This window comes from Dermacentor andersoni, chromosome 3 (genome assembly GCF_023375885.2).
Source record: "Dermacentor andersoni chromosome 3, qqDerAnde1_hic_scaffold, whole genome shotgun sequence".
In the NCBI taxonomy this organism is placed as follows: Eukaryota; Metazoa; Arthropoda; class Arachnida; order Ixodida; family Ixodidae; genus Dermacentor; species Dermacentor andersoni.
Window position 1 is genome coordinate 141,684,031 of NC_092816.1, and position 72,089 is coordinate 141,756,119.

Here is a 72,089-nt window from a genome sequence, read left to right on the forward strand (position 1 = left end):
CAATTAACCAGGCGTTTTTTGAATGGTTCACCTACAAACTCAAAGTATAAATAGGATGCCAACTTCATGACCCTAAATGTTTGCTTCGCTGAGACCTCTGGGGTTTCTGATCTTCAAATCACCCCTTTTAGATCGTCAAATTTTGTGCTTAGTATATAAGGGATTTCTTTATATATTGCTATCTACAAATGCTTGAACTTACACTAGAGTAAAAAAATTACTTTACTCACCTCGTACGAAGAAGACAACTGTTAAAAAACGCACCATAGTACCAATTTTCAGCATGAAAAATGCTAAAGGACGTGGGGTAGTATACATCTGAATAGTTAATCGAGTACTTAAGTATGCAACATTGGGTGAAGACCTGCTACTGGAGAGAATTGTTCCTGCCGTTGATTCTATTTCACGATGAGAGTTCTTGTAAATAACTCTGTCAAGCTGCTTTGAAGCTTTGCTATATCCCGTGTTTCCTGTCCATTGTGCTGCTCTGCAGAAGCTGTCATACCCACAAGGAACAATTGCGTAAGCACTTGTATTTGCTGACCGAATGGGTCTAGTACGCCATACACATGACGACATTGCATTTCTTCCGCCGTAAGAGAAATCTCATCCACTTCTGTAAAGAGTACATAAAATATCAATGCCAATATAAAATAAAATATATAAACATAAAATTCCAATGCCAATATCGCTTAAGCTTCATTTTTGGAGAGTTTCTTCAGTTTCACAGCATATTCTGTGTACATAAACTAATATTTCTGGTCTCCTCCTTTTCCTAAACACGATAGCATGGGCGCACAGACAAAGTACAAATGCGTAAGAAAATGGAAGCAAACAATACAGTTAGAATGGCGCGATGTAATTCCATTCTATGCACTTCCGTCGCTTGCATTGCATGTATTTGCATTTCCAATCATTTCCGACGGAACGTCAATGCGTAGAAAAAAACATTTGGCTTCCGCCTGTGGACATTTGGTACACATTAAGTACCAAACCGAGAGAAATGAAATTTGAAACCCTAAAACTTAACATGAATGGACGAGCAACTAAGTGGTGTCGATTCAGCAGAAACTCATACTCACGGTGAAGCAATGTAAATTCCTCGGCGTATACATAAACGAAAGAAAGACTTACTCAAACGCCCACCAAGATAACTGCAGCAATAATGCAGCAATAATAAAACATAGGGCACTTTGGAGCTGCAATGAATATGAAGTCGTGGGTCCCGTTTTAGTCGTTGTAGTCTTTGACTTTGGGACCCCCGTCTGTACATTTTTTGTTACCCATTCATTGTATTTAAAGAATCATAAACACAAAGTAAAAATCTAAGCTGAAACAAGTTCTGCGTGCGACCTGGGAAGGAGTGATGGTGCGAACGCTAATGTTCACAAATGCCATTCTCCGCCTAAAATGGGATACATTGTCGGCATCGTAAGTTTACCAAAGATCCGCGGGCCGGTTGGGTTTGGAAGGCCACAGCAAAACCTCAAACGAGGTTGTGCAAGGGGAGTGGGTTGTGCCTCTTCTGAAGTCGCAGAAGTGCAGAGGAAAATAAGTGTTGAACAAATACTCAGGAACATGGATCAAAATAAATGGGGGCTAAAGTGCACAAGTATCTCTACCTAAAAAGTGTAGATACAGAATGGACGAAGAGGTCAAGAAGTTGGCAGCCAAGTGCAGAGAAATTGAGAGTGTAGACAGGAAATCAGAAGAAAAGTGAAAGCAATAGAGACAGCGAATTGCATGCAATGAATGGAAACAAAATAAACCATGGAGATTTACGAGAAAGAGAAAAAATAAATTAGGAAAATTTGTACAATAACACGAAGAGAAGTGCCTTGGTATTTGACGCACCAGCCGGTTGTCTAACCGCAAGAACATACCTCAGCAAATAATCGCAATTAGATGAGGCATTGGTATGCTGCAGAAAAGAAAGCCGGAGACCGCCAAAAACATCCTAATGCAATGCGAAGGGATTCACCGCACGAGATCAGTACTCGATGTATACCTTCCAGAAGCGCTTGGATTTAAAGTGGACCGAAGCATCAACCGGTCAGCAGTCGAGATAAGCAAGAGACGTTTCGAGTACTGGTAAAAAAAAAACAGGGAAGCGATTGATACGACTCGATCATGTACCGGCATAGGTAGCGGCACAAGTTAGATAGAGACGTTTTGAGGAAAAATTGATGAGATGTATACAAAAATGTTAAGATGAAAAACATGTGTAGCATACCTGAATAAATCAAACAGGCGGGGTGACTATTTGTCACCGCCGCGTTTCAAAGGGAATGCCAATAAATGATCATCGTCATCATAATCATCATCATCATCACTGCTGCAGCGACGGTGCCGGTAGTGCGGAGGGAAGAAAAAACAGCCACCAATGTCGCTTTCGCGCATCTGTGGCAGGGGCGGCGGCATTGTATTAGCCTCTGTACAATGTCTGAATAAAGCCTTCCGTGTCACTTTGCGAGGACATTCAAAAACACAAACTCGTGTATGGACTGCGTATGCACTCAGACAAAGCCTCCGCTGTATATCGATTCCAGCACATTGTATCCGCTGCATTTTTTTTTCAGAACCCTGTCTTTAAGCGTAAAAATTACACATGGTAACAGATGCATCAACAGATTTGTTTTGTGAGAACAGTGCAATACGAAACAATGATAATGTCCCTGGATATTCTATGTCGAGAGGATGTCCTGGGCGAAAGCCTGTTGCACGCGTATGGCTAAACACGCCTAAGTTTTTTTCAACGCTAGTCTTTTCAGGCATGTAGGATACCCACGCTTGCACACATGATAATGCCGCATATTCAAGTACATCACAAACATGCCCTTAGTGTAATCATGATCCGCCACGAAATCAGGTACACACATGAAACCGAATTAGTTAACAAGGTTGTGGTGCGCTACGATAATTATAACCCTTAAGCCAACACAGACAAGCATATTCGCCAGGCTCAACCAGCTGAGAAGTGTAGTCGGCGGCAATTATACCACCGGTAAAATAATGCCAGACACTGTAGAACAAAAACTTCTTTTGGTATACAACTTTTGATCATTCCAGTCACTCACGCAGACTTCAAAAGAAAGCGCCGATGATAGCTCGAGTACACTCTTTGTCAAAAGTGTGCGGGATACGCTACCGGTGACGGGCAGGCTGATTAGCAAAACACAATGTTGTGCTAGTCGGTGCATTGTATTAAGAAAAAACCAACCAAACGAGGCTCGCGCAAAAAAAACACACAAGAAGACTCTTTCCTGTCTTGTATGTTTTCTGTGTGCGTCTTTTCTGGCTGGTTTTTTCTTAATCTCTGGCTGAATACTGTCTCGTGTGGAATGTCATAGCAACTTTCGAGAGATGCTTACGGGGTGCCCGACGGGGCAATTTTTACAACCAAGCTGTCTTTTATTTTATTATTTATTTATTCATACTGTCAGCACAAGCCAAGAGAGGAGTTGCGGTTACATTCCTGTCATCGAACTAGACATAGTAGATGTTTAAACAATTCAATACAAAGCAATCAGGCTAGGAAGGCACAGCATAGAAACAAATATGAAGCAACCAACAACATGAGTTACAATGAGTAAGTTATAGCACTATATGGGTCAACAAAAAAGTAAGGCGCCCAAACAACTGCAACCGACAAATAGCTAACAATAAAACGTATTCTCAACCGTTTACAGATAATTGGTAACAGCCTTTACAAAGGATTGTAAATCAGTACATTCTACTATATCATGTGGCAAGTTTTTCCAATCGTCCATGCTGCGAACCAGGAACGAATTTTTAAAGGATTCTGTTCTATATTTAAGTGGTTTAATATGTTTTGGATGCTTTGTTCTGGGGTTAGCAGGTCTCTCTAATGTGATGCGTTTTTCTAAGTCTACTTTATAGTCTCCGCTTAATACGTGAAAAAAGAATGTCAGCCTGTTAAGCTGCATTTTTTGCTTGACAGTCATGAGGCCAGCTCTATTTCTAAGTTCGGTGACGGACTGGGTTCTAGCGTATGTGTTAAAAATAAACCTCAAGGCCCTGTTTTGTACGCGCTCACATTTTAGTGCGTTCTGTTGAGTGTACGGCTCCCAAACATGGCTTGCATAAGTCAGTACAGGAAGTACAGTCATTTTGTAGGCCATTGTTTTTACCTCTGGTGTGGCGTCGTGAAGTTTTCGTCGTAACGACCAAAGTGTGCACATGGCCTTATTACAGATGTTGTCGACATGTACCGACCAGTTCAAATCATGTGTGAGATGAATTCCTAGGTATTTATATTCCTTAACCTCAGCTAATTCGGCTCCGTTAATGCTCTAGGGGAATATTAAAGGATCTTTTTACGCGTCAAACACATACAAACAGTTTTTGATGTATTCAATTCTATTCGCCATTTATCACACCAGAGACTGACTTTTGTAAATGGTTACTGAGCCCCTGTTGATCATTAGGAGTGCATATTTTAGCACATATAATGGTGTCATCTGCGTAATGCTTGATGGATATTTGTGGCGAAAAACCTGCTCCCATATCACTAATATAAATGGAAAAAAGTAAAGGGCCTATAACAGATCCTTGCGGCACACCCGATCGAACCGGTTTATTGGTACTGCTAACAGAATTTAATGAAACAAATTGTTCCCTTTGTGACAAGTATGCCTCAATCCATTTGAATAGCTTGGTATTACCTAAGAAGTGAGACAGCTTCATAAGCAGCTTTCTATGGGATATTCTGTCGAATGCTTTGCGGAAATCGATAAAGATCACATCTATTTGACCCCTTCCATCAATACATTGACCGATTTCATGCGTAACTTCAGTGAGGATAGTGACTGTGGAGTACCCTCGGCGAAAGCCATGCTGGTTTTTACCCAAAACGTCGTTCTCTTCCACAAATTTAGTTAGGTGGGTAGTAAGGATGTGCTCTAGCGTTTTGCAACATGTACTTGTCAAAGAGATTGGCCGGTAATTAGTTACGTCATGTTTGGAACCCTGTTTGTCAATCAGTACTACCTTAGCCCGCCTCCAGTCTCTCGGAACGTCGCCAGATTCTAGAGATTTAGTATAGATATCCGAAAGGAAACATGAGCACCACTCGGCGTACCTCTTTAAAAAAGCGTTGGGAATTTGATCAGGGCCAGGACATTTTTTCTCATCTAGTTTAAGGAGCAGGTTCAAAATGCCGTCTTGTCTAATAGTTGGCTCAGATATACAGTGCCTAATGGAATGTACTGTTAGGGGTGTAGAACCATCATCCCATGTGAAGACCGATTCAAAATATTCATTAAAGAGGCTAGCCATTTCAGAGCTGTTCGTGATAGTCTTATTTTCACTTGTCAGAAATTGAATGCCGGATTTGGGCCCTGAAATGTACCTCCAAAATTTTCCCGGAGAGGATTTAATAAAATTGGTAAGTGCTTTATTCATGTAACAATGTTTCGCTTTAATAATTTCTATTTTAAGTTCATTTGAAGCGGAATGAATACAATGACGTGTTCTTGTAGAGAATTTTCTAGACCTCATTCGTTTCAGGAGGCGCTTTTCATGAATTATTCCCCGTGTAATCCATGGGTTTTTTTCTGTTAACCTTTTTGGGGCGCTTAGGAACAAATAGTGCTATTGATTTTAATACCACACTTTTACACTTCTCCCAAGCATCATTTACTGACGTAGTATTTAGCGAAATAAAATGGCTGAAATCATCATAACATTCCTCTAAATGGTCCAATACTGCAACATCATCTGCTTTAGAGAAATCGGAGACTAGCAAAGTTTTATTCATTTCTGCTCGGGTATATGTGGTAGAGACACGCATGATCACCATTTTGTGGTCAGAAATCGCTTCTAAGACTTCACACCAGTACTTGGATTGTGTGACAGATCTGCTTAGAAACACCAAATCAAGTAGCGATTCTCCCAATTCGTGGGTTCGTGTGGGCATAGTTACTATTTGTGTTAAGTCAAGGGAAAAAGTCAGATTCAGAAGAACACGAGACACGGCCTGATTATTTTGACCTTCCTGATAATATGCCCAGTCAATATTTGGTAAATAAAAATTTCAGGCCATTATAACCTTACAGGTGCTGTTGCCAAACTTTTCAAGTAAGAAATCATTAAGCAATAGCATGTATTCTTCGGAAGTGCCAGGGGGGCGATATACTGCAACAATTACAAAATACACACCACCGATCTCTGTGGTACCCACAATACACTCCAGTTCTCGAGGGGATGAAATTTCAACGAAGACCATTGAAGTTTTATAATCAATAGCAACACCGCCTCCTCTGGATCCTCTGTCTTTGCGACAAGCCGTATAGTTCGGAGGAAGGAAATCAGGCTCTTTCGATTGATTTATTTAACCAAGTTTCAGTTACAATTACGATATCCGGTTCATGTTCCAAGAGGACAGCTTCCAAAAGTGAAGATTTGTTGCATATGCTCCGAGCATTGACGTTTAAAACTACTAGTCTGTCAGGGACACTCGTGACTGCTGTCAGAGCTGTTTCGCCTCTCGTAGGGCTTTTCTCTGCCGCCTATGTTGCTACTTTTGTCACGACGACGCGGCTCCCGACATGGCCTACGTGTGGAAGTATCATCGTCCCAGTAATACGCCTTGCCGTCCACGTAAAGCGTGTCATAAACTAGGCGCACTCGCTTCCCACTCGATTTCTCATTTTTAGCGCTTTCCCATAGGCACTTTCTCCGGTGCACCACGCTCTTTGAGAAGTCATCACTTATCCAAACATTCATGCCTTTCAACTTAGGACAGTTGCTCATAATTTCCTGTTTTTCCTTGAAATCATACAGCCGCAAAATAACTGGTCGTGCTTCTGACTGCTTTTTTCCAAGACAGTGCATGCACTCAATGCTCCGAGGAGAAGTACCAATCACAGAAAATAGTTTTTCCTGCATCAGTTTCGATAAATCTGCCTGTGTTTCATTGTCTTGCTCAGGCAAACCGAAGATGATAAGGTTATGGCGGCGCTGGCGATTTTCCATATCGTCAACTTTTCTAGATAGTACTGCGACTGTTTCATTCAGGCGAGACATTGTCCGCTGTGTGTCATCAAGTTTAGAAAAAGAAGACTCAAGTTTAGTTAAGCGGTCTTCAATAAGTTTCATGGCAGCACCATTTTCTTTCACTTCTTTTTGAACTGCTCTCTGATCACGTTTAATGTCACTTAATGTCTTGCTCTGGTCTTTCAACGTTTGCATAATCTGTTCAAGTTTTTCATCTGTAGTCAAACCAGGGCCCGGATTCAACTCGACATCACCACTTGTGATAAGCTTGAGACATACAGACCAACAATCAAATACAAGCAGCGCTAGAGTGCGGGGGCACGGCACGACAATCAGTGACAAATGATTACTTCTAAGTGAGGAAGTGTCGTGTCTCACCTGCAGACAAGCAAATACGAACACGTTGGAAGTCATGCTTGCATGCGTGCCGTGCCCGCAACTGAGTCCGGGGGGGGGGTTCGGGGGCTTGTTTAAGTAGGGATCGGTCCGTGACTTGGTCGTCGATAATTGGTGGATGCTTCCGATATACGTATCGCCGTCGCACGTGCCCAGTAGTTGCATCTGCAGTAGATCCAGATGATTTGGTTGACGCTCCGGCTTGCAGTTTGTGGCGATTGCTCTTGAATTCGTGGCGGCGACGAGAAAAGGGACCTGCAGACAAGCAAATACGAACACGTTGGAAGTCATGCTTGCATGCGTGCCGTGCCCGCAACTACGGTTGGCTACGGTTGCGTGAAATGTTCATGTGTACGAGCAAAAAATATCATCATCAGCGATTGCTCGTACCACATCTCGCGTGTTCGTCGTTGTCCTCTCTTTCCAAACCTGTTTCCGATGGCGCTCATTATGCCAGCGTTCCCATACTGCTCCCTGCGAAGACGCTGATGACACTTGCCCACTGCCAGTCGGCGCAATAATTTGGTCCCAAATTCTTTGTCTGAATATATCGCACGCGCCTTCGTCGTTACCTTCTTCCACAGTTAGCTCCAATCTCGCTTATCACGTTAGCGATCCTATACTGCCCCTTCCTCTGCGAAGGCACTCGTCCATTACAAGTCAGTTCAGTGATATGGGCATCACATTCTTTGCCTCGATACATCGTGAAATGAATACAGAAATGTATGTAACAAATGTGTATAACGAATGTATATCATGAATGAAAGCAAATGTATGAAAATAATTGCGAGTGCGTGCTTTTCGTCACCGTGACCGCCGATCAAGACCCTAAATGTGTTCATAATTTTGTTCAGAATTATGTGTCACCTCTTTGACGAGTGCTACACAGCGTCGCTGGTCATTCACCTTCGCAAAGTGGAATGGCTCATGATTTTTACATATGCTTTCGTGTTTAGGGAAGAGTGGAATGGCTCATGATCTCACTATACGCCTGTGTGTTTAGGGAGCATGCACATGAGCATCCACCGACAGCGGCACGTAGTTGTAAGAACATTGTAGAATTAAAATCGCTTATGGCAAGATTTTATTAAACAAGTCGACAAATGTATGAACGAAAGCCTGACACAACACGCAGTCCATGTTAACAAGGGAAGATGAATAGCTTCTCTCTTCAGTTTGCAGGATGTGTGTGCGTGGTTACTTCCGCTTTTACGGCACATTAGGTTGCAACAGCTACTGATGAATTTAAGAGATAACTGACCCGGCGGAAAACATGTACTGGGGATTATGTTTGCGACATAAATCTTTGGCATTTATCCTTGTGAAAGTAATATTCTGCCACGTATAGGACAACTAGCGCAAAATCACCAATTTTAGCGAACTACGTATCATCTGGGCCATCATTTAAAATGCTCGGTGGAAACACATTGTACACAACTCTTTTACATTCTACAAAGGCGGGACTTCTTTTTGGCAGCCGAAAACTCGTTGCAAAGGCTGTGCTGAGGTTGAAGTACGTGAGTTTTCGTTACCCGTGATAATATGAACAGCAATTTAGCCATGCAAGTGGTTGTTTTGAAACAAACCATGTTAAATGAAACTTCAGGAGCTTAAGAATACAGGAAGACTTAGCGTGCAACTCGTCAAAGCGGCGCGTATGAAAACATAAGAAAAGTAGTTGTTTTCGCCAAATGGGTGCTCCTATGACAAACGCCTAAAAGTTAATTCAAAATTATACATATAACCCTGTTGGTGTACATATGGTGCTCGGTCGCACCCTGGCTGAGCGATCTCGAAGGATCAAGATAAGCGTCACTTATAAGAGGAACCAAAGTGGCTGCTTTGATTGGGACGTCCGTTGTGTGTTTCAATGCAAAACGACTGCACTTCCTGTCTTGCACTATAGACAATGCACCACCTTTCGGCTTGACCGCCGTCATGCTGTCATCATCCTGCCATCGTACCCTACGTTTTCATCATGTCGACACTTTGTCGTTGTCACACTACTCTCAGAACTGACAAATTTCCTCCCCCATGTGGACACTTAGTGCCTCCTGGTCACGTGTGCAAGGCCAGCCGACGCCTACCATTGACCATCATACATTAACCAAACAAAGCCACCACGCTACAAAGTCTTCGACCCATCTCGCTAAAGTCGTGCACGGGAAAGCTTTTTGAGCACATGGTTCGCGATCGGCCCTCTCCGCACTTGGAAGATAACCAAAAGATCCCAAACACCATATTTGAATTCCGACCAAACCTGTCTGAACAAGGTATCCTTTTAAAAATGAAAGAATTCGTTATTGACAACCACAGTCTTACCTAACAGAGTGCGGTCCAAGCCATTGACGTTAAAGGAGCCTTCGACAACTGGCCTCATGAGGACATGTTGAAGAATATGCAAGAAACCAACTGTGGACAAAGCGTCTTCAACTCCATCAGAGACTTCCTCTCTAACCGAACAGCTACCGATGCCTTCAAAGATTGCGCAAGGAAAAGTTCGTAGTTTTCGCAAAGGGCACTCCTCAGGGATCACTGGTACCTCCACAACATAGCAATGACGAAATTACCTGGCACACTGTTCTGTATCGCAGAACTGAATCACGCTATTTACGCGGACTATATTGCATTCTGAGTCAGAGGAGGCTCTACGGGGAAACAAGATGCCTTGCAGGAGGGCACCGATTGTACAGAAACGTATCTCAAGGCGCGCGGCCTCTCCTTAGAGCCCAAAAAAAATCGAACTATTTGTACTGTGCAAAACAACAAGAGGTCGACCTTGAACGCCCGGTTCTGAAGTCGAGCTTAATGGCCCCATCATCCCATCGTTAATGCTCTGCGCGTATGGGGGCTAATTCTCCAAAAGCACGGAGCGGTTTCGGCCACTTCACAGAAGCTTAAAAGTACCATTCCTCAAGCTATACATCTGGTGAAACGGGTCGCAAGCAAACCACACGGGCTCTAGGAAGATGGCACCCAAATTTAATACAAGCCGTAGCCACCTGCCACATCATCTACGTCACTCCCTATTTCGCACTCAAGAACGCGAAAAACGGGAAGTTGAATAGCCTTATCCGCCAAGTGCATGAACTTGCGCTAGGCGTCCGGCGAAATCCTCTACAGAGAAGCTGCTCAGGCTGTTCACAAAACCTGGAAGAAGTTAGCGGCAGGTCCCACAGTCACCCAAATGGAGCGACTCAAGCTAGCAGAACCTGGTAGAGCCACCCTACGCCGAATTCGGTGCAAAGAATGATTCGAGCGATCCAACCAACACAAATGCATATCTCTGCAACTCGGAGAGTGCATTACGGCTGCTAATACACCTCACAACACCCACCCGGTGTACCACAAGGGCAGATGAGAGGCAATGGTCAAAGCACTCGAGAAGGCGTGGGAGAAAGATGCCGCAACCAGATACGTCGGCACTGCTCAGCGTCGGCGCTGTTCAGCGAGACGGCGCACACGGTGAGCGTCACAGACACAACAGGAAAATATCTTAGTGCAGCAACATTCACTCTCAGCTTGACATCAACTGGATAGAAGAGGCAGCGATTGCGTTCCCTACAACAGCCTGCCTGGCACCAATTGCACTTTTTAATTACTCCCAAGCCGCGTGCGGGAACTTTCAGGAAGTAAACATATACATAGTGGCACTCATTATACTACTCAAGCTACAAAACCCACCAGACATTCTTATCGTGTGGACGCCGGCACAAGGTTCTCTTGCGGGGAACATAGCGGCTGATGCTGCAGCCCGAGGTCGTACCAACCGGGCATCCCCGAGAGGTGATCGTACTCGGACGCCTACCCCCAAATGATACAGAGACATTCTAGAACACTGCAAATTAGACAGAAGGAAAGACAAAAGAACGGTGGACTGAGCTAGGCGGACATCTGAGGGCCACAGGATCCCAGACTAATCAAGCCAGCCACCTGAGTGTGACATACACAACATTGCCTGCACTATGTTTTCAATAAAGTTTTTCTAACTCATAATCATTCGGCTTACTTTGTATTAGCTGCAGATACCAATGAGCTTAAACTCATTTACTGAGGGTAACTACGGGTATTTTGCCACGTAGCCGACGCATGGCCATGCGTACGCACTAGGTCTCAGTTCGTTCAAGATTTCAAGGCGTTAATAAAACATGCATTTCGCAACTGATTTGGCGAAAAAAATAAAATTCGATTTTGACCATTTCGGTGTAGCGACAGCTCGGGAGTCCCGGCCCCTTCGTGAAAAACTGCGAAAAAAGCGCCACGTTACTTTTCCCGGTCTGACTCACTTTTCACCGTTGTGTTTAATAGTGCATTTTGTCCCTACCTCAATGACAAACTGAACGCGCGGCTATTGGTCTTCATATAAGTCACAAAGATGAATGACCCGTTACTCATTTATTCACCCAGTGTGCCAATACTTGGTCGTTTCTGGTTACCTAATTTTGCTTTCGAAAGCAAGCCTCAGGGTTTCTGCTTTCAGTGTCAAGCAAAGGTCCTAAAAACCTCCGGAGGAATCAGATCTCTACAGCGACTGCGTATTTCGGTATCAAACGTATTCAACTGAAAGCCGCGCCAGGATTCTGAGAAGCCACGTGGAGTCGTTTTCTCGGATACAGGGTTGGAGGAATAGCTTCCAGCAGCTGCATTGTAGGTTGATTGATGGATGTCTGTTTGCCGTCGTTCTACAAAGTCGGCATTCCATTATAGTGCACGGAAAGCTGCAGCTGGCTGTATAATTCCATATATAGAATACATCGAGATGTCGCCATAATAATACAGCGTTTCAGCGAGGATGCAGAATGGTGCTTCAATAACAATAAAAGGTATGCTTGAACTCAGTGGATTAACTCTTTTTTTTCCGGGGGGGGGGGGATTATTGAAAGCACTCGCAAATCACTGTGTGGTATCTTTAAGCACAAAATGGCTAATGTTTTCAAGCACATACTATAGTGATTTTTTTATTTATTTTCCTGACGAAGGACCCAGATCGCACACTTAAAAGCTCTTCTGACACCGATGATACCATTCTATTACGAGCCGCGTTAGTTTTGCCAATGTATTTGTTTCAGTGCTTACTGTGGCCAGAAAAGAATGCACATTTATTCGAATGCACGGAAGGGAAAATCAGTCACAGCATCAAAGCACCTGCTTCTTTTCGTAACCAATGAATTCATAAAACAGGAACTTCGCGCGCCGAGGACCCTTTAACCAGAGGAGTGATATATGTTCATTCCAGCCTATTATATGGTATACATATTGACGCCCTTAGAACGCAAAATATGTTGCTGGTAATCATACCATACGCACAATTATAGAAGACATTATAAAACTCTGAACACACCCCTAGTGCAGTACCACCACGACTCCTTTTCCATAATGCTCACAACTAGGACACGGAACCTAAGCATTCTGGACAGGCATGCTTCCCGAACGCTAACGCAAGGCCACATTATTATAAAGCTCGTAAGTGCTCATCCAGTTACTCTGCCTGTTTTACCGACGTTCACAAATAAAGCCTAATGTGTTGCTTATCACCAGGTAGGCACGGTGGCACCACACTACCCAAGCCATCTTCTCGTAATCACGAATCCAGGGATCGTATTCTGCATGCATCGTTTTAATTTCCATTGTTTTTGGGCCTGCGTCATTGGCGGGCATGGCGCCAGGTCCTCACCACCTCCGGTATCGGCCACTTTCTTCGACGGGGTATGAAAATCACTAGACTTCTTACTTAATGCGTCTAGAGAACATATAGCCAGATTTTGCGCTCCGCCACGTAACTACTACGCGGCGCACTGTAACAATTTGTACTAAAGGGGCAATGTTTAGCCCTGGAGCCATACGCAAAGGAAAATGAAAAGAACCAAGTTTCCGCTGCTGTTCTAATGAGCGGATTTATTCAGATCAAATGCCCCAAACAGTGTAACATCCGAGTGGTCGCGCCAAATTCTTGCGCTAAGCACTATATTGCGCCCGCTCCATACTAATTCTGAAGGTGCCCTGTCGCCCTTGACAACGTACCGTCGAAGCGTGAGCTTCTCACTCCGGGGACTTATGCGACAGAATACACAAAACGGCAGCAGCGCAGCGCGATCATTATGCACGCCATAACCTACATCTGAGAAAGAAACGCTTTAAGAAACTATAAGGGGCAGCTGAGGTACAACGTTCGATTATACTTAGTGGAAGTCAACGGCTGTAAGCCGAGGTTACAAAAGTTGCCTGTTTTATTCTGTGAATAGAGTAACTCATAGCAGTCTACGCGCATAGCATACCACTACAGACTCTATGTGCCTGCTGAGTCGACAAATTTGTAGTTTTGTCTACACGAAGTCTTCTTTTTTTTAGTCAGAGGGTGCAAACTGAGCGAAACTTAACACCTTTGAAGAGCTCATGCGATCAATCTATCTTGTCTTAAAGGCAAACCGCAACGAAATTTTCGACCGCATATAAAGCCCACTTTCAGATAATTTACACATGCAGTAGCCTATGTGCAAAATCTTACGCTTGAAACATAGGTCAATCTGCCCCGTACTCACGTATGGGGCAGAAACCTGGAGGCTTACGAAAAGGGTTCTACTTAAATTGAGGACGACACAACGAGCTATGGAAAGAAGAATGATTGGTATAACGTTAAGGGACAAGAAAAGAGCAGATTGGGTGAGGGAACAAACGCGAGTTAATGATATCTTAGTTGAAATCAAGAAAAAGAAATGGGCATGGGCAGGACACGTAATGAGGAGGGAAGATAACCGATGGTCATTAAGAGTTACCGAATGGATTCCAAGGGAAGGGAAGCGTAGCAGAGGGCGGCAGAAAGTTAGGTGGGCGGATGAGATTAAGAAGTTTGCAGGGGCAACATGGCCACAATTAGTATATGACCGAGGTAGTTGGAGAAGTATGGGAGAGGCCTTTGCCCTGCAGTGGGCATAAGCAGGCTGATGATGATGATGATGATGATGATGATGATGATGATAGGTCAATCTATCTCAAGAGCTCGCAGAAATCGGTGCTTTTCGTACCGAGACTGAAAAAGAAAGACGCCGCCATTACCGCCCAGCGGAAGTGACGTAAAGTGAGTATGTATTCCGTTCGCTGTATCAGCGAAAAGGTCTCGCACATCTGCAAGGCCCACAGTTAGTACACTTTACTAGCAGCTTTGTGCGCTGTCACAACGCTGGTGCGCGCTTGCGACGTTGCTTTAATGTGAAGTAGTACAGGTGGGGTTTTCTCTATCTAGGTGTCTACGTTCAATAACAGGGCTTCGATGCGTTCTGCCTCCGCTCCAAGAAGAGCGCATTCAGGTGGCCAAGCCGAGGGTGCGGTATATCGCGGCATAACGCGGACGCGATCCACGCGTGGCGCAGTTACGCTACATCGGCGAAAATCGGACGCTCTAGTGTAGTGTGATTGGCGTGTGGATGGAACATGTACTATCGCACGCCAGAGCATCCGGAACAGGGTGCAATAAAATAAAATAAAATAAATTATGGCGTTTTACGTGCCAAAACCACGCTCTGATTAGGAGGCACGCCGTAGTGGCGGACTCCGGAAATTTGGGCAACCTGGGGTTCTTTAACGTGCACCTAAATCTAAATACACGGGTGCTTTCGCATTTCGCCTACATCGAAATGCGACTGCCGTGACCGGGATTCGAACCCACTGCCTCGTGTTTAGCAGCTCAACACTATCGCCAGTAAGCAACCACGATGGGTGACAGGGTGTATCGTGCGCTAGCTTGGCTGACTAGCAGCATGCTCTTCGAGTTCAATGAAGCGAGCGTGTTGCGTTTAATTGTGCCCTCGGCAAACAAATAAGCGCTCGCACGTAGTGCACTTATGCTCAAGCGCTGCGGCAATAACTGATCGCCGCGCTGCTGCGGGTCAAGTTTAAAGCGCAGGCTAACGTTTTCGTACCTTCCAGCAGAATTCCCATTCCTATGCACGAAAATTCCCTATTTGCGGCAATTTTCTCTGTAATATTTCGAAAATATCCCCGAAACTTTTCACACACACACACACACACACACACACACACACACACACACACACACACACACACACACACACACACACACACACACACACACACACACACACACACACACACACACACACACACACACACACACACACACACACACACACGCACACACACACACACACACACACAGTCACGCACGCACGCCCACACACACACACACACACACACACACGGGCGCGCGCGCGCGCGCGCACGCACGCACGCACACACATTTGTCTTTGTGTTCAGAAACACTACACAGTTTATTCAGGATCTCGGCTTGACAGCAATAGAACTGAATTTCAAATGTACCACTTTTTAATGTCGTTTCCCGACATCTATTCCGCGTAGACATAGCTCTAAAGCATCAACAAACACAGGTGGCTCGCAGCTTTATTGTGTTTCTGAGCAAGTCACCTCATCGACTATTCGTAAAACAAATTGCAGTTCACGTTTTATTCGGTAACATCACACCAGCTTTTAAAGAACAAAGTTTATTAGAAATTGAAACCGACCGACTCCAAGTTTTCCCCCTGCACTGAAAAGGGTGCGATGTCGTTTTTCGAAGTGATGGCTTGCTCAAAGGCATAGCTGTAATACTTATTACAAAGATCCTAAAATTCCCTGCAATATCGCGAAGATTCACTTTCTTCCCTTTCATCCAAAATTTCGGCCGAAGTTTACTCGAGAAGGGAAAATTTCCTGCACGGATTATCACTGAATTTACGTATCCGACTTCACCAGCCGCTGCGTGGCACAATCGCAGTGCCAAACTCGTCGACCGATATGACCGAATAGACAGCTACCGCCACCTTTATGAAAATATGATAAGTAGCTGAGGCTTGGCACGGACCCGCTAAGGGGACTGGGTGCTAAGTGTGCGTAAACTCGCGGCCAGACAGGCCGGACTGCGGATAAGAGTGGGTGCGAATGAGAATATGTGGAGGATTTGCTCCTTGAACGCATGGCTCTGCCTAGGAACTGCGGAAGAGGTTCCTTAGCGCGTGTTGTATGCGTTTGTCCCCTAGGCATGCCAAGATTGCAGGGGGGGGAGGGGGAGGAGTTTGTTTACGCTCCTATGCTGGCTGCCCGCGTGGTGAGGCAGTGGGCATGGACGCACGATATGGTGATCGCTGTGTCTGAAGGTACGTCGGACTGGTGCTGGTGCTGAGTCAGTCATGCCAATTTAAACCTTTCTTGCCCCCTTACGGCGCTCTAACTTAAAAAAAAACAAGAAAATAACATCGCTGATTTTTCCGGCGGGGCAGTAGGGGCCGTAGTAGAGGCGCGGCCTACTCTGCTGGTGCAGTATCATCGCTCTTGGCAAGCTTTTCATATGACACTGTCAGGAGCATTTTTCAGTGGTCCCCTTTGAGTGAAATAAATGCACAGCGCCTTAGAAACTGCGGTTGAGCGCCACAGCCTGATATCACGCCGTGAGGATTATTGGCTTTCTGTCTCGTCCACGTTAGGTTAGGTTCGCTTAGATTGACGTTACGTTTAGGTTACCTTAGGTTAGGTTACCTTAGCGTCAAAGGTGTTAGGGCAGCGCCGCCTATTCTCACCGCGGTTACGCTGTGCGGATTTTCGTCTTTGCGTCTCGGGCACGTTAAGTTACCAGTACAGTCATCGCAGACGAGTTCTGCCGTCATATCTATCTTGGGAAATTGTAGGGAATTATTCTGCTTAGCTGAAACAGGAGCAAATCTATTTGGACTACTTGGGGTTCTGTAACGTGCACCTAAATCTAAGTACACGGGTGTTTGCGCGTTTCAACCCCATCAAAATGCGACCGCCGTGGCCGGGATGCCATTCCGCGACGTTGTGCCTAGCAGCCCATCACAATAGTCACTAAGTAACCACGGCGGGTAAGGATCAATTCTTCCGCACAAGGGAGATACAATATAAGACGTCTTGTGGGATGAAGCCTAGGTCTGTACTTTTGAAATATATACTAAAACGTAGACTTCAACGAGGTGAGCACCGGCGAAAAAAGTACAAAAGAATTGGCAGTGGCTTAGCTCGGCTATGCCAGGATATACGTTGCGATAGCTAAGGCATAGCATGGTTAGCCTTGGTTAATCTTGATTGCAAGTCAAGGTTAGTTTGGTTCTCTAGCTATGTTGCGGCGTTTAGCCAGTCGTTCGGCGCGCTGTTCGTCTGTTTTCTGGGCGATTCGTTTCCTCTTCATCTAGTTCCGATGTCGATTCCAGGCCTCCTCCTCCTTATGAGAATTGTCGCCGTCCATACTGCCGCCTCAACTGTGGTTGCGGCGCACATGAGCTCTCCTTTCCAATCCTGCGACATGTTATCAGGCATGCGACGCAGCTGGCGAAGTGAGCGGAGACGAACGCAAAGACGAGGAACGCGGTGTGACCTCATGTGCCGCCTCGGAGCACGGCCACGGCTAAATCGCAAGTTCGCGGCTAGTAAAGCTTTCGCTTTAAGATGTTTAATTTCAAATGAAATGTCTGCTGAGGGCGGAGCGTCCCCTTCTATGGTAGTGTGAGCAGATGGTAGAGGGTAGTGGCGAACAGACAGGTCGTTTGGCTCAAATTACCAAGACATAGTGAGAGAGAGAGATTGCAGAGAGCAAGGGGTACTATTTCCTGGAACATTTTAGGGAGTATTGTCTCAGAGCCTTCAAATTGGCAAGATAGAAGTGCTACGTAAGAATGTAAGGAAAAAATTCAGATTCGTTGGAAACTGCTGGCTTCGTAAAAAAAAATGAAGAAGTGTGAACAATTGCCGTTACCAAGCCGCATACCTGGCAGTGAAGCGCACTGAGGGCTTGTATTTTCTGTAATGTACCGTCATTTACTAAATACATTTCTCTTGGGCTCACGAGCGCGACGTGCTTCCTTAGGAAATAATTAGGTAGTCTAGGATACTGCCCCCACGTTGCCAGGTGTAATTCAGTAGCGCCAACGCGCCGAATGATGATGATGATGAAAAACGTTTATTTTCTCTATTTTGCAGTGATTTTTGCGGCTTCAGATGGAGTCTTCCATCTTCTCTTCAGGGTCGGTTCCCCTAGTCTAGGGCTCCGCTGAGGGTAGCTGCCCTGCGTGCACACCTTACTAGTCCTTGTTGGACTTTCAGGATGTCGCTGGATAGCATCCTCTCCCACTGTTCCGCACTCGGGTTTTTTAATATGGCTAGCCCATCTATTTTCTGGCAAGCCCATGTGGTATGGTATAGGGTTGGTTTGTCTCCACACCATGGGCACTTGCTCTCGTACTGCGTGGGGTAGATCTTGCTTAGCATGTTTAGGCACGGGAATGTTCCCGTTTGTAGCTGCCGCCATGCTATGGCGTCTTCTCTATTTAGTTGTTTGTGAGGGGGCGGGTATTTTCGTCTGATGCCTCTGTAGTAGTTTAATATCTCTGAGTAGCTTTGGGCTACCGGCTCGGCTTCCTCAGCGGGGTCGGGATTGTTGGATGCTCGGTTTGTTGCGTGCCCTCGAGCTATCCTATCCGCCTCCTGCTTTCCCGTAATGTCGGTATGTCCCGGCACCCAAACTATCGTGTGTTTGGCCTGGTTGTTGACGGTGTTGCCACTTGAGCGGAGGGTGCGGAGCGCGCTGTGGCTGATTCTGCCGTTTAGGTAGTTGCGGCATGCTGCTTGGGAGTCTGTGAGTATGGTTAAGGACCTGTTGGATCGGTAGCCCTCCGCTGCCGCTAGAGCCACGGCTGCCTCTTCGGCCTCAACTACCGCGCCGAATGTGACGCCTTGTGGCAATGAGATATGGCCCTTATGCTTATTTAATATTAGGCTCCATCGTTTATTTTTCTTTAACCTCGATCTGTTAAAATCAACAACAATTTGAACCAATACAGAAAACCAAACGCCACTAGAACACTAATTCGTTCATTTCTGTATCCTGCCGATGAATTTCCTTGACAATATGCTCAGGACGCTTCTATTATGCCGGACAGTGGGTAGCTCGACCGTATACCGCAGTTATTACACGTGGCTCTGGCCACAGGGTGTCTCTGGTAAACGCGCTTATTCTTAATATGAACATCTCACGTATTTCAGTTTTGTTTATAAGCACATTCGCTTCGTCTCATTATCAATTTTAATTTCTTTTTTTGTTCCCTTAAAGGTAATTTGCATGAATTTTAAAGCATCTTTGAAATGTCAAAATAAAACCTGAAATGCCAACCACTGCCATCGCGGGTAATACTTGCTGAAGAATTGGGTGCCTTACTGCACAACACTTCAGCACTTACAAAAGGTTTTCCCAAGCTAAGAGCCTCACTGACGTGCATGGTAGCTCGTTTTCCTGGTTACAACGTAGAACTAATTATCCTCGTGCCCCACGGCCGCCAGCTCCACGACCACTGCCACCACGGCTGCTACTTCCACGGCTGCTACTCCCCCTCCTACTCCCTCGAGTGCCGCTGGCGCCACGGCTAATGCTTCGGCTACCCGCAGAAGCGCTGCCGATGCTGGGCGAGCGACTTGAGGCACCATCGTAAGTTCCTGCGCCACGGTTGACCGCTACGCCACGAATCGCGCTGCTTCCTCTACGGCTGTTGCCTCCTGCGAGGAGGCCTGCAGCAGCAAGCATGGCCAATGCTCGACCGCCACCAAGGCCGCGATGGCGCCCAGTACTGTGACTGCTGTGACCGGAGTCGAAAGGACTTCTGACGTTTGGGCCATACCTATGGCGATCCCAGATTGGTCTGACGCCAGCTCCACCCCTGTTTCCTAGCCCAGCCCAATTCTCCATACCACCTCTGTTTGCGCGTACAGGGATTATCTCATCGCTGTCGTCATCTATTTCTTGCAGTAGCTTTTTATACACGGAGTCGTTAAGGCTAGTATGGGTTGTTTGTAACGATCGCCTCTGGCGACGAAGTCTACTAGCTCCTTCAATAAAATGAACGTTTTCAGCTTTAGCTTTAGCGCCACTTGAGGCTCTTGCGCCAGATATGGCATCATCGCCGTAAATAAAACGTGTACGATGTAGTCCGCCAGCGCCATCGGTGACGTGTTTAATAGTACTGCTCGCCTCTGCACGGCGTCCGCCGGGACCTGAGTTAACGCTTACATCTAGCTTTCGCCCAGTGTTCAGTACAACATTTCGCTCCCCAGTTCCTCCGTCGCTGCCAACATTGTGTGCTGAAATTTGATCGCGATTAGGTTTGGTGTCCCTGCAACCGATGCCATAACGATGACACATGACCGAAGAGAGGAAGTCCTGCTTGAAGCGCTTGTGTTCTTGAAACGACGACGTCGGCTTACAAATTCCACTTGCACACAAGCCACCCTATGAATATAAAGAAAACAAACAACAAAAAAAAATCAGGGCTGAAAACAACGTTCTTTTTTAACATTTTGTGAATACTTCAGCAAATGACCTCCGCAAATTAGCAAATCTATGAGATTGATGCAGTTCAAGTTTAGAGCTGAATTTTAGGAAGACAGCAGGGGCACCCTCAAGCATCTACACTGCTACTAACTTTCTCTTCGATGGATATTGAGCACTGAACTATGTAATAAAGGTCTCTCTTCATTTCAATGCTATTGGGGTAGTTGCTATACCTACATCTTATCACAATAGATTATTTATTTTGTAGATAGAATGGACGTATCGAATTTTATGTAACACACTCTGGGTGTCATGAAGCCGACACTTTGAAATTAAACATTTTCTCTTTGTATTTATTTTTCTGTCACGGTATTTGTGGGTGAAGCGAAAGTAGGGCTTTTTTCTGGTATGCCAACTTGTTATCTGATTATTTTACCGATCGGCATGGCAGCATCTTGCGTACACTGTGGCACTGCATGTTGCCTTTTGTTCCACTAATGTATAAAAACACAACATGCTGAAATCTTCTGAGAATTCAGTTTTGTGCTTCTGCTGCCAACATGGAAATTGCGATATACGGTCCTCACTGAATTCGATATTTTTGCTTAAGGGCACCGTACCATATAAAAAACAATGATAACATGAGCTAAAAATTTCGCGTTCTTCACTTTCCCGTGTACACTACTTGCAAGTTTTGTATGCCAAGCTGCTATTTCGTATTTCTACTAGGGTCTCATCAATTGCGCAGGAGACTGTAAATCAGAAACGTTTTCCTCTTAGCCAGACTTTCAGAATCCATGGAGACAGCACACAAGCGCCAACACAACACATCTGCAGTGAAATTGAAGCAACGGAAGGTCATTGATAATGTAGTACAGTCAGAATAGGTGGTCCTCAGTTTAATCTAAAATAAGTAAGTGACATAACAGATGCCACCAGAGCGCCTCTGCGACCTGTACAAACGCTGAACGCAAATCCCGCTAGTACTCATACGTTGAAAACATAGATAAGGACAACTGACAGGTATTTTGGGGGATAGCTGATACGTCAAGCCCGCTGACTTGCAATTTATAAGTTAATGTGTAGAACGGGCTGTTAAAGCGGATGGATTATCGCATGTACGCTTCTCACGACGTTTCTTACTGACGCAAAATAGTGATTTAAAATATCGGGGTGCCTCTGCTGCAGGTTGATCTTACATAAAGGGTAGAACGACAAGTTTTACTCAGCAAAAAATATACGCTAGCAAAAAGCGGCAGCATAGTTTACCAGTTCATGCTATGTAACAATCCCATCACACCGACCGCAACAGCGCCCCCTCATTAGCAGTTAGACTTAACGCTATACCACTCCATAGTCCCGGCTACGCCGTCTTGGCGCGTGCAAGCATGCCATGCCGCTCATGCACTTGGCCCAAATAAAGCCTCGTCTAATAACTGGGGCATTCATTTAGATAAAATATCTGTCGCCGCCGCCAGGAGGATCTTTCCCATGGAAACCACTGCATAAGATGAGGAGCACTAATGGTTGCCATTCCCAAGGCATAGGTGGCCACACATATAGCAGGTTACGAAGGAACCGGCGCCGCACTATATCGCAATGACAGCGACAGACGCGACGGTCAGATTAATTTATTCCAACCGCCCAACCTTCGGGCAATACTCATACATTTACAGTATGGATTCGAAAGAAGCGAGTTCAATTTGAAACTAGCGCCCGTCTTCAGCGGTGCCGTGCCCAGCGGCTCTTTCGTATAGCCGCGCGCCATGCTTTAAAATCAATGACACCAGAAATGTCTCTCTGTCTCTCTTTCAAAGTGAACCTGTCTTCCGCGACCCTCACGGGTGGAGCGGACCCTCTGCTGCTGTGCGCCGCTACCCGCTGGCTGGCTTTCTCAGTATCTCGGTGGACATATTTGTGCATGTGTATGCGAAGTTCCTATCAGCGTGCAATGATAGCACAAGCAAACGAGCTAATACGCTTGTATGCTAGGGTGCGATCGGAGATGGTTGTACGGCGCGTTCGTTCGGTTACCGGCGCGCGCGATTGCCCTACTCCGCGCCGACGTCGCCAGCCGAGGGGCGCGGCCACGTTTTTGGTGGCGTCAAAATGACGACACGCTCCTGTCAATCATCCTCCCACCGAGCATTTCGTCGGCTTGGCGCCGAACCCGACGGAAGCTGGGAAGTTTGGAGCAATCATACGGCTTCGCATTGCGCGCCTGGTGGATTGGATTGGATCCAACCGGCGGCTGCGGCATGGCACGTTTGGATCCAATCCATAGTTCAATTCGAGAAAATGGCGCTTCCGTTGGGAACTTAGGTTGTTGCGCTGGCGTTTATAGAGGAAGGAGCAGAGCGGGTGGCGGTGCGAAACGCGTTTGAAGAAATGGCAGAAAGTGAATTCCGGCGTCGTTTTTGTTTCTCGAAACAAATAATTCGTTGGTTGTACAGAGAAATCGACCCCATCATCTGTGCCAGCGAGCCACTAGAATGCTGTCGCTGCCTCTTGAATCGTGCGCCACTCTTGCCGTCGCTTTTTTTTTCTTTTTCCCCTTTCCCCCATCCCCAGTGTAGGGTAGCAAACCGGATGCTGTTCTGGTTGACCTCTCTGCCTTTCCTATCTTTGTTTTCTCTCTCTCTCCCTCTTCTAGCTGTGCGCGAGACCACCTAGAGACGACGCAGACAAACTAATAGTTATAAATTGCAGTAGTCACACGCACTATTATTTGAAAACGTGTTTGGGCTTGGGAAGAAAAAATTCATTTTTTTAGATATAGATTTCATTCATTTGGAAGACGAGAAACATTTCGTTTTGTAGTGTACTGTCTGCAAGCAGACAACAAACGACGGAAGTAAACTTCCGGGGACGTCAGCGCTTCCTGATTGGCTGCTCTCTTCGCCCCGCTGTCACAAATTTTGCATACTACAACTTTGTGACGTTGCAGCAACCGAACAGAACGCGTACACTCTAAAAAATTTCACACCCTTATGGGTGTAATGCGGGTGTAATAATCTTTTCACCCTTGTAAACACCCTTGAAACACCCTTTTTTAACGGAAAAGGGTGTTCAACAAAACACCCTTGGAACACCCCAGTCGTTCTAATTTACACCCTAATTATAAGGGAGTAAGTGAACAAACTTACAGTATATGATAAATGAACATTGCCAGTTAAGGCCTTGATATTGGCTATACATGAAACGCGCGCTACCTGCGCTTGAATCAGGTAGCTGGAATGATTAGATCGGGGCATCTAGGCAGCAGCGCACTGGCTCCGAACAGCGGTCAAAAATGAAGTTTCCCACGAATGTTGATATCGAACGGATGACACTAACGCGCAGACTTTGTATAGCCAGATATCTGTAAACGGCTTCATATGATCAATGGCAAAAAATTTACAATGCTATCACTGAATACTTAAAGGTGTGCAACCAGTTAGACTGAGAATGGTTAGGAGTGAAGGCTAACGGTAAATAGCTCACCAACTTACGGTTTGTAGATGACATTCGCATACTCAGCAACGCTGCAGACTATTTGCAACAAACGTTTGAGGACCTTGGCGAAGAAAGTGTAAGAGTCTGATTGAGAGTTAGTATGCAGAAGAGAAAGGTAATGTTCCGCAGCCTGGCGAGAGATCGAATGGCATGGTTGGCAGTCAGCCTCTAGAACCTGCGCAGAAATACGTTTATTGAGGTTAATTACTCGCAGGGGCCTCTGATCAAGGAAATTAACAAAATAATTAGCTGGAGAGCTTACGGCAGGCATTACTAAATCATGACCAATCATTGCTTTCTACCGTTACTAACGTATGGGGCCGAAACTTGGAAGTTACCAAAGAAGCTTGGGAAGACGTTGAGGACCGCGCAACGAGTGATGGTATGAAAATTATTAGGCATGGCGATAATAGACTGGAAGACAGCGATGTGGATTAGAGAGCGAACGGGGATAGCTGATATTCTGGTTGACATTAAACGAAGAAGTCGTGCTGGGCATACATTGCAAAGCGTAAGGGAGAGAACTGTTGGTCTATTGGAGTTGCAGAATGGGTGCTAAGGGAAGGGAAGCACAGTCGAGTACGGCAGAGAATAATGTGGACGTGATGGAATTGGGAAACTTAAAGACACGTGGAACCAGTTAGCACAAGACAGGGGTATTGGAGATCGCTGGAGAAGCTTTCGTCCTGCGATGGACGTCAAAATAAGCTGATGATGATGATGATTATGTGACGACATCCATGCCAGCTTCGCGGCATGTCATTCCTGTTATGTCATGCATGCGTGTCATGCACGTTCTGATAGCTCGATTTACGTCGATTGCGGGGGGGGGAGGGGGCGGAGGAGTAACGGCGTGGCCAAGTGGGGCACGCCGGGCACTTGTAACGCTCACTAACAGTAAATTTTTTGCTACTATGGCAATGGCCCCGCTCCTTCCTCCTCCACGGTCAATTGGGACCCCCCCCCCCCTTCACACGCAAAAAATTTTCTGGCTACGCCACTGTGGGGAGGGGGGTGTAAGATTGCTCTAGACCCCTCCCCCTAACTTGTCAACGGAAACGGGGGAGGGGAGGGCAGCTGCCGCCGGGCCGCAAACCTTAGGCAGCCAAATTACCGGCTGCATTTCCCTTTGGACGTGAATACTGCTCTAATGTCATTACACTGTAGGATTCGTGGCAGTTCGAGGGCATGCGACAATTAAAAAAAAAACATACAGCCATCAGCAAGGCTTAGCTTGAGCAGATCTTTGGGAGCTGGGCAAGACTCTCACAAAAAAAAAAAGCTTGGCACCCCTCTTACATGCATTGTCAACTCTGGGTCACCGCTGACTGCACATTTCCGGTAAAAAAAAATCACACAGGAACTCCTCTCGGATTTGTCTAAGTATGTGTAAGCATTGTGACTCTTCCTCATCTACACGCAGTCCATGTCGTTATTAATGTTATGAGACTTGATCCGACGACTATAAGCGACAGCGCTGCGGCGACACGAACTGCTGAGGTCGGCGGCGCCAAGTGAATGGTGCAAGCAAAGTACTGCAGGTGGCGGGGCCAGGTGCGCTGGTGAAGTTCCGTTCGTTTTGAGCCGTTATCGCTCTTTAGCCCTTCCCATTTGCGTCGAACCATTATCAACCGTTCTCCGGCGGCGGCTGCTTGTGGCCCGGCCGCGCGAACCGTATCTTGAAAGCGAACAGCATTGTGGACAGAGTGTGCCCACTGCTGAAAACTTCGCGCGCTGTGTTCTCACCGTTTACTTCGCTTTGAAAACAGACGCGCGTACACCTATCTTGAAAGTGATCTGCGAAAAGCGCATAGTGCGGCATGAGCTGAAAGCTTCGTGAGCGCAGTGTTCTCGCCGCTTCGGTCGCGTTGAAGCGAGAGCTAGCACGAAGGTGAATTCACTCGCTGCTGCGGGTTCTATTTTGAAAGATATCGTGCGGTACGGAATGACGGACGGATGGTTTTTCTTGTTGGGTAAGTATAGAATGCTTACGTTATAAAAAAAATCGCAGGGTTCGCGAATTTCGCGATAACAACCAACACCAACCTACTCCCCCGCCCCCCGCTGAGCGATGCCGTCTTGATCGCCCCCTCCCAACCCCGGGAAAAGGGACACTACCTCTCTATCTCAGTTGAAGAAACGATGATGAAACGTTAACAACGACAAGAACGACATTTCCTAACGAGTTGTCTTATGGCCTCTGAGATTTGCGCGCGAAGCTGGCGCGCGCGACCCTGGGAGGCCATAATTGGCCGCTTAATAGCATAAAAAGACAAAAACATAATGCCAAACGACACAGTTAAAAATTCAAACAACGTACTGATCTTAGCTATACTGTTTGGGGAAAAGAAATAAAAAAATAGACAGCCGTAACACACGCCACTAAAGCCACCACCGCCGGCATAACGCGGAACCAACAGTTGGCAACATTGCTTCGTCCGCATCGTCTCCGCAACGAGAGCCGCCATCCTTTCGCGCCGGCCGTTTTGTCATAGTTCTGTTTTTCTGCAAGTCCGTGCACGCAGCTCATCGGTAGATGCACGGGTGCACGGCGTCGCATTGCGACCTGCGGCATTTTCTCGTGTTTGCGAAATCGGTGTGAAACATGTCGCATGTGAAATATTTGATAGAAGTGCCTCACGTCCAAGTCAAGCCGCCGTACGAGTGTATGGCTGTGTGCCCCGTTCTCGGAAGCGTCGACGGGTTTCCGGCATGCGGATTTCAGGTACGTACGTGCAAATGCGTTTCGCCCTCCTATTGAGCTCCGGAGCGAAGCGTGCAATATTTCATGTGAAAGATGCAGTGACCGTCATCATGGTGTGAATTTCGAGCGGCAAACGAGAACTGTGGCACTTAGCGCATACCACGGCTGCTAAGTCAGCGTGGAAATTGTTTTACGTTATCGTAATATGTTGCTGTCAGTCTAATCTGCCGCTTGTGGACAGCTAGCCCATTGACTTTTGCTTGTGGCAGCGATAGGTATATAAATGGAAGCGGTAATAATTTTCCAGAGCAGACAGTTGTTTCGCTCGATGTTTGGTCGTGTTCCATGGCGTTATGAAAGCTAGAAAACTAACTGGCTTGATCGTGCTTAGTTCCAACTCCAAAGGGCGTAACGTTGGCGCTGTATATGTTTGTTTTCCGTGCCGCGAGTACCACTTTCATGCTTTTGTTGCATGAGAGTGGTAGCTGCTGCATGCCGTCTGGGCAGAATACAATAAAAGCTTATTTCCTCACTTTCATACGTATACAATGTGACGTAACAAAATTTCCAGCGTTTTATTCGGAGCGTAAATATCCAGTATAGTTTAGGAAGAAACTCAAATTCTGTCTTAGCTTAGTAGGCGTGAAACAAGTGAAACTCTCATTCCTTTTTGAATTGTTCGCCCAAACCGCACCGCCCGCAGATGCGTCATCGGGTAATTGACAGTAGCTTCGCTACGTGAGTTGTTTTATGCGCCAATATTGCCCGGTTAAGTATCCTGTTAATTTATGCCGACGCTCGTTCATCTTGATTTTAAGCGATTACTATCCCCGAGTACCGGACGATGCCAAACTTGTTGGGAGGTGTAGCAAACGCGGGAAATTCAAACTAGCGTGGCTGCAAGTTCCTGTTTTTACGTTTCTTGCATTCAAAGCCAACAGACACAGTATCACTGAGTTATTTCCGTTTCTGCTGTACTTGATCAACCTAATGTGACAACTGCATTTGCTCTTTAATGTTCTCCATTTACTGTGTATTCAGCTTGGCTGCCAGAAAATGCTTGAATTTTTTGCAGTATCCAAGTGACGAAATATGTCACTGACGGCCGTGTGTGAAACACGCAAGATGACAAAACTGATAGCAAAGTGATGAGATGTTTTTTTTTATAGCGTTTGGACTCGACTTTTGATGAGGATGTCGATCGACCTTGGGCCTGGTGACAGCACACCCGACATGGCCAAAGTGCAGCCTATCAGTTTAGTGCCCCCGAATGGACCATCAGCATCGGAAAATGAAGCAGAGCCAGGTAGGGGCAATTTTTATTTTGGAACAGAATACTGACAGCTGCCTCTTTTTTTAAGAACTAAATAACTTATCTACAAACCAATCCTTTCTCTTTGTGCAGCCTACATAGAATTGTTTTTTGCTTGTTATACAGATCTTCAGAAAGCAGTTCTTCTGAACCCTTTTTGCATGCACAAATGAATAAAGAGGAGTGCACTTTCTGAAGAAATTGGTGCATTGAAATGTGCGTTCAACACACAATGAGATGCAAAATAACCAACAACTTTAAAGCGGTAAAAAAAAACAAGTTTGAAACATGTTCTAACATCATAGCCCGCCTTGGCATACGGATCTAAATATAACAGCAACAGAGGTGCATGCAGAGAAGTGTTTGTAAATGTTTGCAAGATATGTACATTGTCTAAGAAATTGTTTTTATTTACTCGGAGCTTCTTGGTGCCATGGCAGTGCAGTAAAAGCTCAAAATGATGCCCCTGTTCCTAATAAAGCAACTTTAGATTTTAAAATTAAATTATGGGCTTTTACATTCCAAAGTCACAACCTGAAGTTTTGGGAACCTGGCCTTCTTTAATGTACACCTGAATCTAAGTGCATAAGCGTTATTGCATTTTACCCCCATTGGAGGGCAGCTGCCATTGCCTAGATTGAAGCTGGGACCAGCATGACTGAGCAGCATGGCATCATAGTAAGTGGGCTATAACACCAGGTCAAAATGAGAAATACTGTTTAGAGCTACCAACTTCTTGGCTCACAAGCACTTTGCACTAAGTTAAAGGAGTATGGAGTACTGACAGCGACCGTTTATGTACCAATTTCTTTTTAGGCTGACTCCATTATTAAGGTGCGAAGCTTCAATTATTTAAAACCAGCCTAAATTACAGAACCAGCTCAAAACACGCACCATGTATAGCTGGATTTGGAAATGAAAATGGAGTCAATTCATGTCGCCGAAAATGGAGGTGGCAGTCACACTATTTCATGCATTTTGCCTAAAACATAGTCAATTATAATTAATCAATTTCTAAAATATTCTTTTTGAAAAGTTTTTTTTCAAGCATGAAAGGAGGAGCCAAATGCTGAATGCCAAATGAGGAGTTCAGGTCCACGAGTGGCTAGTTGCACAGCACTTCTTGCATGTATTCACTGGCTTCTTTCAAGCTTGAAAAAAAAAATTGTTGCACCTATTGAGCAGTAGAAAGCTGGATAGGGAATTTTTCAGGATGCTCTACAATTTTCACACTGACACTTTTGCTTTGAATATAATATTTGAGCAGTTAAATAATCGTTAATAACTAATTACCTGATTAGGAAAAATGCAAGAATTGGTTTCACTTCCTCAAAACGATGCCAAACGTCATTACATTGGTGTTGTCCAGCTACGTGGCACTTGTACATATTTAAAGCTTGCACGTCTCACACAGACCACCTGGTAATTACAAGGCATATATAGAAGTGGCTAAGTTGTGTGAGCCAGCCATGTGTAGCGAATCGTGAGAAACAGCCATGTTTCTTTGACTTAAGGGCATGATAAGATTTACCTGCTCGACACCTTGTATCAGTGTGTTCTAGGCCTGTTCGTAGTTTAGCTGCTACATAAACAATATTTCTCCACGTGTAAGCTCATATGCATCTTTCATGTACATTGCCTCGTGTGTCCAAAATAAACCATCCTCGCGCTTCCTTCATTAAGACTTCATCTGTTGCTGTGCTAAATTTTTAACATGCAACTGCACCAATTTTCATCTAGTTCTCATATATCCTCGTTGTTTGGTGGCTTTATTTCTGAACAAGTTGTTTTCGTTAAACCCTGTTGCACACAGCAGTACACAGCATTTCTGCCTAGAGTGGGAATTGTTTTGTTTTTTTCAGATTGACATTAATACACCTTGCCTGGGCAATGTAAGGCATTCTACATAACACGGCCCTGCAATAATGTTTTATATTGCATTCCACCATCATGCAAAAGCTGTTTACTTACCAGATTAGAATATGTATAAGTGTTTGAAGTAACAGAACTGGAAGAAGCCAGCAGATAATGAGGCCAAGGAAAGCATAAAGGAACATGTTTTAAGTTTTTTATATGAAGTATAGAAATGATAAATTCTGGGTAAATGAAAGTGGATTAAAAGATATCCACCTGTGGGTGGGGAACAAACCCATAACCTTCACATTACGCAAGTGATATACTAACCACTGTGGTACTACGGCCGCGTTCAAGCGTCGACAATCTGAGGGGCCATTGTGGACGGTTGAATGCTGCCTCGGTGGCACAGTGGTTAATGCATCGCATGCGTAATGCAAAGGCTGTAGGTTCGTTCTCCCCCCATGCCTGGTTGTTTTTTTACCATTTTCATTTCCCTTTATCATTTCTACATTTAAATAGAAAATTACAAATAAGTTTCCACGTGCCTTTCCTGGCATCTTCCAGGTGTGATTCAGAAAAATTTTGACCCTCAGTATCCTTTCTTCTCGTTTGGAAGAACAGGAGCTTCATTTGAAAAATAATGAATTCACCTTGTTCAGCATCTCAATGTGGTCTCAAATCTTATCACAGCATGTGTATTACTAAGTGAAGCTTTTGTAAAGATGATGATATAGCATGGGACCTAATTAGTAGCCTTTGTGTACAGATATATGACTAGTCTAATAAATAGGAGGATTTTAAGAAGCACTTCTAACACGGTCTGATCATGTGTTTAAAGAAGCTAATTTAGCATGATTTCAGGCATAACTGTTGCCCCTGAAGAATATTTGAATCATCTGCATTGGCATTGTTTTTAGAGAGCACCAATACTGCTTTGATTGAAGTAGCCTTGTGGAACATGAAGCATCGCTTCTTGCTGAGTCAAGGAAATATTATCTGCATATATGAGGTGCATGTGTCATATGCTCGAATGTTGTTTAAAGGCTGCTAATAAGAAAATTACTTCACTTGCCTTCCAGAGATTGCTTCAGTAGTCTATGCTACTCGATCATAAACAATTTACCAGAGTGAACATTCACAGTTGGCTTTGCAATGTTTATTCAAAATACCACAAATGCCTACTAGACATGTGGCTGCACTAAAACTTGGAATTAATGACCAGTAAGATTTATAGGACAGAAAAACTTAGTTTATTACTCCAAAACAAAATGACAGGCACTTCGGTTATTTCTGCCATAAGAGTTTCTTACAGTAATTACTAGAGGGAACTCTGGCGCTGCAGTCGTACCACCATGGGAATGGTGGGAAGCACATGGATTTGTCTGATATTCGAGCTTGTGAATTCAAACGTTCTTGTGGCTTCGTATATTATACGCTATATAAATCTTATTGTCGATTTCAGCGCAGTCTATACTCTTCGAAGTGCAGAAGACGGCGCCAACACGCACAATTGCTATTAATTGCAACGATTGAGCTTGTCCAGGTGGCCAAATTGAAAGGCGCCAAGCGTCTCAAGGCACTGGTATGCCCGCGATAAATTCATCAGGGCGTTGCACTCGCTTGTCGTTACATGCCTCCGTGGCTTAATGGTTTCAATATCAGACTTGTGTTCTAGAGTTCCTGTGTTTGAATCCTGTCATCGGACGATTTTAATGTTTATTTATTTATTACACAATATTTGACAAAGTCACAAAGCCGTTTGAAGCCAAACAGATGAAGTTTAGGCAAATCCATGTACTTCCCATAATTTCCATGCTGGTGAAGCCGTTCTTGTTTGATCTTCTGTAGACACTAACGTCAGAGTTCCCTCTAGTAATTATTGTATGAAACTGATTTCTGCACCTCGCTCGTGCAGAAGCGGCACCACACCCGTTGCGTAAACATGCACTACCTTTCGGCCAAGTGTGCGGAATGCTGTGAACTCGCCCTGTACAAAGCCTGCACTAAGTAAAACAAATCACAACGTGCAGTTGCTGCCACGTTGAACTGGTGTAATGAGTAGTGAAATGCAGCACCTCCTGAACTAGTTCAGAAAGTGCAGGTTAATCAAGTGGAGATTATATAGTAACAGAAGTTGAGTGATTCTGCATTACATTCGCGAAATATACTTCATGATACTTTTCCATTTATTTCCTCAGTTATTAAGAATCCCTTTTGCATTGTTAAACGAAACTACAGAATGCCAACATATTTTCTAGCATTCACTGGTAGCAAACATGTAAAAACTTGTTCTAGTTTCTGGATTGCCGCTTTAACCATTAACCCCCAAGTTAATTCCGGAAAAATGTACCAAATTTTCCAAATTTTTTACGTACTCAATTTTTGGGTGTCATTCTCATTCTAAAAATATATTACTTCATTGGTCTCTGGTTAGAAATAACACAAAAATAAGAGCTGCTCTTGAGGGCAGCTTTCCCTCAATGCCGACTGTAACTCATCTTTGACAATAACAGCAGCATAACATCGGGCAGAAAGAGTGTGACTCGTCATTGGCGATATTGGTACTTCCTCCAGTCACTAGTACAGCTTGGGATCAAGGGTTAAAGGTTGCGACTTCGTTGCTGCCCAATTTTAATTCTGCAGCTGTTAAACTTGGGTGTAGCGTGTGTATGCGTGTGCATGCATTAAAATGACTTCACGCTAGAGCAAAGCAACTGTAGCGCAGAAAGGCATTAGTCATCTTTATATATTTGCTTTGTAAAGATGCGCTAAGTTTATCTTTTGCAGTATAGACTTCGCGCTCTTTGGCCAAAGATGCCCTTGTGCTACTAAAACCTATCAATTAATTAGCTTTTTGCAGTAGCAGGTGCTTATTCCTTTTTCAGGATCGGTGTGTGAGTTTTAATTTGTTTTTCTTGAACTGTGCAATTCCGACTCACAGGACTGCATGTCATCTGAGGTGTTCCTTTTTCAGTCAAGAATGTTGAGGTTTTGTTTGTGAAACTCGATTTCTTGCCTCAAACGAGCTTGTACAAACTGACCAAGCTGATAATTCTACCTGCTCATATGTGAAATATGTTGCGGTTATGAATCCTCATAATGAATGACACATAGCATAAACATTTTATCTATTAAAACAATTTAATGAAATTTTTCATGTCTTTCGTGTTCGTGTTCACTTCTCTACTCTCGTGTCCTGTCTGCATGCCTCACCTCTTTTTTTTGCATATTAAATATTATATAAACTTAACCATGCTTTTTTACCACAATGCAGGGGAAAAAGGTTCCGGTAACACCATGCATTCAGTATGGTGGCCCAGACGTGTATGCAAGCAACCTCCTTCACGTGGACCAAGAACTACTCTGCAGTGTCTCGCAGACTTCCATGCGAAGCCCTCAACATTCTCGTCTCAGTGGAATGGCTGCTCATCTATCTGCATGTCCATCACCAAGACGGCCAGTTGTAAAGCTCCTGTACCCATTTAAGAAAGCTTAATGATTTTTTATTTAGTTTTCACGGTTGGCCGTAGAATCTTACCATTTTTGATGTTTCTAACATTTTTACCTGGCACAAAGTGGTGCAATAACTAAACCAGTGTAATGTATTTAAGTGATGCTCACTCTAATGTCTATCTGGTTTTGTTAGTGTTTAAGAAATTTCAATGTCTGATCAGGCAACAGCATTTGAATTTGTCATCGTGGCTCGTTTCAATGAGCTGCTAGGAAATAAGACGCAAAACTTATCACCCGCCAGTTGTAGCATTTTTTTTCATGACTACAGTATACACGTTTCAAAAGATGGAAAGTGGGGGAAAAAAGCCTCAAGAACATAATCATCCTAGGATTGTCATGTCCTTACAACTCTGCAATGACTAATGCCTCATACATCTTGGGAGCACATTGGTCGCAATGCCTACAGGTATACTTGATAAGAGAATAGCTTGCACCCAGATTTGCCACACAGTTGATGGCTGATGGCTTTTGTTTGTCGACTTCATGTTACTACTATGTATTCAATATTCATTTAGATGTAAAGGACACTACAGGCACTGAAGTACCAAATGGCACTTGCATTTCAGGGGACAAAGTGCCCAGCATACCTGTCACAAAACGTGTTCTAGGGGCTACCTTGCCTCTATAGGTAAATCGACACCAGATGCTCTGTGTATAGTGTAATCAGTGTACTTGTCTGGAGTGCTTGAAAGATGTGCTACGGGCTGTACTGGCACTGTCTGAAGATAATGCATGGTTCTAGAAAGCCTGCAGCTGAGCATCTGCCACCATACTGAAGGAACTGTACTGATTTATTGTGTTGATGTTGAAATTTAGGAGCTGCAATGAATAGTTGTAAATGTGGCAGCGTTGCCAAACTAAAGCACAAATTACACACCTCGACTCACACAATGCACTCTGAAAGTTTTGCTACGTGGTATCTGTGTTTGCAGCCTGACCTTATGGCACCTTTACGAGCAATGGCAGGTGATTGCAGCTGCTGAGGCTTTATCAACTGGCAAGTTGAAAAAAGAATGCTGTGCCACCAGTGTGGCTGCACATTCCAAGATGCAAGCTATCCTGAACCAGGTGTTCGGCAGACAGTACATGTGCAGCCAAAACATGGTGTTTGAGCCCTATAGGCAACTAGGGTTCACAACTGCCCACAAGTGTGCTGTCATAACAGAAAGTTGAGAACAAGCAGCATTTTTAACGGTGTTCGAAACATTAGTGCAAGTCATTCTTTCACCAAGGCTGGTAATCATGCATATGTAACGAGAACAGGGCATTTGTTACACGCAAGGGGTCATGTGTCAAGTTTAATTAGATCAGTAATCTATGAGATGGATTTATAAAAAGTATACCTTTTGTTCCTCAGTGGTCTCTTGGAGAGATGACCATTTTCGGCAGTTTAGTTTTGACTTTTTATGTCTAGATTTGGTGTGCATATTTCAACTATAGCTAACAGTCAGTGCTCTGTCCTGCCCAGTTTTTATGTTGTCTTTGTGATATTTGCAATATTTTGCAGTTCAGTTGCAAAATATTGTCTATACTATTATATATTGTCTATGCAAGTATATGTCTTTACTATTACTAGTTTTCATGTTCAACTTTTGTGCAGTGCTCACTAGTTATTACTAGCCATGTTTTGTTCACATATGCTCTTGGATTGTTGCGCGAAGCGACACATACACAGACTGCAAGCAGACAGGACGAGCGCTAACTTTCAGCTAACTATACATATATATATATATATATATATATATATATGTATATATATATATATATATAGGTGATTGCAAAAAAACGCAGCATAACAACATGACAAGGTATGAAGACATCAGTTAAACATATCAGGAAGTAGGGAAGTCAAAAAAGGAAACAACAAAGACACTACTTCAGATTAACACACGTGTTGTGAAGATACTGAAATTCGCATTCTAACAGACAAAGATGCATGGCTAACGCAAGTCTCTCCTAATCTTTTAATGTGGAATGCCTCGATTATTTCCCGTGTGGTTTGACATTTGTGTTTTCAAACAAAGGTTTACAACCGCAATTGAAACAATGTGACGCTAGATGTGAAGCATTAGGATTGTAAAGTGAATGTGTTCTTTTAGTCTAATATTAATGCACCTGCCGCTCTGTACAATGTAAGTCTTCGCGCACTTGAGAGGAATCTGATAAAGTATACCAGTGTTACAAGGCACAAAAAGGGACACATGTCTAACGCCGCAATCATCTTTTCTGTTTAGCCACCCTGTTCAAGTTTCCTATTTATCATAGGCACATGATAGACAACTTGCGGGGCCAAGAAAACTTCATTCAAGTCATATCTATTGGCCACGTTCCATAAACCATGGGATAATCTATGTACATAGGGCACCACAGCAAACTTTTTTTTCTGTTTTTCTTGTTTCTTAGCCTGGCCTTTTACCCATTTTAAAAGCTTTCCGCAGGTTAGTGATAATAAATGCACAGGATAACTAGCCTTCTCGAGCCTATCTATTTGTTGTGAAAAACTGTTTCATATCGTGTCGACATGACTAGCTTATTCAGCTCTTAAGTTTGCCATTACTAATCATGTCCACACAATATGAAACAAAGTTTTTCACAACAAATAGATAGAGAGGCATTCCACATTAAAAGATTAGGAGAGACTTGCGTTAGCCATGCATCTTTGTCTCTGTTAGGATGCGAATTTCAGTATCTTCACAACACGTGTGTTAAACTGAAGTACTCTTTTTGATGTTTCCTTTTTTTACTTCCTTACTTCCTGATATGTTTAACTGATGTCTTCATACCTTGTCATGTTCTTATGCTGCGGTTTTTTGCAGTCACCTATATATATATATGTATATATATATGTTCTTCGTTTCAATAAAAATTTAGTTGAGAGTTAGCGCTCATCCTGTCTGCTTCTAGTCTGTGTCCGTGTCACTTCGCGCTACAATCCAAGATCATGTTACTGTACCAACTCGCCCAACTTTCTATCCTTGTGTTAACATAGACACACTCAGACTTGTTCTTACTTATGTGACCGGTTATTTTTGTACTTTATAATAAGATGCAGTGCTTTTCGAAGGAAAACGTGATAGTTCGTAGTGAGGTTATTTAAAAAAAGCTGTTCTGCTTAAAATTTAATTGAGCAAGCCTGTGCCATTATTCGGTGCTTATGTCTTTGTATTGGTATGGTTTTACTCCTTCTCGTCCTTTTTAATTTTAAAATGTGCAAACATTATTATGTTACCATTTCCCTTTAATGAAATAATAAATACTTTTCTTCTGACATTTCGTCACAGATTTTACAATGATTTTGTTCAATTAGGTAACCTTAGACCAGCTGATTGTTATTCTGGTAGCTTAACTTAAAATGCCTGTGGGATATTCAATGCAAGCACATGGTGAAAAACTAAATTATTGGGTATAAGCAGGTCACTGGCAGTAAGTGGAGCATACATATATTTCAGGAAATAGTGCATGCTTATATATTGAACAGCATGCACAGCTACACATGCTGTTTTGTTCGTAAATGCTGAAACATTATTCTAAGTGGAAGCGCTTTGTTGCACTTTGTTCTTTGGCTTTCAGTGCTACCTTTAAGTCACATATGTGAAAGTACTAGTAGAAGCATCCCGTGGAGATAAATGACAACTTTGACGAACAGAGGTATAAAATATGTGCCTAAAACGGCAAAAAACATCTTGACAGGCAAACGTATGCCAATCCATGCATTGCGTGCGCCCTATGGCATTCAATATGAGCTACAACAACGAGCTGTGGTGTCTTTCCCTGCTGGTCGAGCTGGTGTTGCGAAAATTTTTGACCAAGAAAAGTGGAGGTTTTTAATTTTTCTAACCATGCTTAACCATGCTTTTGGCTGTGTGCTGTTTCCACGGAGTGATAAGTACTGGTGCACCAAGGTGCGGGAGATCCTGTGTCCTTAGTGCAGCGCGCATTGTTATTGCGCTCTGCATCCTGCTGGCAGTGTACTATCACTGCAGAGGAAGATTACGAAAAGCATAGGGTGTGTGCATTGCTGTGATCATGAAACTGAAATTTTTTTCCTGAAAGGGTCGCACGTTATGCTACCACATGACGGACCAGAAGCGCAATATGACGACGCCTCACAGATTCTGGCTCATATTGAACAAGGTAGTACCATAGCTAAGGCTAGGCAGCATTCACAACAGCTAGTCTGCCCATTAACTACATGGCTGTAGTGAACGCTAAAATACTTGCAGGGATAACACCCTTTTGGAAGGGTATTGTCCATGCTACACCCATATTGAAAGGGTGGTGTCTGTGTTACACCCCATATAGAAAGGGTGTTGTTTGTTTTACACCCATAGGCAAGGTGACGTCATATTAACACCCCTTCTTTTGTGGGGTGTTAATTTGCACCGCTTTGCTTGGGGTGTAGCAATACACCCAAAAAGGGTGTCACCCATGGGACAAGTCATTTACACCCTTAAGGGTGTTAAAATTTTTAGAGTGTATATAGGCAAAATTGGAAGGAGGCAAAATATTGGAAGTAAACACACCTCGGTACTGCGCAACAAGAACAAAAAAAAGATCTATATGAATGCTGGCAGCATAAAGTTGGCTCATAGCCAACATTAAACCATACCGACTTCATAGTAGAATGGCCCATTACATACAACGGATTATTTCACTTTCTTGATTTTTTCTTTTTACTTAGTGCTTCGGCGTGCACCACAAGGGGTGTACCCATCCCGCGCCAATCCTCTAGAATGGTTATACTCCACAATGTCACAAGAGGTGCGGCATCCCTAAATATAGCAAAATGTGTGTCGCATCTGTACATGCATACCTGCTATCACCATTCTTCCCTCAAGACCCGTCATATATTGCCTTCGTCGTCGTAACATCACTGCGTAGCACCGTATCACACGGTATCCGCCTGATTTGTGTTCATTTCGCCGTAGCTTGTGAGTGGTGTAGCGTGTAAACATAAAATTATAGAAACACATAATAGGCATAAAAATTAAACTGTGACCTTTCGCTGTGGATGAAAATAAACATTGCCTGAGATCCCACATTGCACAGTTATGAAATTAAGCACAGATGTAGTCGTATAGAATTTCGTATACATCACTTGACGCAAGCTTCGCCTTACATGTATTCAAACAAAAGCTGTGAATATGCATTTTTTTGCTTGAATCTGTATCCAGAAACAGGTGGAGTGTTGGCATGACTGTCAGTAATATGGGCGCCATCCGCTACGCCTTCAACGCGAATCAACTTGAGCGTACAGACCTCTTCCGTAATGTCTAAAGACGTGCGCTCACACAAAGCAGCATTGTTTTCGCCGCACACATTGAAGGATAGATGTGCGTGTGTGAATGCAAGACGCAGGTGGAGACAACTGGCGAGGCGGCGCTCGCTCTCCTGCATGTTTCATCGAGTTGCGCTGTTCCGACATACATGGTTTGCTGGCTGCATGACATGACCCTGGCAACGCTACCTTTGTTTCGCAAGCTGAGATGGGTAAATTATATTCGCACACGAAAGGGGAAACCCAATAAAAAAGTATGGCGTGCCGCGATACCCTACACGCATTTGTTTTTTTCATGGGCACCGCCATATTGCATATGCAGCGGTGCCATCTATGGGCAGTCGGCAGGATGGCTTGGGCGAGCGCTCGAGGTCTTATGCTAGCTATACGCTTGGCGCAAGGTTCTGGTAGTTGTTTTAACGCTCGCTAAGTCTATTTAGTATGACGTGACGTCTTCTAAGTGGTAAACGGATCTATGAGACGTACTGAAGTTATTTAAGTCGACTTGTCCAGAGTTTCTTATGGCGTTAAGGTGGACAGAGCACCCGGCACGATGTATGCGTGCCGTGTTTGAGCCTACAACGAGACTCGCCCATCAGTTGTGCATTTCCAAAAAGTCGTTTCGTGAAGGTGCCATTACCATAGCATTCTCACTGTAATTATTAGCCGTGGTATAGCAACGATGAATAGTTGCGAAACATAAGACGATCCTAGCAGTATGAGCGTCGCTCTGCTCATGAATAAGTTGCATTGTTTAATTTGACGAAAGTTCAGGTTGTTGCCTTTAGAAAGATTGCGTGACTACCTCGATTGTTCGTCGACGTTGCCGCGCATGAATATTATAATATTTGGGCCCTATAACGTAAAAGAATTCTTATATGATTTTATTCCAATTTCCATGGGGGCAAATTTGCGTAACCGCTGACGCAAGCATTTGGCGGTGGCCCGAAGGGTTATTTAAATAGACAATCAAACGCTCTCCTCGTTTATAATAAGTCACTTTTGTTTGCTTCAAAAACGAATAACATTGGCTACACTGAACGGCTTGTCTTATATAATTGGCTGACAAGAGGCGTGGAACACGGTCAAGTGGATAGGGATTCGACGGGCAGGAGCCAGTGCACGGAACATTGATAATTGAATGACGAGGCTGGGGCCGGCGTCTGCGATGTGTCCACTTTCCCTTACTTTGCTTGCGGTGGCCGGTAGAAAATCGTGGCGGCATGCGCTGGACGGTTAAGAATGCGGCTAAAACGGATACTCAGCAAAGAATAGTTGGCAGGATGAGGTCGTGAACGTACCGAAAGTGCCCGAAAACGTTATACGGCTAGGCAATAAGTTTTGTTACAAGCAAATAAACCCATACTCTCCGGCAGGTACGAGTGGCCAGTGCCTGAGCAATTTGCGGCAGCCATGTTTTATTCCTTTCGGAACGACGCAGCCTGCCTCTATTCAGCAAAAAAGTTCAGTTGTGTTCAGCATATTAACGCATTTTTAAGCGTACACGTCGCTTTAGAGCGGCGAGTTTTCCCGGTTTTGTAATCTCGAGTCACAGGCAGGTGAAGTGGGTGTAGTCCGAAAACTTTCCACCAATAGCCAAGGGGCAATGCCAAAAAGGCGTAGAATAACAAATAACTATTTGTCTTTCGTTCGGGCCAATCATGCATAATCAGTGTATATACGTCATATCAGATGGGGAGCTGTCGCGGCTTTCGTGACGTCGCGTGACAGGCAGGCGAAGTGGGGTGGTCCGAAAAAAAATTCGACCAATCGTGGAGGGATGATTGCAGAATTGGAATAGACAAGTTTGAAATCGCTTTACGTTATAGCACCCTCGGTTTCTAATAACAGCAGACCGTACAGGGCGAGTAAAACTTATCGAGTGCTCAAGCGACCGGCTGCGGTCTGCGCACGCCTCTGAAGCAGCGGCGGATGCTGGGTTATAGGTGTCTGTGTTTTTGACGCATGGTCTAATCATGCGGCATGAGCATGCGAGGTCCTATAACGGCGTTGGCGAGTGTGTGTGTGTGTGTTTCTTTTTTTTTGAAAGATGAGGATGGAAACGAATTCTTTTTTTTCTTGTACGTACCGTCCTCCACAACGTACTCACCCGTTGTATGAATATTGTGTAATGAAATAGCCATATAATTATTCTGGTGTGGTCTCCTTTGTATATTACTGTTTGGCAGGGCCAAAAGTGAAGCCTCCGCTTTCAGACTGCTGCCCTTGACCCTGCACTCCTTCCACCATCTTTTATCGCCGTTTGAGAATATTTAGCGGAAGCTCCGATTGCTTTAACATGGTTCCCGAATTTTTCTGGCGCGAGAACTTTGTGTTCAAGCTTCGAGTGCACTTAGATGGTTCCAGAATCTTTTGGTGCGCGTTCCTCTGCGTTGCGAATGTTATACATGCAACTTTCACTTGTACATGTATTCTATCTTGCACTAGTTCGCTCGCAACCCTTTCATTTTCCCTGTACGTGTTACATCTAAGAAGTACCTTTCCTTCTTGTAATCCCAGCTTTTTGGCTTCTTGATGATCCCTGGAAGCCTGTTTAAGCTCTTGAATAGCTCGCCTTATTTCCTTGTTCCGCCACTTGTGTAGTTTCTCTTTTTACTCCAATTATGTTTTTAGCCGTGTTTGCCTTTCACTATGTGGCCTTTCATACATTGAGTAATTAGCATGCCTATAATTCCACCTTTCATTGACCCAATCATGGGGTCCACTATTGCTACATAAAATTGCTAATAATGAAAATAACCAGCGGTAAGATGTCCAGCTACTGAACCTGCGTGGATTCTGTACAGCAAAGAGCTTGCTTGTAGCCAAGGAGGCGGTGCACCCACTACTTGCGGGCCTCAAGTAAAGGCCCTGTCATGCCAGAGCGACAGGATATTGCTTTGGTCTCCCGATTTCAATGTGGTTAGGTTCTAGCTAAATCAATATGAAATGAGCTATCCTTCACTGCATACGGCGTGCAAACAAAAAATCATGAGCCGTTCGACTCTGTGAAGGTGGTTCATCAGCGAAGCTGTGTAGCACATGACAGGGAATTGACACATAATTTTCAACAAAGGCACGAACTCATTTATTGTCTTGGTGGGTGGTCATCGTGGCCACATGTACGCAAACTCATTTATTTTCTTGAACAGTGGTCATTATTTGACTCGCAACTACAATCACATGTTTGATACTTCTCAAATCGATGCACGTACGCCGCTGGGTTGTCGGTTGGGCCGGATGGATCTGGCATCGCAAGTGATATGTCTGCAACACGGAACGCGTAAACCACTCTTCTTTCGGTACCGACACATCCACATTGAAATCACCGACAACGACAACAGGGGTAGTGTCATTGCAGCTAATTCACGCAAAGAGGGTAGCCATGAACCTTACTGGACTGTGAGTCCTTGCATTTTCGCTTCCTTACGGGGTATAAGCCATTTCTCACAGGAGTATGAGCCATTCATGATGACAATTTTCGACATGCTGTTCTGCATGTTGTATGCGTGACTAGAAAGATCTTGAACATCGTTCGCTTCATTTTCTTGAGCGCTTGTAGCCTCTGCCTTACGAGGCTATGAACCATTGTATTATTTGCTTGCTTACGGGAGTATGAGTGCTTAAGGTTGCATGAAACCATTGATGATGATAGTTTTTGTTCACGGATAACAAAAATGCACGGAACCCTACTCATGTACAACTTCGCTGTAGAAGTGGTAATGGCGGCATATACACGGAAAACAATAACCCGCTACCAAAATCAGCAATAAGCGATTTCCGAAATTCGGGCGCTCATAACAGTTCGTCTATCAGTGATGCGATGCTGCTCATACCCGCAATTTGTATGTTTTCCACCATTTATTGAATGTATCGTGTCAGCACTACACATCTTGCACTGTATTTGAAACACAATTTGCAGCGTGCGCTGCTTCTGTGGCACCATTTATTCCAAAAGCAAACAAAAAACGTTTTTAATGTATGGCCTCCGATATCCAACATGGTACAATATCTCAGAGCCTATTTTGATCAAATGCAGCTGCTTTCAGCCTAATGAACCAAGACACCGAGAACGCATCGCCTAAATATCGCCAAGTAGCAGATTTGTAGGTAACGAATTACACGTAATAAATTACTTCTAATCAAGCATGTATTTAGTAATTTTGAAAGTTAGCAATTAATTTCTTTGTTCGGCAACTCTCAATGCAATTCAATTACTATTTTTTGAAAAACACAAGCTCTGAAGGGCGATGCAGATTTGAGCAGTTTATTTTGGCCGGTACTATAGTCTGAAGGTTCGTAGACATGTACGTGGGTTACCTCCTGCCCACGATTAGCTCCCAGCAGTTACGCCTCGATCACCTGAACGTGGCACGCATGCACATTACTGGTACACTGTTGGAATCATGTGCAAGCCAGAGCTTTTCTCTCGTAATGATTTTATTCTACATTATGCTTCGCTTAGTGAAGTCTGTAACTTCTATGATACACATGATTTTTTGGCTGTCAAACGCGCGTTTCCTTCGTTGTAATATTGCGTAACTCATGTAAACTTATGTTATTTTTCGATTGTAAAACACAAACACAATTTCTAGACTGAGGAAATGCAGGTATATGTTAAGATTAATTACAGATTTGGTCCAATTTCCACAGAACGTGAACGTTTGCTGACGACTGTTACTATTCGTTATTCAAAGCTAAATGACTAACGAGTGCAGGGCGCCGAAAGGAGGCGCCCCAAATGCTGGCCAACAAATGGAAACTTCTCTTGGATTCCTCGACAGCGACTTCCACTTCGAACGTTAATGCTAGGAAAGGTTCTAATACCATTTTTGACTTTTTCACTGGCCCTAACGGTAGCGTCTTCCGCTATCCCCAGCTAAAATGAAGCGCTGCGCTTCATCAAGAACCCGGAACCGAGTACTAGGGCATTGAATGACCTAAATATTGGGAGCAAGGTATCACTACATTGCTACAAAGCCGTTCTCTTAAGTGGGCGAATAGAGCGAGTTTTCTGTGTCGCTGCACATGTTTTGGCAAGAAAATAGAAGGGGGTGCGCGAATGAAATTTCAAAAAGCAATTATGGATAAGATATATAAAGTGTAAAGGGTTGCCAAGGGCGCATTCAATGAGTCTGGCCTGCTCGTTCCATTTTCTGTACTTTTGCAATGTAATAAAAGTATGGAGGAAAGTAACGTTAAGGTGATCGATGACCTATTTGACTAAATGCTTAATTGTTTTTCTGCGGAAGCAAACGGTAACCGTAAATAATTGCATTTTTGAATGAAGTAATTTCGATTGCAATCAGTGACTTTTCTTCTGTAGCATGTACAAGCCTACCCATTTACCGCTAGTACATTGCTGTTCAAGCATCATAACTCAAATAGAAAGAACATAGAAGTATCTGCTAGACACAATAGAACGAAACAGTGCAGGACAAGGACTTCGTTGATCTGAAACGGATGGTGTGGGCCTCGAATGCTCCGCTATGCTTCCTTCGTGTATGATACTGTCGTTGCAGTGGGACAAGAAAATCGCCTGACTTTCTGCCGACGAGTCCGTTCACGCCAATGCCCCGCAGACAGGGCCGTCTGCGATCCGTCCACTGACGGTTGGTGTCGGCGCATTCTGACAGAGTGGCCGACAGGACGGAAAACGCTGTCCGCAACCGCCGCAGAGAAAGACTGGTGTCGTGTCGGCCGGATTTGACTGGGGCTGAGTTAAATTTGTAGCTCGAGCTTTCGCACCTATATTCTCCACTGCGCTCCATATTCCTCCGGGTTCTCGGCTACTTTGCTATATTCATTAGAAAACTTTAGGGGTGAATAGCAACCTTTGTTTTACGTAGCCTCATTGTATTCACTAATAAGCTTGTCAAAGATTTTCCTAAGAAGCATTCGCACGTTAGCGAAAATCCCACTACACTACCAAACCTTCTAGTAGCATCACTGTACGTAATTATCTGCAATTCTCGGCGTCCGTTGCAGTTCTTTTGCCATAAGAAAACATTAACACTTTAAAAAACAATTTTTCCAGAGAACATGTCCACCACTCCCCGAGGACTGAGTTCATGTGACGTCATACACATTATTTTCATATTCATTCGAGGCAAATGAAAATGTGGAGCATGCGAGCAGGATGGATTGCGGGAATTGGGAAAGTCTAATACGTTCACTCACTCTGCATGGCGTTCCATCACGCTCCGATTGAGAAACAATCTTCCAGTCTACTTCGCTGAGGAGCAGAACGCATGGAAATGTACACGGAGAAAATACTGCAGTCTGTAAAGGGAAGAAGAGGGGGCTAATTAAACGTGCTGAATCAACTTGCATGCAGAGTAAAAAGGAATACCAAGATCAATTCCTCGATTGTGGGAAAGCGCTGTTGGTAAAAGCTTTATATTCCTAAAATTATGGCGTTCGCTAAATGATTAAATAATTGCACTATTAGAGATATGTCGGTCAAACGGTTAAACTTAAAAAAGATGGTAGCATCAATATTTGTTAATTGGTCTAGTCAATATGAGAAGAGCTCTAGGTTCCGTACTAATCAACAAACCTGTTTTGTAGACTTCTTAACAGTTGCAATAAAACCGATTCTGTTTAGCGATCACTCGCCCATAGAGACACAAGACCAAGTAGGACACATATTAACCGGAAAACGAATTGCTTAGCATGAATTAATGGCTCTCGTGCATGCGAATTCGACGCATGCAAACGAAATATTAGACGATAGTGCCTGAATAACGACGATATAACAGCCATGACGGCATGACAGCGATTGTGTGGCGACCACTGAATGACGACGATATAGTAATCTTGGTTTGCGTGACGTTGATGGCGCGACGAACACGTCGTGACCACAACGGGATAAAACACTGGCATCACTATGACAGAATAAGGACGATGCAAAGACCACGACAGCATAACGTAGACATTGACCACGAACTCATTGTTTTTGCCATTACCAGTGAATTTTCCCTTGCTTTAGTTGTCATGACTATGTCATACACGTCGTCGAGTTTTGTACAATATTTCCCTGAGTATATCAGACGCTCTCGGTGCGCAAATCAGATACTCTTCTACGCTGTGGTCTTAAGGGCATTATATAAAATCCGTTATATGTGTGCACATGAAAATGCATTCGTGTTTTCAAGAGTTTTATTTATTTATTTTTTGTTATTTCACTGTCTGTGAACATTTCTGTTGTTTAGTAGTCATGTACATGTCATGCCTTTTTCAGTTTTGTTTATTTTCTGAGCGTGTATCTTACCAAGTTATCCAAAATTATTTGTTTTCGGAAACGGAGTCAATAAAACCAGGCCAAAGATCTGTTGTGTTGGAAGTGGAATTTAAATACGTTCTGATATATGCTGGCATACTCAAAGTAGGAACAAGAGTGCGTGCGTGCTTACGCATAAAGAAATCCTGGCGAACCAATCGCCAGTACACAAATAATGCCTGGGGTAGCCCACACCTGCGATAAAAAAATATAATATGCCCCGCGGACACGCAAAAGAAAGCAAATGTAAAGGCGCCGGAGGCATGAGGAAGGGTAGCTTGGGAGTGCAGCGGGCTGGCATAATAAAAACAAAGACAAAAAATGCTAGGGAGAGGAGGCGTCGCGTGGCTGCTGTTCCTGTTGTCATGACAACGTAAGCAATCATGTGCGCCGCCATTTTCCCAAAGCATCTCCCTCCAAAAGGAGGGAGATGCACAGGGCCGTGGCATAGCGTCAAAAGAGCGTCTGCTTCAAAACAGCTAATGGCAGCTATGCGGAAATTCACCCCTGGGCTTTTACTCACCTGTGATGTCACGACTCTGCCCTACACCCTTGGGGGTGCGAGGAGGCTACGTGGCTCGGTGCTCTCGCAGGTGGTTGCTAGGCAACGCGAGGGGGCGCACAGATGGGCTGATTTTTTTTTTTTTTGTAACGCTTCAAGGCGGAACTAAAGGTTAAACAGCTCCGGCTGTTAAAAAAGCCGGAGACAGACAGCTATTCGCTTTAATACTCCTGGAAAGCAACGGTATGGGCTCGCCACACATGGGCGCATAACTTGATGTGATAGCGCCAGCTCACACGCGCCGGTCGTCTCTTAACATGACGAAACAACAATGATGGGGCACTGACGGCGTTCGAAATGAAAGGGGTAGTTAAAGACCTCCGAAATGCACAGGGGCAACTCCTAGTTCACCACTGTTGCTTGAGACGGAGTGGGATATCGAGCAAGCGAGCCAGCGGGCGAAAGAACAGCGGAGGAGAGGGTGGCGTCTGGCTATAAACAGAAACGAGCAACACGCACGACACGCACGGCGCGTACACCAAGCCTTCACAACGCGGCGCTTTAACAGCACACCAAGACGATTCTACATTGAGCAAGGTGGTGATACCATACCGTCGTCACATCGGTTACATGACCAAGCATGTGGCCAAGGCTGCGCTCGTTTGAGTAGTCGTGCGTTTCTGTTTACAGTTGCGCTGTCCTTTGTTATGCAAGTTTCGCAGTGCTTTGTTGTCTTACTTGGCACTGCATGTGCAGCGATTTGTTTGTATGATTTTAATTTGTGGAGCAGCTGAGTTTTGCATTTGAGAGCGCCGAGTGGAGGGCACTAAATTGCTCTTCAAGCTCATTGTCATGTCGCTATGGCTATGTGAGGCGCCTGTTCAGTGACGTTGTGATTAGGGCGTTAAGAGCAGTATTAAGAAGAGAGACGAAACGTTGTATTATATGCCTAGCTTCGGGATCGGCCGTCATGCGTGAAACTAGCAAGCTTCGCACGATGCGACCAAATGCGGGAATTGCTGTTTCTGCGCACATTGCCTACATTCTCTGGAAAGCCGTCATCCTGGTATTTCAGTCTCCCGTTTAACAAGAATGTTGCAGGGAAGAGAACTGACAAATGGGCACTTTGTTAACAATTCATTATGAGTACGGTAGCGCAAGAGATGAGATAAAGTGTCCGTCCTCTTTCCTTGCCTTCTACAGCAGCGCACTCGTAGAATTTTGCGCAAACCACACCGTGCTGTTATTGCTCGCAATTCAACATCTTCGAGTGTGTTTTGGCCCCTTTGTCCCACGTAATTGGTATTTCATGGCCTTAAGATGAACTTCGTGTCCAATATGAAACGGCCGAATTCGATTTTCTTTGGCGCCCCGGAATGGCAGCAATATATTGCGCTGATTGTACCGTTATACTTGTCATAGTTTTTTTCTGGTTCGCGAATGGATACCGCATATACTCTGCATACATCGCTAGTGGATACTTCATTTTTGATTGGTGAATCCCCTTGGTGTGAAATATCCTTTTACTCTACTTAGTCCCTATTCTTTGCGGTTTGTGACAGGTGCCGGTCGCTAAGCTGCGCGGCCTTCGCGACGCTTAGTCTGCCGTCTTCCGAGTTCGTGCGTGTGCCATGTGTACGCACGAAGTTTGAGAAGTGCTCGCGCGGTGTTTTCGACTTGCCCGCCGCTCGCGCGCTTCGCGCAACATGGTATGCGCTGTTCTTCGTCTTTGTGCAATGAATATTCCAAGCGTGCGTCAGACAGAAGAACCTCTGGTCAGGCATTTAGGCATGTCAGTTCACAAAGTAAGTTGATCGGTAAAAGTACGTAGCATATGCTGCTTAGAAACCATGCAATATGGGTTGTTTGCACTGCACTTTTAGTCATGTCATTGCAGAATCGATTTGTGCGTGATTAATTGTATATATTGGTCACTGACTGGATGTCTTAGTACAAAATATGATTAGAAGGCGGCAGTTTGCCATTAAATGCAGCAATATCGTACTAATGCTCGGTTACTTAGCGTGGTGGCTTGCATGGTAGTACGCATTTGAAAGGTGACGTAAAACGTGATAATACTTTAAGCGCAGAGTGGCTTTAATTCTGGCTCCACTGCAATGTGCCCCTTGACCGTTTTCATTAAGTCCACTGGCATCAACACAGTTGCCCGTGGTGAAAGAGCGGGAGAATATGTGGATATGCATTGGGGCATCTTCCCTTATCAGCATTAAAGACATCCCCAAAATCTTTTAAGAAATACAAGCAATTAGATTGCTAGCACAGGAAGGGCGAGTGAACTAAATTTACATTGTCATTGCATAAGCTGTCGCTAATTTCAGTTGAAATACTTAGTATACTTAATGTGGAATGTTCACATTATATGCGCATTTCATTGAAGAGCCTGTTAAGAGCAATTTTCGCCATAAACTTTCATACTTAGCATTACTTAGGTTTATTTTGATAACCTGGATACAGTGTTGTAGTTGCATATTTTGTATATATGCCACTTTCACAAGTCACAAAATTTAGCACATCTTTCACATTGTAGCCTAAGTGCGCTGTTATATGATTCATTGCAAGGTGCAAAAAATTTTTAAAATGTGCCCGCTTGCCCACTTATCTGGCAACCACACCGAGAGGGAGCACTTAAAGTTCAGTGCTGCCAAGTGAAGAGAGAGCGCGTACATGTGCATGTGCAAGTGTGGGCAAGTTGTTCTGGTGACGCCAGTGCATCTGAATTGAAAACATTTCACCTACTGGCGTAGTGCAAAATACATGTCCGCTTCAACGAAATGAAGCCCCAGTGCAGAAATCTGGGCATTCCATCCCAGGGCCGCAAGTTGAAAAACATTGAAAATATTTCAAGTAGCAGCATGTACGGCAGTTGCTCTGCCCGCAGAACTGTAGATTACAAAGTGGTGCGCTCCCACGCTGTTCACTAATGAAACTATGGCTGGACTATGCGCCGAAAATGTTTGGATGTCAAAGTGGGGTTGAACTGGTAAATCACTTGTTAGGGACTTCAAGTGCGAAAGCTTTTTGTCATTCACAGTCCATTTTACAGCGAAGCTATTAGCCCCTAGTTGGTCGGCATTTTTTGTGTCCGTGTCCGTTAGCAAAAAAGTGGGCCGATCGCGGTGACAATGCAGGGCCAGAAGCGATGGCTTATACCCCCGTAAGGCAGAGGCTCGCGTCGATACTCGGAAAGGGCTCTGGCGGAGTGGTTGAGCGCACTCTTCGGTTTTATGCTACGCTTCTCAAGTGGTGTTGTCGAATCCTCAATGACGTCAAAGAATGCATGCACTCAACAAAGTGAAGCGCACAGAGCATGCATCCTTTGAAATAATGGATCCAACACACAGAAATGTGTACCTTTCAATAAAGAACAAACGCAGAAGAAGCATCCAAGCCACATAATTGATGATAAGGTGCGCCTGGTAACAGTGCCAAGCACGTAGCGCTCTCGCATACCTTTCCTTTTTCGACTACTGCTGTTCCAGCTGCCGCGGCGATGGCAGCATGCGACGTGGAAAGGGCGTCCCTACCCTTTCGTATATGCAATCACCAGCCTAGCACCTGATTTCAATTTGGCTGCTGTACCGCTATGGGCGGCGACGTTATGTCACAATTACCCTTGGTACCACTACTGTGAAGCAATAAAGCATTGCCTACTTCCCTCAGCAGTTGTGGTGGTTGCTTTACACTGCTTCGCTGGACATTCACTTTCACAGGGCCTGGATGGTGAGGCAATATCTTTTGTTTTACTTTATGAGATTAGATATGTGTTGAGTGTGTACTAATGTTTTCACGGGTTTGCAAACGATTTATTTCGACATTATGCTTGCATTTCCGAGAGTGGTACATACGTGCTTCTTGTATAATGCGTTTTTTGGATAAACCAATCCGTATTATCATGAACATTGCTTCCTTGGTTACTCAAACGCAGCTTCCTGTGCATTCTAGTTCCTTTCCAGGTATATACAATTTCTAATTATGTGGCTTGAACATTTATTTCACTTTTACGGGAGTACTAAGCTCATTTTAGATGAGTAGCATTGTTCCGTGTCATCGTACTTTGCATTACAATGGTGCTCACTTGTTACACAGATTTCCTCGTTTGAGTAATCTATAACATATTTCACTTGACTGTATTTTTTTGGTTTTGTGCTTCTTTTAATTCTTACACCATTAGTATATTCGATGTATCCCAAAGCCAATATTTTCAATTTGGACATGTTCCCGTTGTTAGATTTTTATCCCAGGATTTATTTTTGATGGTATTGCGCGTTGTTCCTTTTTTATGTCCTTTTCAAGCCTCTAGATTATTGGTAACATTGCTTGGAGGCAGGTACCATGCGATTCAATCTCGCATTTTCATTGTGCTTCTTGCCGTTACTGGGATATTAATTTCTAAACAAGTCTAATCGGTTTGTCTGATAGCATTTGCTCTTTACTATGCAATAGGAAACATTAGCCTCTCCATGCTCTTGATGTTCGTCATTGTATATGTACTTACGAATTTCATTTATGTATGCTCTAGTTATTGTTGATCAATTTCTAGTTCATCAAGAATTGTTTCTGGGAGTTTTGGACATTCTTAATGTGCTTTTAATTAAATTTACCTTGCATTTCTAATATATTTCACTAAAACCTTGCATCAGTAGTATTTTTTCAATAAAGTGTTGCTGTGTGATATTCTCATTTCAAGGGCTCTTGGCACAAAAGCTCTGGCCTGGCCGATTGTCAAAAAGCGCCCGTTTCTTAGCGGGATGTTATTTCCTGTTTGGTTGTGAACATCGTTGCTGCATATCAAAGGTGGTATTCCAGAGTAATTTTCCTGGACATGTCCTATTTATGTGACTTAGTCGCCGATGCGTCGGCCTCGGCAGACAGCAGTGCTTGGCACTGCGCCAGGACCTCCGTAGTCCTGGACACCAACGCTTCGATTCATCTGGAACCCGTGAAAACGAGCTTCAGATTATCGTAAACCTTTCAAGACTGCTTGTAGAGACAGCTTTTTTGATAACATCTTAAAAGCGTTTAGAAATCGTGCACAAAGAGCCCTGGCAAAGAGATTATTCGTGCCTGTCTCAATCCTATTTCAAGACCAGCCTTCCGTATATGTTTTGAAGAGGTGTTATAGATCGGCTGAAGAAAGTAATTAAGCCGGACATATCAGACATACACGACGTTTCAACAACGAATTTGTCTTGCTCGTGTCTTTCAACCGTTTCTATCGTCTCGGATAAACGCTGTAAAAACGTTATGTAACACTTCTTTCGCTACCAAGCTACAGGAGATGCCCTCAGGCTTTTCGCAGGATGGAAGATGATGTCGCGCAGCATTTCGCCGACTTGTTGCCTGATAGCTTCACTGTCTCGTTTTGAAACTCGTTAAGGGCTCTGCCGGAATGGCCGAGCGCACACATCGGTTATTTGCGACGCTTTGCAACTGTTGTTTGTAGAATCTTTGTTTACGTCGAAAAGTATCGTCGGAAAAGACTTCTGAGCGTTTGCTGCTGACTTTGGGGGAGACTTGGATTGCTGTCGAAGTCTACTTCGGGAACTACGGTGGTCGGGGTAGAGGTGGCAGGATCCGAGACGACAAATGCGCTGCTGGTTTCTACAATTTTCTCGATGTATGCGATCGCCGTTCCTTATTTGATGTGCTTGAACCCCTGGCTTAAGTTTGTCGTCCTCACTCTCGATTTACCTCCGTGAAGTCGAGCTATCCCTCTTGCGATGCCAAATTCCACGGTCGGGCCGTAGGCGTATGTCGCCCTGGATGACGCCTTCTACGTCTGCGGGTGTTTCGTTGCCGACGGAAATGACAATGCTGGAGCGAGGCGGGATGCTAACTTGATCCTCATGTACACTTAAGGCACGCTGACTGGAAGGCATCTCCATCGGCATCGCTTGCTCTGTGGACAGCGTTATCGACTTCAACCTCAGGTGGATGATTGCACCGTGTTGGTTCAGGAACTCCGTGCCGGCAATTACGTCTAGCGAGAACTGTTGGAGCAAAACGACTGTCGCAGAGTAGGTCCAGTCATAAGCTGTAATTCTTGCCGTGCAAATTCCAGTCGCCGTTATGAGGTGTCCTCCAGATGTGGAAATTTCAGGGCTGTCTAATGCAGTCTTGACTTTCTTGAACTTGGCGGCGAATAATCCACTAATCACAGAGTAGCCGGCTTCAGTGCGTAGAAGCGCGGTGACTTCGTGGCTGTCGAGAAGCACGTCAAAATCGGTGGTTCTTTGTCTTCCGTTCCAGTTAGCTCATCGTGCCAGATCACAGCTGTGCGGAGTTGACCAGTGGCTGGTACGTGGCATCGTCAGGTCACCTTTCGTCGGCGTATTCTTGACTACTAGGCTTTGTCAAGATGGCGGCGTGCCGTTGCCACATCCTCGAGCCAGATCTTAAAGTACTGTCATCGTCGGCAGAGGACCTTTCGCATTTCGAAGTACAACAACCACACCTCCTTCAATTGCTCCTTTTACTTTTCCAGATACGGGCTGCCGGAGGAGCTCCGGTATAAGGCAATGTATGGTCGCGCTGTAGTCACAGGTAGCGTGCTGGCAACGAAGAATGGGATAGTAACTGAGGGATCTATTGAGTGACGGTGAGGTATTTGGCGATGTAACGTGTACGTTCCTCCTGCTGTCGACGCGGTGCGTTCACGGCGAATCCTCGAAGCACCAATTCCTGGTATGGGCACCGATGGTAGACATCTGTGTCTTCCCTGATGTGATAGCAGAGCGAGTTCTGGTAGGAGGCACGCCAAATGTCAGTCTTCGTAGGGTACTTACGCTGGGTGAAGGCTGGACGTGCTGGCGGCGGTGGCGGTGACGGACGACGGAATAGCGGCTTTACGGCGCCCTGGTGCAGTCATTCATGGCGGGCGATGGTGGCGTAAGGCACCGCATCCGGCTGGGCTTGCGGCGATGCCGGAACTTCTTGTTCTTCTAGCGACCGCTCTAGCTCTTCTTTAACGATGTCAGCGATCGAGGCCAGCTGAGGCTGCGACCTTGGGTACAACTGCAGCTCTTCCCGTACGACCGTTTGGTCGTCTCGCGCAAGTCACCGGCGCGCAGCGCTTGAACTTCGCGGAGGGGGGGGGGGGGGGGGCGGTTCCTTGTCAATGCAGGCCGCTTGTATTGCCTCGTGCGCATTTCAAGCATCTTCTCGGTAGTTGTGCCCTCCGTAACAAAAACAGCGGCAGTCTTGGGCGGGTTGCGTATCAATCCGGCGAAGAATTGTTCTTTCACACCCCGCATCAAGAACCGAACATTATTTTCTTCAGACATGTCGGGGTCGGCGTGGCGAAAGAGGCGTATCATTTCTTCCCCAAAAATTGCAATGCTCTCGCTCGGTAGCTGCACGTGGGTTCCAGTAGAGCTTCGGCTCGTTCTCGATGCACGATGCTCGTAAATGTCCGCAGAAAGCAGCTACGGAACAGCTCCCATATTGTCAGAGTCGACTCCCGGCCCTCAAACCACGTTCTGGCGGCATCTTCTAAGGAAAAGTATACATACCACAGCTTGTCGTCAGAGTCCCACATGTTGAAAATCGCGATTCGTTCATACGTCTGCAGCCAGGTGTCTGGGTCTTCAGTCGATTATCCAAGGAAGGCTGATGGCTACCGAGTTTTTTACAGCACGATGATGGACTTTGGGGCTGTAGATTTGGCCGCGATCTTCTTCGTTGTCACTGGTAGAAAACCCTGTTCCGGGGGCAGGCGTTTTAACCTGTGACTTGCTCGATGGTCTGTAACAAACTTGGTGTTTTCTTCGTGGCCTGCGCTTTTATCACTGCTAGTCGGCGGCGCCCGGTACAGGAACACGAAGCACCTCCACCAGTTGTCACGTGTAGTGACGGTAAAGAGCACAGTAGCAAAAGTTCGAATGGCGAAATTACCTATTTATTGGACGAACCTGTCCCCAGAAAAGCAGGCTACGCTCAAAGCACAACAATAGCGGCGAACACAGTCAGCGACCGTCGAAAAGCTGATGTGCCGCTGAAGCGGGTCTGCCTTTATACATGAGTAGTCGAAGGTTCGAGGGTATAATGGCTGGTTCCCGCGTGTCTTCCACAAAGTGCTGCACGATTCGCGTCGCAGATGCAATCAGATTACAAAAGCTTCGGTGACAACAGGCAGCAGATAGAACCATCGCTTACATTTCCGAGACTTGCGATACAAGCGGGCACGTCACATGCTGATCAATAACTTTGTTAGCCGATGAAAAGCGGTCACCCGAAAAAATATAAACAACTAGTCAATATTATTGAAATCAGGCCGTGGACCCTAAAAGCGTGAGCAGCGTCGTAATTTATAATTATATATACCGTAGGTGACGCCACGGAGTAGAAAAAATGCGTTGTATCAGTCTCCGTAAGCATCACAGCCATATTCTGCCGCTTCGTGTCGGTTTTGGTTGAGAATCTGAAACGGGGGTCGGTAGCTGTCTTGCGGGAACGTTGTGAACCGTATTGATATGCGTTACGAGAGCTCAAATCTGTGCAAGAGTAGGGAGATTAAAGTCAACGTTGCGACAAGTCTTTATCACATGAAGAATGTGATATGTTAAACATCTGGGGCGCTATAACGTAAAACTATTCCAAACTTCTCTATTCCAATTCTGCCATCAGCCCTCCACGATTGGTCAAAAGCCTTTTTCGACCACCCTCACTTCACCTGTCTGTCACGCGACGTCATGAAAACCGCGATACTTCCCCATCTGATATGATGTGTACACACTGATTATGCATGATTTGACAGAAAAAAGAAAAACAGTTATTTCTGATTCGACCGCTTTTCGCCATTAGCCCTCGGCTATTGGTAAAAATTTTTAGGGCTGCACCCACTTCACCTGCCTGTCGCGCGACGTCACAAAACCGCACAAACTCGCTGCGTCAAAGTGACGTGTACGCGATAAAGATGCATTAATATGCCGAACAAAACTGAATTTCCTTCGGAATAGCCGCAGGCTGCCCCGTTCCGAAAGGAATAAAAGATGACTGCCGCCAATCGCTGAGACGCTGGCTACTCGCACCTGCCGGAGAGCATGGGTGTGTTTGCATATAATAAAACTTCTTGCGTGGCCGTGTAACGTTTTAGAGCACTTTCGGCATGTTTACGACTTCATTCTGCCAACTCTTCTTTGCTGAGGGCCAGATTTAGCGTCATTCTTAAGCTTCCGTTGCATGCCGCCGCGATTTTCGATCAGCCACCACAAGCTAAGTAAGGGAAAGCCGACCAATCGTAGACGCCGGCACCACCCTCTTCATCGGGTTATCGATTTTCAGTGCACTGGCTCTGCCCCAGTGAATCCCTCTCCACTTGAGCGTTCTCCTCGCCTCTTCTCAGCCAATGAGATACGACAAGCCGCTCAGTGTAGGCAATGTTATTCGTTTTTCAAGCAAACAAAAGTGACCTCCTATTAACGAGGAGAGGGTTTGATTGGTCTGTTCAGACAACCCTGCGGGTGACCGCCCGGTGCTTGCGTCGGTGGTTACGCAAATTTGACGTCAGTAGTTGGGAATAGAAACATATTGGAGTAGGTTTACGTTATAGGGGCCCTGATCGTAGCAGTTAGAAGCACTATCGCGATTGTTTGTCCTTCTTTTTATGACCTTTTTCCAACTATAAAACTCCTGACTCCTTTCCCACTAGTATGACCTCTTTCCCACGATAAAATTCGTTGAGGTGGCTTCTGATCATCTAAATTTGAGCAGCGGCAGGTGGGTGCGAGTGGAAGTTGCCCGTGGATGATGACAAAATCAATATTCAAATATTTCAGTTGAGAGGCCAGCTATTGGCCAGTGACACGCCTTCTGGAGTACCTTGCGTCGAGGCTATAGAGTTAGGAAGATGAATTTAGGTCTTGTTCGCGGCAATGGTGGGTATTCAAGGAGGAACGCTGACATTCAAGGCAAGATATTCGTCATCTCGAGCGCACCGTACAGATGCCTTCATCATCAGAAGCAACAGGTGCGAATGACCTCAGAGGGGCATAATGTGGTGCTTTGTAAGGATGGAAAACTAAGTATGTTGGTTTAGCATATTCTGCGGTGGAAGCCGCGTAGACAGCAGCGCTGCTTTGTGGAGGTTTTGCTGCTTTGGTGCTGTTTTGAGGGGGAAAGAAGACGTAGTAGTCGACATCATCGTGATTACGTAACTTGCAGAATTCACAATTCTGGTGCAGATTATTACAGATATGATGGTAGCCGCGGCATATTGATGCGAAAACATCAAATGACCGATTGAACTAAAAACCCGCCGGAGTATAGCATGTATAGGACAAGCTACACAACGTAGCTCATAAACTCACTATTACAGGTGGAACCAAGCGGTGACAGTACAATTGACTTTGTCTGAAAGCTTGTATTTTAAAAAGGCCACCTGCAACAGAAAGAGAAAAGCGGGCTTTGGTTTTTTTGTCGTGCTGCACCTAACTTTTTTACTTCCCCTGTATTGCATCAGAAAACGCATTTGTATTACTGGCAGAACAGCAATTAAAACTCATCGGTCAATTGCTTCAAAATTTGGCCAGACTCGAGATACGCAAGCGTCTCCGGTCTTACGTCGTACGTGTACAGCAGTAGGAAAAGTTTTTGTTGTACCTCTAACCTGTCGAATATCGTTTCTGCGCTTTTATTTCTTGTGACACTACCAATACTAGCAAAGTTATGCTTCCTGTTGTAGAAGCCTATGAGAGATCGGAATGTAGTTTCACAGTGGTAACTGTGAAGGCGATTTCCAGCTACGTTCACCTGTTCTCCATGACCTTTGAGAGCAGTTAAAGTCTGGCATCTTACTCTCGCTGTATTTATTATCAATATAATAATTTGTTGGCATCCTAATTACCTGGAATAGCCAAAGTGAGTTGTTAAAATCTTCATGAGCTTGAAATCAAATGTTACATCAGTGCTTTGCACCGACAGTGTTTCTCGTACATCAGTAAAAACAACATAACAAATATGTGAGGAGTTGCTCAATCAAAAAATGTAAGGCGAACAAAGCGTAGAAAAGAAATAAAAAAGAAATACATTGCTTCTGCAGCAACCTTATCGGGTTAAAGCGGGAACCCCATCATCTTCTACTGGCTTATAGTACTTGTACACGAGACGTCCTGAAAGTCTTAACTGCTTAGATGCAGCAATCCAAACTTGTCCTCAGAAGGTGTCTGAGTAAACCATTGCATAGGACGGGCTGACTGAAGCATAAAGTGATTGTCACCTGGTTGGTCTAACTCTACTATCCTTGCAAAGTAGCTGAAAAAGTTCAAAGCATGTACGCGCTACGTTGTCTTAGATATCGATACTTTGGGTGTCGTCTTTGGAAAGAACAGCGCTTATTTCAGCCGTGTTTGCCGACTTGTAGCAAACAATACTTACCACAAACCAGTCATATTGCAAACGATGCGACAAAATTCCTAAAATATGTGCTTTTGTTAACACCTCAAATGTATTATTTATTACGAAGATTTACTCGTCCACCATCCCAGACGTTTCTGACCATGGCGGCTGGCTGAATGCTGCTGCTACGATTCTTACAGAAAACATCAAGATATAACGTGGGCTCATAGATATCTCTTAAACACACCAATTTGATAATTGAATGGGTAATTTTATTTCAAGAATTATTTGATTTGCTTTAGTTACTTTGACGCAGCCATTCTGTATGTGTCACTGGGGTTGTGCCCCTTCTTGTGCAGTCCTCTAGAAGGGGTATGACTCATTGTGGCACATGAGGTACGCAATTCCTAAATATTCCTAAAAGTGTCGCACTTTCCTGTGCATACACCTGTCGTTATCAAATTTTACGCATGACTGCTATCTGGAAATTATTTCTTTGTTCAGTCGCCGCCTCACATAGATTTCGACATGTGCATTTGTATCTGCATGAGTTCTTTACTTCTTGCTGACATTGCGAAAGAACAACTCCGAGCAGCGCGTGCAACAGGTTGGCTTCAAAGAACATTTAAGGTTGAGGCGTATACCGTGAACACATTATAGGTGATGATAAAAAATAAAAGAGTGAACCTTCGTGGCCCGTACGAACGCTGGCTTTCACTGCTCACTTTTCATTCTACATTCTCATTTCTTTCAGCACAAAATCGCTGCAAGGCGCATTGCAATAACACATTCGTATCAGTGTTTTACACTCACCAGTAGTTAAGAAAGAGAATGCGAGGAAGTGTTGAGTGGCATCCATATTTGTGGCGGGAAATAATAGTAAGACGTTGCACTACGAGTAATGCTGCTTAAATTTCAATCTCACTGGGAAACATGATATTGAGACAAAGTAAATTGAAGTTATTCTGCAAGATAGATTTGTTTCGTTTTTTTTTGAACAATTTTTCCCTATTGTTTCAACTACCAGAACAGTTTCGCAATGAATACGGAACAATTGCACTCACATAGTACTTCATCATCGTGACTGGCGAAGGTCAAAAACGATCCTTTCGAGCCAGAATATTCATCTGTATTCTATGCTATGTATAAACCAAGAGAAGATGCCTGAGTGATGGATGAGTTCATTGTTTTATTCGTTCAATACTAGAATGGCTTTTTTGAAATTTCGGTGTTAAAATTAAACCTACAAAAGAGTACAAACAAAGACAGTAGATAAATTATAGTCATACGGTAGTGTGCCTGCCGTGATAGCCCTGATATACCATGTCCATTTACTCATCGCAAACTCCAATGCCTCGACCTGCTCGTTCTAATGAAAGTTCTAATGAAAGCGTCGAATTTGTTTTGGACTTTAACATAGCAGACGAATTTCGGTTTTGTGAGAATCGGACCTGACTTCCTGATCGCGCAATCAGAGTCCAAGTACGGCTTCCCTTATTCATTCTAATTTACATACCCAGACATAACTCAGGACATTCATTCATATACTTGCCTATCTTATTCGTCGATTCCTTTAGCCCTGTCCAACGACACTGCACACCCAAAGAAAAACGAATTCCGGCAGAACCCATCTCACGATGAACGTCTACGCTAATGCGATTGGCATGGGGCAATTTAGCGACACGACGTGCTGCCATCGCCAAAGCCCGTCATGAATTGGTTGTGTATACAGCCAGACTCCTCTCTCACATTAACGCTCTACATGGGCCGCAAAATTAGGCCCGGTCCGGTCCCTCCGGTTGAGGTCCAAGTATAGCACTGGCATGTGGCTTGAAACCGAAGCCTGGCCTTCCCGTCGGCCTGCATGACCACGCCCGGCCCGGACCCGCCAAAGGAACTTGGTGAACATGCCTTAACATATAATGTTTAATTGGTCTTTGCAGGGCGCTTAGTTATCAAGCCTGGCGGGTAATAAAACTCCAGTGAGAATGAAACATTTTCGAAATAACTTATTTCGACAGATAACGTGTACAGCTAACAGGAAATAAAGGCTGGGAACTATATTTCTGGAAAAAGCACTTCAATTAAAGTTATTGTGTAGATGTTATTTTGTAAGCATGCATCGATGATTGTGCATAGGCAAAAAATTATGCAGATCCAACACACATGATGGAATGTATGTGAATGGAAGCTTTCACGAAGCGGCTCATAAATGCGACAAATTTCAGCATTTCATGCCAAGCGTGGCAAGGAGAGACGACGTCCTTAACAAGTATACCGACATCCTAGAACACTAACGACTAGAGTGAAGAATGTAACTCCCGCAGCACAAGCTTAGTGAGGAGGAGGCAGTAACAATGAGAAGAATACAGAGTAACCTCCTATGTTCATGGAATAATATTAACCCAGTTTCCGTACTCCTGCAATTTTGCAAACTCCTCAGCAACTTACACAACAAGCTGGGAGAATGGGGAGGAGTAACACGAATAAAGACAGAGCCCATGGCCCCCAAAGAGCAGTGGGAGGCACAGCGGTCAAGCGCAGATTCGAACCCAGTTGAAAAAGACAACAGGAATTCCTGTCACAAATACAGAAATTTCTGTCGCGACTACAGAAGTTTTTGTTGTACGACAGAAGTTCCTGATGTTTCTGTAGTTGCGACAGGCATCTCTGACGTTACGACATAAATTTTGAGGTCGCAACAGAAACATGCTGTCGCGAAGACCAAGTGTTCTGAAGTCGCAATAGAAACGTTCTGTCGTGACAACAAGAGTTCTGAAGTTGCGACAATAGCTTTTTGTTGTGACAGCGAATCTGACGTTACGACAGAAATTCTGTCGTTGCAACAGAAATATTCTGTCGCGAGGACGAATAGTTCCGCAGACGCAACAGAAACGTTCTCTTCCGACAACAAAAGTCCTGAAGTAGCAACAACAGCTTTATATTGTGACAGCGACTCTGACGTTACGACAGCAATTCTGACGTCGCCCCAGAAACATTCGGCCGCGATGGCCAAGAGTTCTGAAGTCGCAACAGAAACGCTCTGTCGCGACAACAAGAGTTTATGAAGTCCCAACCACAATTCTGACTTCGCAAGAGGAACTCTCTGTCGGGAATACACATTTTCTGTCATGGCGTGAGAAATCTGCCACTTTCTGTCGCAGCGACATAAGTTCTGACGCCGCGACAGAAGCACTTTCCATCGCGACGCTTTAAACTTGTATCTGAGTTTCGCATCGGTGGTGTACACTGTACTTTTCTCTTGCGCGGTATTTACTCTTGATTCTCGGAAGTCGGCAATGCTGATAGCACCGACACCGGCATTAAAGTCGACGTGGTCAATTATTATATTTAGGCCATGGCGACAAGGCACCAGCAACGCCCTACCGGCCTCGTCGAAATCGGCCGCTGATCAATATCATACCACCTGCGGGAATGCCTGCCTATCCATTTTGTTTTATTTTGTAAGATGTGGCACACAGGCCTATGGACTTACATGTGCCGTTACACTGACACATTAGTTAATTTCCCTCAAATATTGCATAAGCTTTTGCGGAGGGAAAAAAAAAGGTTTGGGTTGTTCCACAACGTGGCGTGAAAAGCTGCCTCGCTCGGGTCTCATTATTCTGGTACAGCGCTGCCGTGAGAAGCCAGTAGGCTGTCAGAATGAACAATCATCCACGAATGTTTATGTAGCTATTTTTCATGGAACACACGAATTATATGCGCGCTCAAAAGCGTAAAGATCGAGAGACAACTGTCGAAATTAGCAGTAACAACCCTAACAACGTCCCCGGTCACCGGTGTCTATTTCTGAATTTCTTGTTCAATATGAATATCGTACAGCAAAATCGATGTTCTTGCACTACACGATGTATCTGTCCATGGTAACAACATATTTGCTCTTCTAGAGATGCGCCAGTTGACGCGGTGGAGTGAAAGCGCTTCTTGCCTCTTAAAATGCAAATGTAAACATCAATGCAGACAGAGATTCATACTGCTGACATAGCTAAAATGTACACATTGAGCGATATTCAGCGTTGGAAAGAAGATGGCGTTGCGAACTGTCGCTTTTTTCATTTTCTCCACTTCAAAGGATTTATCGGCCCGTGGTAGAGGTGCTGCTCAAGCTTTAGCCAGCAGACATTACTACCATGTTGTGCTACCTCGTCTTCCTACCGGTAAGCTGGTTGTAGACTCCGTTTTCCTGCATCCTGACCTAAGTGGTCGACGCCCTTCGGAACGTTATTGACCTGAAGGAAATAAGTTCCATCGGTCAATTTCAGATGTCGTACGTGTGGATGGTGACGTGCAAATCAGGGATGAAAAAATCAAAGCTAGTCACATGCAGGGAATTACCAGTAAATTTAGACGCTGCGTCGCTATTGATTCTGAGCCCACGGAAGTTAAAATGAAGCTTTTGTGGCTTCCTGAGCGTTTGGAAGGTGACGACATTCGAGATGCGCTCCAGGCTTACGGGAAAGTCAAGTCTATATCAGCAGAAAGCTGGAGATTATCAGAGGTGGAACAAATGTGTACGCTAAATTGTGACGTGATGCTGACTCTTGCCGATGCAGTCAGCGCGGCGGACATTCCACATCTACTACCTGTTTGTGGAGTGCAGAGCCTTGTAATAATTCCAGGCCGGCCCCCGCTTTGTCTGCGCTGTAACAAGGTGGGGCACATTCGTCGAAACTGCAGAACCCCACGTTGTGAAGCCTGCCGGCGCTGTGGCCACACAGCTGAAGAATGTGTCGTAACATGCGCCGATAAGTTACGAATCAGAACAAAGCCTCCGGATGAAAGCTTGCAAGATCATATAATGGATATTACGGAGGTTCTCGATGCGACTGGAGACGTTCCCCCTTCCGCGGAGACAAGCTGTGCCAGTAAAGCCCCTCTACATGTTGAAGACAATGGCATCGCAGAACTGCCCGTGAAAAAGGAAAGTAGCGAAGAGAAAGATGACGAACAGAAGCAACAACGCAAAGAAGCACCCGCTACCACGGAGCCAGTTGCTGCCCCGCAAGCGTATGAGGGAGTGATGACTCATATGATACACCCAAGCATCTGGACACGTGCGCTATGCTGGCAGAGGACAGAGGACGTAATGCGGACACTTCAATTCCGAAGCGCCGTGTGACTAACACATCGGAACCAAGCACGGACAGCGAGACGACCAGTACCACAAGAAAAGCGCGTCGCCGCAAAACATCGAAACACTCAGGAAAGTGCCGACGATCACGGTCCAGAAGGCCTGGTGGGGGTTCGGAGAGAGCCTCACCGTTTCCCTGTAGGACCGATCACATAGATCATTAGGTCCAAATAGTTGGTAGTCGCCATGGCCCTGTCCTAGCAGCTTCTCTTCGCAACTTTGAACATACGAGGCCTTAGGTCTTTGCAGAAACAGGCGCAGCTTAGCCGGCTTTTGTGTAGGAAGCGGCTCTACTTTGTCGCAGTGCAGAAAACGAAAATTGAGAGTGATGACGAGACAGAAAGGGCTTTGCGACCTTTTCTGTCTTAGTATAATGTTAGTGTTTCACACGCTCTTGCTTTATCCGAAGGCTGTTTCCTGTTTCTCAAAGAGAGCCTACTTTGTTCAGCATTTAGTTACCATGTCGACACTCAAGGTTGTTGCGATATTGTTTTGCAGGGTGCGCCATGGCAAATAGTCAATGTCTATGCATTTAATGACGCTACAAAACAAATTTTTTTATTGATATTTTGTCTTGTCTATTGCACTGTATCGTTGCATTGTTTTAATGGGAGATTTCAATTGTGTATGTGATCCGAGCGATCAAAGCGGCATTAACAGTCAGTGGGACAGGAGTGGTGACGTTTTGTCTAACATAATAGAAAACGCAGAGCTCATTGATATAGGAGCGTCGGGACAGGGAGCTCGCACTTATACGCGAATTCAAGGTCTTTCCTACGCCGCCTTGATCTGATTGATTTTTCTTCATCACTCCTCTCTCGAAGACTATCCTGTATTACTAGCCCAGTTTCGTTCTCCGATCATTTTGTGGTTATCGCAAAGATTGGTAAAACATCTGTAACTAATTTTCGACCACAGTGGGCACTCTGGAAGCTTAACTCTGAGTTCCTAAATGATCAGGAATTTATTTTCCGCGTGCGCATGGCCCCAACGAATTCTCTTTATACTGACTTGCCATTATTTGCTGCTTAAGAACTATTTAAACAAGAGGTTCGTACAGTGGCTATAGGAATTGGATCGGTCAAATCATTCTGTAGAGAGAATGAAGAAAAATGCTTCTTGAGAACCTATGTAGCCTTTGTGAGAGGGAATGAGAAATGTCATGCACTTACATTGTTGACATCGAAAATCTTGAATGTGAGTTACAAAAGTATGATGCACTGCATAACAGAGGTGCGCGAGTTTGATCTCGAAATAGGCGTGCTCTGCAGTCTGCGCAACCAAGAGGTCAAGCTTTACTTTACGAGCGAAGTCACAGTATTTCCAAAGTAATTACGGAAATATACTCCGAAGATAGTATTATAATAAATACGAATGACATAATTGCTCAGTTCGGAACTTAGTACACTGTGTTGTTTAGTGCCCCTCCGGACGATCACGATGCAAAAGTTTTAGGGAGTTTTGTATCTCTTGTAAAACCGTCACAGGATGATGACTGTGCAGTCATGAGTGGTAGCCTTACGTTCCAAGAAATGGAGCTAGCTATTGATCAGCCGCCTTTGTCGAAAACACCCGGCCACAATGGACATCCAAGTGAATTTTACAAAGCTTTCAAACCAATCATCGTTCCCATATTATTGGACATTTTTATTACAGGTTTAGAGGTGGACGCCCTTCCGCAATCTTTTTGCGAAACCCCACTCAGTTTTAGTTCCCAAAAGTTCAGATAAAGAGAAACTGCGTTCTGTTGAAAGCTACCGACCAATCACATTGTCAAACGTGGATCACAAAATTTTTGCTAAAGCTTTATCTAATGGATTGCAATTTGCGATGTCAATTCTAATTGATTCCCATCAGGCGTTTGGAATTAGGGGCCGATCAATTCAAACCAACATACATATCGCCCGTACACTTCTTCAATACTGTTATCGTTCCACTGAGCAGCTTTCAATGCCCCAGCTAGATCTTGCTAAAGCTTTTGATCGTGTCAGTCACTCCTATTTATTTTCTCTTCTGGAGCCTGCCAGGGTTGGTTCCATTGTGCTTTAAGGCGTTAGACTGTGCTACACCTGTTGTACTACTCGTTTATTTATTATTGGCCAACTCTCCAAACCCGTTTCTATTTACTCATCAGTAAAACAAGGATGCCCGAGTTCTCCACTACTATTCGCCCTTTATCTGAAACCGCTATGCTTAAGCGCAATTCAGTCGAGTTACATCCACGGCTTCAAAATACTAGGTAATGAAAGAAATGTCTTAGCTTACGCAGGTGATCTAGCGGTCTTCTGCACGGATAAGTGCATTTTTGAAAAGGTAGTACCGACAATAGAAGAATTTGGCGGTGTATCAGCAGCACGAATGAACTCCTCAAAAAGTTTAGGCTTATAGCTTGGCTCATGGTGCTATACACCAGAACAGTTTGCAGGCGTTAAGTGGACTGATGTCCCGCCAAAGTATCTTGGCGTGCCGCTAGACGCATATAAATTAAGCGCACACTATTGGAAAGAACGGGTTTCGGCCCTACAAAGTTGCGCCCAGAAATTCGTTCCACAATGACTATTTATTTTTGGGAAAGCCGAAGCCTACAATAAGGTCTTGGCAACAAAAATTTACTATGTATTGCAAGTTATTCATTGTGCTAGGCTATACATCCAATGCTTTCACCGTATTTTCGCAACCTTCGAATGGTCTTCAACTTTTGAGCCCATGAGGTGAGACAATATTTTTAGGCCTGTTAGTGAAGGTGGGCTCGGCTTAGTACATCTTTATGTGCGGCAAATAGTGTCTCGTTTCTTCCTTTTTCGCGATACTTCGCATCTATAATTTGGTCATACATGCAAGTCGCACTTGTAAATGCGTTACCTGATTTACTTGTTTCTTCAGTTTTTTCTGCGCGTTTATGCCAGGGGGGTTTCATGCAAGAAGTTTACTTGGCAGTTCGTTTCCTCTTAGTTCGGATTTCCACTGAATACTTGCACTCTGCGTCGCGCAAAACGTTGTACAAAGATTTACTGTTCATGCTATTTCCGCCTTCATTTTACCGGTCACTTTACATTAAATGGCCAGGCCACGATGTACTAAAGCAAGTTCGCAAAATGTATTTATCCCTTTGCTGCAAAACATTCTTTTATAACCTTCATAGTGAAATCATACCGGTAAAAACATGACGACAAAAAAGGGTGTCTTTGTCTCTTCTGTTAACTATCGCCTTTGTGATGTACCCGAGACAATTGAACATTGTTTTATTAGCTGCACCGATGCCATCCTATTTTGGGATGTCCTCCAACGGACTTTAAAGAAAGACTTTGAGATTAACGCTCATACTGTGCGATACCTGCTGCCAACCTCTGATAATAGTGGACCTTTCGATATGTTTTTTCTCATGGGAATGCACAAAATGATGGACCGAAACGCCGAAACGGTGGTACCTACAAGGGTAAATTTTATCTAAATGACCCTACAGCTAAAAGATGTTTATGATGGACTCGACATATAACCGGACTTGTACCCTATTTTGGTGAGGTGCTTATCCTTATCACCCTTCTAAAGTGAAACCAACGTTTCTACTCACAGTATGAACGCTGCCTTTTCTGTGTATGACTTTCATTGTGCCCTCCATTCTCTGACTATGCAGGACTGGTGAATGTCGGGTTGAATGCTACTATAATAAATACCATGCAAGAAAAAAAAAATTCAGCGTGGCGGAGTGGTGAGATGCTTGACTTGGGATGCTCAGGTCCCAAATTCAAATCCCCGATGGGAAAGTTTTTACTTTCGTATTTTTCTTTTTTCTACTAACAAATTTACATAACCTTAAAGAGGTCTCTGTGTATTTTCAATTAAGTATTGATCAAGAACTACGTAACTTTCGACTACAAGACGTCACACTACGGACAACAGAGCGTCAGACTACAGAACGACAGATACAACAGAACGACAGACAACAGAAACAACATCCCAAAATACGACAGACAGAAATTTCCTGTTGTGTTTTTCAAGTGGGAAGAACCAGCTAGCACGGGTGAATCCAGCCTGGGAAATGACCAGGCTCCAATGCTGCTGGTGGTGTCTGTCATTTTCTTTGCCCGCTTTTCTTTGCGCTACAGTGGTTTCAATACAGTTCCGTCAATCACCTCCAGGGCGTGTTCGCCGTGCGGCTAATTATGCGTTCCATGCACAGACCTGACGTACAGCTGCACGTAATCACGGTTTCCATGTATATCAACCAAATCGTCGAAGAAGTGTTACTGCCCACGGTTTCCTGGACAGAGAAGACTGCCCACCAAGGAGGATGAGCATTTCGCTTGCTCATCAATATAAGTTTACTCTGTGTCTACATCGTCAGTGGCTTAAAGGAAATTGGCCCACACTTGTGCTGTCGCTCTCCCAGGCTGCACAATGCGCCAATATTATAATGGCTTATTAAGGCGGAGCCCTTAAGTGGCTCGTTGCATGATAGCGTTGGAAAAACGCGGCGGCTAGTCGAGTGGTACGAAAAAGAAACCCACGTGGCCTTCTACGAGCGAGCGGCGGATAGAAAGGTGAACGAGCGGCGCTGAAACTGATGCGTCGCTACCGTTACGCGGCGACGGCGGTTCTGGTGGTTGTGGCGACAGTCGACTACGAAGCGAGAGAGATGGTTTTCGAGGGCGCTCGCCTGGTGAATACCGTATTGTGCGGTAGGCCTCGGAAGTACGCTACGGCCAAGGATGCTTGCCAAGACAAAAACAAGGTGTGATGTGCGAACCGGCTAGAGCAAGGCGTTCGACCACGAGTGTTGCTTTCCCGTGCTCTGTGAATGCAATGTAATTATGTACGGTTTGTTATAACACTTATAGCACACACTTATAACACTTACTTGCGACAAGCATGCTGCATCTTTAGGTAGCGCAATAAGTGCTCACAAGTGTTCTGTAGGAGGTCGACCTAAATCGCGACAGGTGTGCTTCACACCGGGACTCGTTATGTATTCCAACAAGTCTGACCCCTCCGATAGTATAACAACATGAATTACCAGGTGTTCAGAAGGCTTTCACCTTCACCTGTTACAGGAGTGTAAAAGGCTGCCGAACTTTTATTGGCTCATTTCATTTTAAATGTACCACTTGGCATCTTGGCAGATCGCGCGTTTTGGGTAACTGCCTTTGCATGAAAATTATAATCATGAACACGCGGTGATCATCTCAGAAGAGCTGGCTGGTGGCATTATATGTGCTGCCCAATTCTAGGCCTATTAAGCGCATGTGGCATAGTACGGAAACCTACATCATCGTGATCACACGGATGCGCTCCGTAGCCGAACCCATATTTGTGGGTTTGTGGGTGTGCAAATCGTCTTCATAATCAACGTGCATGTACTACACACGTGGGTATGTGCCACAGCATGGAAATCATAAAACGTGGAGATCATCTGAAAGAGATAGTCGGCGTTGTCACAATATGTAGCGGCAACTCCTTCTCCGATTTTCGATTGTGGGCAAGCACCATCGTACCACTCACTCCTAAGGCAGGAGCTATTGTATGGGCGTCATCACCATCGTCATTACCACCATGGCGACACGCTTCGTGGCCGATTCATTGTCTTGAGTATGTGCCATTGCAATGAAATAATTATCATCACCAAAACACGGCGGTCATATTGAGTTGTAGTTGTTGTTGTTGACCTGAGTGTATATGGTCCATACCAGCTGTGGCGAATCGGTGGTGGGCATGATATGTACCGCTCTCTTCGCCAAATCACTGTTGTGGAAGTATGCCCATCATAAGAAAGTAATCACTGTGATGAACACGTGGCGAGTATCTTAAAGAGTTACTGGGTGTTCGCACAAACAATTTATATGTGGGGAGATTTATTTCAAAGGACTCTCAAGAAAGATTTTGTTTAGAATCTGCATACCATCCGGCACATGATTGCACCACACAAAGAAGATGTTCCATTTCATATGTTTTTCCTAAAAGGGCTAAATGGCTTACGGACGACAAGCATGGTGCATCGAAACGCTGAACTCACTGTTTTCTCGAAATTAGCGCATGCACAAATCATTGGTCCCTTTAAGGGCATGTATGAGCTAATAGAGTTTCAAATAGACTGGTAGCACCCATTGCTCCGTTACCTGTCATGACTAAGTTCAATACTGCTTGTAGATTTTTTGTAGTGCATGGTAAGTACAATGTGATGCATACGCCCTTTCTAGGTCATCAATAGGCGATGTGTTGGCAGGGGCTTACACGCTTCTCGCATATTGTACTATACATAATGTATAAATCACAAATGGAACGCAGAAGTCCAAAAACAAGGAAGGGGCTGACAGATGGAATAGCACACTGTGGTATAAAGTTTGTAAACAGGGATAAGGTGCCTCAGAAAGGCTGGCCAACGTTTTGATAGGAGGACCTATCTTCGTCAAAGGCGGCCTCGTCATCCTCGGCGTGTTAGTTTTAAAGGGTTAGTGCAGTGACGTCACGTGTGGGTGTTGTTGCTGGCGGCTGGTTTTAAAGAGAGAGATTACCAGAGGAAACAAGCGCTGTCGTCCGACGTCTGTGAGCTTCATTCCCAAGACGAGGGGACAAGAGCGTGACAGTGGGCAAGCGGGGAGAAAAGAAAAGAAATAGAAGCAGAAAAAAAAAAAAAAAACAAAAGAAAGGGGGGGGGAAGCCAGGGCAGCACCAAGACAGACAAAAAAGAAGGGGGGGTGAGAGCGAAAAAAAAAAAGAAAAAAAATGAGAGAAAAAAAATGAAATTTTTAAGAAACACGGAGGCTTGGGAGCGTGTTGGGGATGCGAAAGGTTAGGAGGTATTCCGGGGGAGTCGTTGGCGGCATGTTTTTGAGGCATTAGAACGGCCGGTCAAGCTGTCAGTGCGCGAGTAACACAAAAGACAAAAAAAAAGGCACACACAAAAAAGAACGAGTTGAAAGTGACTTGAGTAGCATAGCAGTAATACGTCGAGTAATTTTGAAATAGTTAAGATGGCGACGAGGAGTCTGCGGTGCAATGTATGGGGTGACTGAAAGGCAGCGGCATGGTCTTTCAAGGGGCACTGCCCCAGTCGCTCAACGTAGGTGTCGTTACGGCGGCATCCAGCAATGTCGATACTCTGGGTTGAGGCACCGAAAAAGGCATATTGACTTCGGAATGTGTTGAGGTAGGGGTTAAAAATAAAGACATAGGTTTAAAAAAAAAGGGGGGGTTGAAAGGGAAGGGAGAGGGGTAGGGAGGACCGAAACCGGAATAACAAACAGGAGGGTGACGCGCGCAGAAGCGCGCGGGGGCAAGTGTACATGGAAGAAGGGAGTCGTACAGTTGGTATAGACGTAAAAACCTGAAAGAGTACATTAAATTAGGTAGTGGGCAGGAAAAAATTTTTTCGAAATGGAAGAGTAGGTGAGGTTAAGAATTAAAGTTAGCTGGTGGCCTAATGTGTTTTGTGTCTTGGTTGATGATATGAGAGTTTCAGATTTAAGTTACCGCTTTTAAAGATTCTAAGTTGCCGCGTGCCAAATTAATTCCTGTCGGGTGTAGGCAATTAAACTTGTGTATGAGGTATGATTCCGTGTACTTCCTTTCGCGAGGGGAACGGAAATTTGTTATTAGTATATAGAGCCTTGCTTTGTCAAATATATGACCATGTTCATTAAAGTGGCTGGCTACTGCTTTGGGTAAATTGTGTTTTGTGTCCGCGTGGTGACCATTGAGTCTTGTATTGATTTGTTGTCAAGTCTCACCTATGTATTGTTTGCTACAAGCGGCGCATTCTAGGCAGTAGACTACGTTGCTTGATGTGCAGGTGAAAGCCGAAGTTACCTTGTGTGTGTAATTCGACGCTGTACTTTTTACTGTAGTAGTAGATTGAATGTGTTTGCATGTAGAGCACCTGGGGCGGCCACAGGGATTGGTTCCCAACTTCCCCTTTTTCTGTATTTTGGCGTGCACAAGAACATCTTTAAAATTAGTGTTGCGTCTGTAGGCTACTCTGGGAGGGTCGGGAAAAATCTTCTTAAGTTTCTGGTTGCTGGTGAGAATTGGGTAGTATTTACTTAGGATGTTATTCACGCTTGGGAGTGCGTTGGAGAATTTAGTAGCAAGAAGAGGCGTTGTTGTTCTTGTGATCCTCGGGCGGGGCTTGAGGACCTCGGCTCGATCAAGTTTGGTTGCAGCGATTTAGGCTGTTTGAAGGTCACTGTTTGGGTGGTTCCTGTTTGATAGCGTTTCTTTAAGGTGATCGAGTCTATCTATGTAGTCTTGGTTTTCAACGCAAATGCGACGTAGTCGTGTGGCTTGGCCTTTAAAGATGCCTTGTTTGCAATGTCTGGGATGGTGGCTGGTATATTCTAGGTACTGCTGTTTGTCGAAAGGTTTCCTATACAGCGTTGTCTTTAGCTCACCATCGTCAATGTATATCGTTGTGTCCAGAAAGTTTATGCGCTCAGTTGAGGATTCTGATGTGAATTTCATTGTTGGGTGAACAGAATTTAGAAAGGGTACATATTTATCTAGACTGCCTTGTCCATGTCCCCAGATTATGAGTATGTCGTCTATGTATCGTAGGTATGTGTGGGGCTTGGTAGTGCAGCGCGATAGGAAATCTGTTTCTAGAATCCCCATAAATATGTTCGCGTAGGTTGGTGCAAAAGGCGTACCCATGCTTGTACCATGTATCTGTAGGTAGTAACTCTCTTCAAACTCGAAGTAGTTATGTGTTAGAACTAATTCAAGGAGAGACAAGTAGACTTCAGTAGAGTGTTGGGAATTGTGTTTAGACAGCGTTTGTTTTATCGAAGATAAACCATCAGGGATTGGAATGTTGGTGTACAGCGCCGTGACGTCTAGTGTTGCGAGAATTGTGTTGTGGGGTAGTGTGCCTTTAGTATTAATGTCCTCT

At 44.7% G+C, this 72,089-nt stretch overlaps 1 protein-coding gene and 1 long non-coding RNA gene across 2 annotated transcripts in view; both read right to left on the reverse strand.

Annotated features, from left to right (window-relative positions):
- LOC126525132 (uncharacterized) overlaps nucleotides 1-394 on the reverse strand; it is a 16,962-nt gene extending 16,568 nt beyond the window's left edge. The window contains exon 1 of the long non-coding RNA XR_011893105.1: nucleotides 231-394. This is a non-coding gene — a long non-coding RNA (uncharacterized lncRNA). The remainder of the gene's footprint in view (nucleotides 1-230) is intronic.
- Nucleotides 395-18,942: 18,548 nt separating this feature from the next.
- On the reverse strand, nucleotides 18,943-59,054 carry LOC126525130 (uncharacterized). The gene is made up of 4 exons (XM_050173186.3): nucleotides 58,867-59,054; nucleotides 57,027-57,097; nucleotides 45,095-45,196; nucleotides 18,943-20,713 (listed from the first exon to the last, which is right to left on the reverse strand). The coding sequence occupies exons 1-4, from the start codon at nucleotides 58,910-58,912 to the stop codon at nucleotides 19,745-19,747; spliced, it is 1,188 nt and encodes a 395-aa protein (XP_050029143.2). The 5' UTR covers nucleotides 58,913-59,054; the 3' UTR covers nucleotides 18,943-19,744.
- Nucleotides 59,055-72,089: the final 13,035 nt, after the last annotated feature.

Bases quoted from the DNA above. Each gene is read 5' to 3' on its own strand.
- LOC126525130 (XM_050173186.3), bottom strand. From the start codon at position 58,912: ATGGATGCCACTCAACACTTCCTCGCATTCTCTTTCTTAACTACTG. The intron at 45,197-57,026 runs GTGAGTTTATGA...TTCCCTTTACAG, and splicing joins GCTTGGTTCCACCTGTAATA to ACTGCAGTATTTTCTCCGTG. The intron at 20,714-45,094 runs GTGAGTGAACGT...TTATATTCATAG, and splicing joins GTGATGGAACGCCATGCAGA to GGTGGCTTGTGTGCAAGTGG.